The sequence below is a fragment of the Molossus molossus genome, unplaced genomic scaffold (assembly GCF_014108415.1).
Source record: "Molossus molossus isolate mMolMol1 unplaced genomic scaffold, mMolMol1.p scaffold_m16_p_16, whole genome shotgun sequence".
Lineage (NCBI taxonomy): Eukaryota > Metazoa > Chordata > Mammalia > Chiroptera > Molossidae > Molossus > Molossus molossus.
The window spans coordinates 22,478,840-22,550,928 of record NW_023425351.1 but is presented as its reverse complement, the minus strand read 5'-3'; positions in this window follow the sequence as shown (position 1 = coordinate 22,550,928).

The window sequence follows — 72,089 nt, the reverse complement described above, 5'->3', positions numbered from 1 at the left end:
AGTCTCAAGCCTAGTACCTATCTGATAACAATACATAGTTTTACAATATTATTGCCTGTATTCCCTATGCTGTATACTTTATAGCTTATATACCTGAAGGGTATTATCCTAACTGAAATAATTCAGACAGAGGAAGATAAATACTATATGATTTCGCATACATGTGGAATCTAAAAAAACAAAATAAATGAGCAAACAAAACAGGAACAAACTCATAGATACAGAAAACAAATTGAGAGTTGCCAGATGGGATGGGGATTAGGGGGCTGGGTAATAAAAGGTGAAGGGATTAAGAAGTACAAATCAGTGGTTTTAAAACATAGAAGTAGACTTCTGTTTTTTTCAAATTGATTTTAGAGAAAGGGAGAGAGAGAAAAATGAATGTGAGAGAGAAATATGAGAGCTGCCTCTCATACAAACCCCAACTGGGGATTGAACCACCAATCTAGGTATATGTTCTGACCTGGAACTGAACTATAACCCTTTGGTGCAAAAGGGTACAAGGGACAGTGCTTGAACCAACTGAGCCACACCAGCCAGGGCAGAAGTAGACTTTTTTTTTCCCCCAAGATTTTTTATTTGATTTTTAGAGAGAGAGGAAGGGAGAGGGAGAGAAACGTGGACACGAGAGTGAGACACTGGTAGGCTGCCTCCTGCATGCCCCCTTCTGGGGATTAAGCCTCAACCTGGGCAAGTGCCTGACTGGGAATCAAACCAGCAACCTTTCAGTGCATGGGACAATGCCCAACCAACCGAACCACACTGGCCAGGGCAGAAGTAGGCTTTTAAAATGGTATCTTCTGAGGCTAATTTAGGACCATAAAACACTCTTTTGTTCTTTCTTTTTTTATTCTTTGTTTTTTTGTTTCAACCATTTAAAAATGTAAAAACCATTTTTAGCTTGCAGGCTATACAAAAATGGGCCTGGCGGGCCCTGGCTGGTTTGCTCAGCGGTTAGTGCGTCGGCCTGCAGTCCAGAGAGACCCGGGTTCGGTTCCCGCTAAGGGCACGTACCTCGGTTGTGGTTTGTCCCCGGCCCTGGTTGGGTCATGCAGGTGGCAATCATTCGATGTGTCCCTTTCACGTCGATGTTTCTCTCTCTCTCGCTCTTCCTCTCTTTTCCTCCCACTCTATCTGAACAAAAAACGAAAAAAATGTCCTTGGGTGAGGATTAAAAAAAAAAATGGGCCTGGTGGGATTTGGCCTAGGAGCCATAGTTTGTATACCCCTACTATAAAGGGTTTCCTAAAGTTAATGATGCTGGGGTTGTGTGGGAGATGTGGGTTTTGGGGTAGGGAACACCTATGTACTATTATAACCTACCCTGTTGAAATGCCAAGAATGTCAGTTCTTTGCCATTGGAATTGAACAGAAAGTAATCATAATACTCTACTATTTCTAAAATAATTGACGTGAGTATGAATTCCCCCATTTACCAGTGCAAAGAGTTCAGTTGGGAGTTGAGCAATGTTATGATTTTTTTCTCTTCATTATTTTTTCCATCACCATTTATCCCCCATATGTTCTCTTCCACCCCCACCCACCCACCCTTCCCCCTGTAGTCACCACGCTGTTGTCCATGTCCATGAGTTCTTTCTCTATTTTGCTCAATCCCTTCATTCCCCAACACCCACTCCTACAACACCACCAGAGCTCTCTGCCTGCTCTCTATAAGTCTGTCTCTATTTTGCTTATTAGTTGTTTGTTCATTAAATTCCACATATGAATGAAATGATATGGTACTTATCTTTCTTTGACTGGCTTATTTCACTTAGCATAATGTTCTCCAGGTCCACCCATGCAGTCCTAGCAGCCCCAGTATCCATTAGTAGATGAGTGGATAAAGTAGCTATTTACATTTACACAAGTAGCAATATGGTACATTTACCCAATGGAATACTACTCACATAAAAAGGAAGAAAATTTTAGCTTTTGTGAAACACTCTTTCTTATTCTCTTTCAAGATGGCATCTTTAGAACAGATATAAAGCAATCCCTAATCTAGAACTTTTGTGACTGTATCTACCTTTTGTTTATAAGTTTACTTAAAATGTACAGTTCTGAGCCATGTTTGAGGCAACTCTAATTCCATATTGGGGTTTCATTTTACTGCCCATTTATAATCCTGCTTGGCTTGAAATGTTTTGGGCAATAGGATATTTGACTGCAAGCAATTCAAAATTGACTACTATCCTCATGATCATTTATAAGAACATCAGAATTTGCATCTAGAACCATAGAAATAAAAGGAAATATGTAAACCCAAGGAAACAATTAGCTTTCCATTACAACATTTTATCCTCTAGTCCTGTGTAGGTCTGTGTCAACACAGATTGACGAAGTCATAGAATTTTATTAGACAATGTGAAAACTCATTTGCAAATTTTATTGCTGTCCATCATTGCTTGCATTCACAGTCCAGGGCTCTCCATTGTTGTGAATGACAATTGGGAGTGATGGCCGGCTATGGCCAATGTTGACGTGGCAATTTCTCACTGACAGGTGTTCTTTCCTAATTACCTCCATTAGTTCCTCTTTATTGCAAGACTCCACATCCTGATTCGTATACTCTTTACTGAACACCAAACCAGAACTAACAGCTCCAATGTGCAGCGAGACAATCACCACTCACCCACTGCATACAGGGGCTGTTGTCAAAGGGACAGTACTTACTATATTGTCTGATGGCTACCCTTTAACCAGGGCAAGTATTCAGGCTGCAGGGAAGAACATATTCAGTGAAAAGTCAAACCTAGAAGTCTGCAGTTTGTGAAAGGTGCTGATGAAACAAGACACAGTCTTGGTGGGGGGCATGATGTTTGAGCTGAATGCCTCAGAAAGCCAGACCTTCACTGCCACTCAACAAGAGCAGACTGTAGTCGTCTTGGGGTAGAGATTCTGCAGTTTATTTCAAGGTGATGCTTTTTTTTTTTAAATCCTCACCATAGGGCAGTTTTGTATTCATCTTCAGACAGAACAGGAGAAAGAAAGGGAGGAAGAGATAGAGAGAAACATCAGTGTGAGAGAGACACATAGACTGGCTGCCACCCACACGACCCCAACCAGGGCCGGGGACAAACTGCAACTGAGGTACGTGTCCTTAGCGGGAACCGAACCTGGGGCTCTGGTCTGTAGGCCAACGCTCTAACTGCTGAGCCAAACTGGCCAGGACTCAAGGCAATGCTTTTAAGTATTCCAGCAACCTTACCTTGTTTCTTGGATTTCTTTTTCAATATGCAGAGAACTTTAATAGTATCTAAAACATCATTTTTACAAATGCTACTGTATATAACTTTTGCATTGCATATACTGCCATCAAACATTTTATATAACTTTCACTACCACCCTATGAGGTAGGTGTTATTAGTTCCTATTTACTTTTCTTATTCTTTTCCTTCCATGTCTGTTTTATCCTCCTCTTTCTTTTTTTATTCTTTTTCTTTTCCTTCTTTTTAATAACAGATCAGGAAAGCTGACGTCCCTGTAGGTGAGTTCATTCGCCTGAGGCTATACAACTTTTAAGTGGACGAGCTGGTACTAACATCCAACCTTTTGGATTCCAAGGATTGTACTTTTCCTACTGCCCCATGGATCCTATTTCATAGGATGTTCATCCATGAAATGATGACAAAAAACCTGCAACCTGTATCCATGAACTGGAATATTTGAGTATCCATTATCATACAAGTGAAGCATACAGGCAATTGATTGTATTTTTATAATCCTGTGAACATAGTCTGAATTTGATCACTTAAAAGTTGTACTTGTGATAAAGTTCTACATCCTTTCCTTTTCGTATTCAAGGACACCATTTCTTAGCTATGGCCCTGCTCTTTTAGGAAATGATATCGATGAGAATTACAAGATGAAAACTAAAAGATTAACCCCAAAGGATTAAAAAGTAAAATCAGTTATCAACCAGATGTCAGACATCACAATATATTCCAGTGAGAAACGTCAAATGCCAGTGTTTGGGGGAGATTTGATTTCATCACTGCAAAGGGAAATACCATTTATTCAGAGCAATTGGAAGGGGCAGGGGTGTAAAAGTTGCATGGGTGAGTCTTCGGCAGTGGTTTCCAAGGTCATGTCAAAGACAATACTCATTTTGGACCATGAGTTTTAAACTTTGAAATGTAAATCTCATATTAAGTTACCATACTGCTATATTTTGCTATTAGTTTCTATTCTCTTGGTATTTTGTAAATGTCTGGTGCTGTGTGCTTACCTCAGCTGCCACAGAAGTATTCATCTTCTCTAAGTCAGTGACATAACTTAGCATGGGATGTGGCCAGCACAAAAAGAATTATAACCGGAAGTGGTGGGGTGTGAGTTAGCAAACATCTAATTCTCTGCCTTTGAATTAGGCTTAGCAAGAACAGAGTAGTATTTGCTGTTCTAGTAATGATGCCTTTTCAGGTCCCATTATTATTTCTCACAACAGCTATGACTTTACTTTTGGTTGCGTGGAGAAATTTAAACAGACATAAGTAGCACACCTAGCAGAGTGTGTGACATGCAGGATGTCCTCTTCAGTTGAATTTCCTTTTTATTCTCCTCCTTTCTTTTCATGATGCTGCCATTCTCCCTGGAGCTTCTCTTACTGCAAACATTATTCTAGCTTCTCCAGTGCTGCTCTGGTCCCCTCCAAGATCAGCCTACATCACAGAGTAGCTCCTACAGAGAAGTCCTCTTGTTAGTTTAACCACCTGCAGAAAAACTCTACTGTTTTATCTATTTGTAAGCTTGTTATGTTCTGGTTTGTAACTTCAAAAATATTTAGGATTGTTTAAAGGAGGCTTGGCCCCTTTAAAAAGCAGCTTCAGCAGGCAGGATGACACAGGCACTGATGAAAACCAAAGCTGTTGAGAGCTACAGCTGTCTGGTCCTTTCGTATGCAGATTTATGGAGCAAGGAGGGGGCTGAGACAGAGCTGAAGGAAGACGTACCAGAGTGTTGGCAAACACACGGTGAGGAAGAGGGGCCTCATGCTTCGTTCTCTCTGGAAAGGCAGGCTGACTCCAGGAATCAATAGCATATAGAATTGTACAGGACTTTTTGTAATCCCAATAATATAATTTAGTCCAACCTCCTTATCTTACATAAAGGGCAAGAGAGATGTGGAAGATCACAGAGCTAGCAGACAGAGCTTCCGAAAACTTCGGAGGGTGGTTTTCTTTTCATGATCTCTCTTTGCCCTGTGCCGGACACATAGTAGGTTGCCAATATATATGTGTCTAATGAATGAATGATTGGATAAAAGCACTGACGAGACCTGATGGGTATTTGAAACATCTAGCATCTTTCTGCACAACTTAAAAAGTTAGGAGTCAAGCTGACAGAAAGTAAACAAGTAAGTCTTGTGGCATCAGTATTTTTGCCTGGATGAAGTCGCATTTATTCAGTGGTTTAGTTCACTGAAAACCTGTACTGCCTGCAAGGCCTTCGGTGGGCACGGACTACACCATGAGCTATTGCCCCTAAAACCCCACGTGGAGAACTTCCCACCCTCTGCCAACCACACAGCACTTTGAACACTTCACTATCTGTGTACTTCTCATCAGCATTGGTTTATAATCTGTCTCTGCAGATGGAATTTGGGATCCATGAGCCACAGCCTGTGTGGTGCTTACTGCTGAGTCTTCAAGGCTGAACATCACAAAGAGTACAAAGTAAGTGCTCCATTGAATTCACAAAGTTCCGCCTAAAGATCTGGCCTGAACTAGACTCTTCCTGGATTGGGCTCAGCGTTCTCTGTGCTGTGAGGCTACTACAGCTCTAACACCTTTCTCTTGTCCCCAGATCATCTCTCTCTCTGATTACTCTCAGCTTCTACCTCATATTAAACTATGACACAGATTAGCTTCTCACACTCTGAAAGGATGTGAGTGAAAGGATGGTCTTCAAACCCCAGGACATGATGTCCTCTCTGATAAAATATGCAGCATCAGCCGTTAAAGGCCTAGAAGTGATAAAAAAGGAAAGGGGATACCCATTTTTTCCCACCCTGGGGTGTATACGTAACCTTGGAAGTAAAGTGAATGACATGCATTTGGATCCAATAGTGAGGTGCCAGACTACAAGGGGTGCAAAAGGTGTAACAGATGAAGCTGCTGCATTAAGAAGGCTTCCTAATGAGAAAGAATTCCATTGAGAAAGACTAAGATGCATATTCAACACCCAAGTTTCTTTATTAATAACATAATGTCAGACCCTGGGTATTTGTCTTTCTCCTGAATTTCCATATTCCCAGTGTGGAAGAGTGAAGATATCAGAAGGGTTAAGAGACCTTATTTCTTAGTTTAGATGACCTTTGAAACAGACTCAGAGATCCCAGGAAACGCTGGTGGGAGAACAAATGTGCGTAATAAAAGCAGTCAGTGAAGGGTATGTGATCTTCTTGGGAAAGGAACCTGATTTTATTAGGGAAATCTGTGAGCCAGCGTTTCCCCTGAGGAGTGAGAGAGCTGGGTATTTGTACACCTGTCCCCATCAGTCACTGGCTGAGACCTGCTCCAGAGGAAAGTGATTTTCCTAGGCCCTTTTGGCTTGCCACAGGAGCTGGGAAAGCAGGGAGCTGAGGTTGGAGAAAGCATAAGAAGAAGAAACACAGCTGAAGATTAGAAGCTGGAAGTCAAGGATCAGGGTAAGAGGATACTGGCAAGGCACCAACAGCATCTACTACACTTAAGTTTGAATCCTGGCTCTGCCGCTTATGCTTTTGGCAAGTTAGTTAATACCTCTCTGACCCAGTCCTCACTTGTGAAATGGGGATAAGAACACCTGTTTTACAGGGCTGTTAGGATTAAATGGGATCCTGGATAAATTACCACACACACCGTGAAGCTTCAGAAGTCATATGCTCTTACTAAGCCAGTGTTTGATGTGTGTGAGTACTTATTAATTGCCTGACTAGTTCATTCACTTATCAATTACCTGCTTTTCCAGGAGGACTGTCACAGATCGGGTGGCATAAATATCCCACGGTTTTAGGCTTTGGCTCTCAGGTTCTGGAACCTGGGACACTATGATGTTCAGTTAAGAGTGACGGATGATGGCAGCGTACCTCTGTACTTTAGGACCAGGTAGCCGGCACCACAAGTGTGGGATCTGTCCTCAGTTGCAGGCTTGTATAGAAATATGTTTTCCTGATTTATAAGACTAAAATTTCTTATTGGTCTTTTTTCCCCCCATTGATTACTATGTTCACATTGTTAAGATTTTTGTCACTTCAAGGGGCATCTCGATTTAAAACAAGAATTACTTCAGCGTTCCTCATTTTGTGGGCAAAGAGAATGCCAAGAAAGAGCAATTCACTGGAATCCCTGTGGAGAAAAAGTTTTCTATGGCCAAGTTATAATTGCATACAGAATTTAGTAACAATCTTAAATGGCTTATTGAAAATTGGAGGGTCAGTGATGACCTTGAAATGCTAAATTGTGGGAACTGCATGCTGACGTTTTTGTGAATACTAATCTAATTTACTATAACTTTATAAATGTTGAATGCTAAATATTGGAAATATTAAGAAAAATGAGCCACATGACAATTGTCTTTGCTAATCATCCCAATTAGCAAAGTCCTGAAAGTAATTAGTCTAAGCAGAACAAAAATCAGGCAACAGAGGAGAGCATAATTTAATCAAACTTGAAATTCTGACCTATTAAACTAGAACAGTTTTAAAAACCTCTGATGTTTGTGGTGCTTTTCACTTTGGGGTCTATTTGCCTGAACAGACCTGGTAAATTTTGCAGTGAAGAGATAAACTTTAAAAGCTAGAGTTTTCTATTCCATGCAGTTGGTTTCAGAGCACATTCCTGCATCACACAGTCTGTCACAAAGGTGCAAATTGTGAAATCATAAAAAATTTTGGAACTGTAATGAAACAGCTCCACTTCCAGCAATTTCAGTAGCCCATAATTAGTTATTCCTAGAAACTTTTAAGTTGTTTGTTCTACATTTTGAAAAATTTGTCTTACTCTACTTTACAAAGGAATTTTATTGTTGCTGAATTATATTGGTACTGTTGAAATTAACATAGTTATTAATAACAGGAAAGGAGCAAAGGGAAGGCCAAATATTATAGACATGTCACTGGAGCAGCATCACCAGGAAGCTAAAGCTTTACACACCTCAGGGAACCACTGGTATATTCCCTGCAGATCTCTGAGGGAAGGGGCTGGACAAAGAGAACAGATGCATGCCCAGTAAAGTTGGGGGGACTAGTGAAAGTGCTTGCTGTCAGTCACACCTAGGAACAGAGGTCATTGGCCAGAATGGGTGTGGCCACTGCAAGATCAGGAAGATTTGGGACACTTAATTCCTTGAACAAAGGCATTTACTCTCTTGCTTCCTCTGGTGCTGTTGGTGCTCTTGGGACTCTTGCTGCAAGGGCCTGCTCTCTTGGCTCCCCTGCATTTGCCCACATGGCCATGGCCATGTGGACCACACATACAAGGGACTAATGGACTGCAACTAGCCTGATGCTGAACTGGACCCGGCTGCAATATAGAACAGAAACTGTGGACACTGGCTTTGCTTTTAGTTCTACTGAAACCCCAACTATACTTCTTCTATGACTGGAATGGGATTTTAAAAACCCAGGGATGTAATTCTATGCAAATAAAAATTACTCATTCTCCCGTGGGAGTCTCAGACAATTATTTTTCTCGAGATATTATAAGGCCTCCACCCCAGCACTCAGGGAAAAAGGGTGCCTCAATTTCCCTAATAACAGTATAACCCTTTAGTAATTTTTAAAAATAGAAATCTTTCTGAAAAAATGAAATAATAGAAATAGTTATAAACATGGTAAATGGATGAGAATTCCTTATTTAACTTAGTTTTAACTGTTTTTTTAGATATGTTTTATTTTTGTAGTTTTATAATTTTCATGGGAGAGTTTTCAAACCTATTCTAATAAAAATTAAGAGAGCATAGTATAATAAATTCTCTTTTACCCATCCCCAAGTTTCAACAAGATGTGAAATAAGCTTCTGTATATTTTTAATCTCTATTTCCCAAAACTAAAATCCTGAAATTACATTTTTCAACCATAAAAATAAATTTTATAATTCTTAGAGATATTACACTTCTAATTTGTTAGTTGTCTATGCATGTATTAAGATCTTAACTGATCTCCCCCTCCTCCCTGGATCAAATATTGTCTTTGTCTGTGCTTTCTGTGTCTTCCTCTCTTATTCTCTCTTGTTGGCTGGTTCAGCCTTATACACCTGGGGCTTTCCATGAATTAGAAATGGCCCAGAACACATTACCTTCTTCTGACCCATGGAATGCTCCAAATCCCCCTTGATATGAAGACAGCAGCTGGTCTAGAAGAGATGACCAGAATGGCCAACAGCCTGGGACCAATATCCAAGGTCAACAAGGACAGAATCATTTCTGTTCAAACTTTGCTTAACTTGAGGGGGAGCGGTTTCCAGCTCAGCGGAGAGTTTCCATGAGAGGTTGGAGATGAATCTTTATTTCTTTGGGGTAGTTTAGCCATTTGCCCATCAGAATATGTGTTTATTGTGAGTCATGAATGAAAGAAAATGAGTTGAGGATGCCAGAATATTATTCTTGTATTTCTCTGGGACTATTTATGCTGAGCTGCTTTCGCTCACTACCTCCTGTGCTACCACCTGCCAGAAGCAGCCCGCCTCATCGGAGCGCCGTCTGGCATTGCTGGAGCATGAGGGCCTTGGCCTCCCTGCGAAGGTGCTGTATGTTGGCACTGTGGGCCAGCAACCCCTCATGCTTGAACGTCGTTGGCACCCACAGGATAAGCAGGAGTCATTTATTTTCTGGTCCAAGTATTCTAGCTAAACCATATCCACTTACTATGAAATCACACAGTGATAGAAAAAAAAATACACAGTCTTTTCTGAAATAAATGTTTTACTCTATTTAGAAAGTAATGTTTAAATTATTGGTGAGCTAGCGTAGGGCAAATGTGTGTGTGTGTGTGTGTGTGTGTGTGTGTGTGTGTCTGTGTGTGTGTGTGTGATGTCAGCTTTATCTTTACTTCTATCACCACATTTTAAATTGTGTTTTAGATACAGAGTGAAAGGGACTTTGAAAGGCATCTTTCAAGTCTTCGAAGGTAAATTACTAGAAGGTAAAAGAACTGTAGGTGAAAAGAAAAGTAACATAGGTTTTATTGATACATTTTGACAACTATCCTGGTTAAATCTAGACAAACTCCAACCTCAATAGTGAACCAAGGGCAGTTTGGAGAGGCTAACTATGTTCATTTCCCCCCAACTTTGAATTCCTGAGTACAGAAAACAAGTACTTCATCTAAATGGTCATTCACTTTTGCTGACACTTACTTGACTATGAAATATCTATACGAGAGTGAAATCTGTGATTTTGTAATTTTGGGGGTTTTCTAGCAAAAGCATTCACCTACTGACTGCAGATGTGGTGTTTTATGACAGAAAGGGAGGAGACTTCTTATTATCATGTTTAGTTCTATTACTTGGCCTCCTAAATTTTTCTCTGCACAAGGTACAAAGACATGTATTCATTTGGAAAGGTTTGCTGTTATCATAAGTAGACCAAACCTAACTAATAGAAAGCACACAATAGAAGTTTATGTCTTATTTCTATAAAGAGTCCAGACAGATCCAGATCAGTAGGGAAACTCTGCCTCCTCCTCTGATGGACTCTGCTAGCTTCCAATGACTTTGTGGGTATCAATGTTCAACAGCACAGGGGATCTCTTATGAGAGGATTTGATGACTAGGCTTAGAGGTGGTGCATTTCTAGTGAGTCCCTTCTCATGTACTATTGGCTAGAATTTACTCCTGTGGTCACAACTACAAGGGAGGCTGGGAAATGTAGTCTAACTGTGTGGTCCAGCATGAGAGATCTCTGTAACATTGTCTTCAGTCACTAGTTTAGGAAGAATACTAGGACACAATCAACTATGAAATGAAGTGGAAAATGAAAGTTGAAAAATTCTACTTCATAAATTTTTAGCAAGCACAGACACTCAAGATCTTCTGCTAGCATCAGACGGAATGCAGATGATGGAAACATACTGGAGTGTATAGTATGGGAGAAAGGATACTATAGTCACACTGGTAGTGCTGGGATGAAAACTGCAGGAGGACAAGGCTCTTGTCTAAATAGTTTCCGGCTGAGTCCCGAAGGTCTAACACATGGCATGACATATGTTATAATTTAGTCAATATATGATAAATAATAAATACATTTTTAAGTCAAGACAGATCATGCCTCAAAGTCAAAGAAAAGGGTAGAACAGATGTGAATTGCATTAAATTTGCTTTTGAGGCTGACATGACAACTACAGAAAAGACAGCAACAAAAACCATTTAATAATAATGATTTTTAAAATATTAGCAAGGACATGATTTTTCCTCTTTATAATAAAAACTGACTTTTGGAACCTTGACTCTGCCTTTCATGCAAACTGAGAAACTTCCAGAGGATGTGCTACAACGAAGGTAAGTTATTCAGTATTTCCAGGCAGTAACAGTCTTCTTTTATCACTCACCATATCAATAATATTTAAAGGACCCTCCAAAGACACACTTATTAGTAGACAAATGAGGTAATAAGAATTTCTTTTGCTTAAGCATGGCTACGTACTAGATTTATCTATCCAGTATGGGTCATTACCAATGTCGTAAGTGTTTCCAGAAGACTTCTGCCATCATTACCAAGTTTTTATTAGCAACTGAAGTGTGGAAAATGTGACAACAGATTTTCTGCCCAAGTCTGCATATCCCTTCTCATCCCATATCCTCATTGACCTCAGCTCCGAGCCCCAGTCTGTGTTCTTCAGATTCTGAGAGGTGAGAATTGTTAGGTGCATAGTACCATAATCCAGTACACCTAGTGAACACATTGTTTGAAATTGTCACTTGAATGAAGGAACAAAGATTAGGATTTGGAAATGTAGATGTAAACATTTCTTCATATGTTTCTAGAATATACCTCAGATTGAGTTTGTATGAGGCTCTTCAGGATGACGTTGAGAAATGTATTCAGTTTGGAGCTCAGGGTAAATTTTATTTCAAAGTGACTAAGTTAAACCTTCTTCAAATGGCTGCTTTGGGATTTCCATACAAAATAATCTCAATCATTAAATTTTACCAATAAAAAGAATAAGCACTGTAACTTTTAAGGCTAATTCAAGCCTTGCTAACTGTGTCTTTGTGCCCTTGCTTTTTTTATCTCTGCGTCTATTTTTTATTAGAAATCTTACCCTTCCACACCTTTGCCCACCTTATGTCTGCTGGGCAAGGTACATGGCTAACGCAACTGCCTTCCCCAAAGGCTTTCTGAATGTGATGTCTTACCCTTTTAAATATCATTTAATCTTGTTTGTTAGTAATTTGCCTCATTCTCCCCCACCCTGCTGCATTATTTGTGGACAGGCATTGTTTATTCATCATTTCATTTCTCCCAGGATCCAATCACTGAGACTATTATATAGTTGTGATGTAAATGGATGTTCAAGTGAACTGAAGCAACAAGAATAATATTTGAAATGGTGGACAGTTTTAAAAATTCAAAAACACAGACTTCGGGGTCTTTTACTACTAAATCTATTTATAGCTTCCGGGGTGAGTTACTCTCACTGGAATTATAAAAAAAAGGTTGACTGTCTATTTGTACTGCTACAAGAAGGTAGAAAATGGTGTACTTGGAGAGGACAGCCAAAGGTAGTAACACCATGGCAACTCCAAATATACACTAAAGAAAGAAGCAGTGGCTGTAGACTGGTCTCTCTAAAGCAACTCTCAGTATAAGCTAGGGCAAAGTACCTAAGTTCTTTGTTTCACTTTCTTCATCTGTAAATAGAAAATAAAGCTATGTAATTGAAAGGGTTTTTATGAGGTTAAAATGAGTTAATATTTGAAAAGTGTTTAGAAGAGTAGCTGGTTGATAGAGCTAATGCTCAGTAAATGTTAGTTGAAATTATCACTACAATTCTTTAGACTTTTTTATTTATTTATTTTTTAATTTTTTATTCATTTTTTTGTTACAGATGTTTCTCCTTTTTTACCCCATTGGCACCCCCCTCCCAACCCAACCCCCATCCTGTCCCCGGCTTTGTTGTCCATGTCCATTGGTCATGCATACATGCATATAAGTTCTGTGGTTTAGCTCCTCCCACCCCCCACCCCCTCTTCTGAGGGATGTTAGTCTGTGCCCTACTTCCATGTTTCTGGGTCTACAATATTCCTCAGACTGTTATGTTCATTATATTCCGTATATAAGTGAGATCATGTGGTATTTATCTTTTTCTGCTTGGCTTATTTCACTTAGGACAATACTTTCCAGGTCCCTCCATGTCGTCTCAAAGGATAAGAGATCTTTCTTTCTTACCGCTGCATAGTACTCCATTGTGTATATGTACCACTGCTTTTTTATCCATTCATCTACTGATGGACTCTTGGGCTGTTTCCAGATCTTAGCTATTGTAAATAGTGCTGCTATGAACATGGGGGTACATATATTCTTCATGACTAGGGTTTCATGCTTCTTAGGGTATATTCCTAGAAGCGGGATCACTAGGTCCAATGGACGTTCAATTTTTAATTTTGTGAGTTAACACCATATTGTTTTCCATAGTGGCTGCACCAGTCTGCATTCCCACCAGCAGTGCACTGGAGTCCCCTTTTCTCCACACCCTCGCCAACACTTGTTGTTTGATGATTTGTTGATGGCAGCCATTCTGACAGGTGTGAGGTAATACCTCATTGTTGTTTTAATTTGCATCTCTCTGATGATTAGTGATGTTGAGCATTTCTTCATGTCTCTTGGCCATTTGTATGTCCTGTTTGGAGAGGTGTCTATTCAGCAACTCTGCCCATTTTTTAATTGGGTTCTTTGTCTTCCTTTTGTTGAGTTGTATGAGCACTCTATATATATTGGAAATTAACCCCTTATCAGATATATCATTGGCAATGATGTTCTCCCATACAGTGGGTTGCCTTTCCATTTTGATGATTGTTTCTTTTGCTGTGCAGAAGCTTTTCAGTTTGATGTAGTCCTATGTGTTCATTTTTTCCTTTGTTTTTGTTGCCTTAGGTGATGTATCAGTGAAAATTTTGCTCCGTATGATGTTCGAAATTTTGTTGCCTACATTTTCTTCTAGAATTTTTATGGATTCACGGGTCACATTTAAGTCTTTTATCTATTTTGAGTTTATTCTTGTGTATGGTGTAAGTTGATGGTCTAGTTTCATTTTTTTGCATGTAGCTGCCAATTTTCCCAACACCATTTATTAAAGAGGCTGTCTTTACTCCACTGTATGCTCTTGCCACCTTTGCCAAATATTAATTGAGCATTTTGCCTTGGGTCCATTTCTGGGTTTTCAGTTCTGTTCCACTGGTCTATATGCCTGTTCTTGTGCCAGTACCAGGATGTTTTGATTACAGTCGCTTTGTAGTATAACCTGATATCTGGTATTGTGATCCCACCTACTTTGTCCTTCTTTTTCAAAATTGCTGTGGCTATTTGGGGACATTTTTGGTTCCATATGAACTTTTGAAGTATTTGTTCTAGTTCTGTGAAATATGTCGTTGGTATTTTGATGGGGGTTGCGTTGAATCTATAGATTGCTTTAGGTAGTATGGACATGTTAATGATGTTAATTCTTCCAATCCATGAACAAGGTATGTGCTTCCACTTTTTTGTATCTTCCTCTATTTCTCTTTTCAATGTCCCATAGTTTTCCGCAAATAGGTCTTTTACTTTTTTGGTTAATTTTATTCCTAGGTATCTTAATTTTTTTGGCACGATGGTAAATGGGATTATTTTTCAGTTTCTCTTTCTGTGAGTTCATCATTGGTGTACAAGAATGCCATCAATTTCTTGACATTAATTTTGTATCCTGCTACTTTGCCAAATTCATTTTTTAAGTCTAGTAAATTTTTGATGGAGTATTTAGGGTTTTCTATGTATAATATCATGTCATCTGCAAATAATGACAGTTTCACTTCATACTTTCCAAATGGATCCCTTTTATTTTATCCTCATATCTGATTGCTGTGGCTAAGACTTCCAGTACTATGTTAAATAAGAGTGGCGAAAGTGGGCATCCTTGTCTTGTTCCTGTTCTTAAGAGAAATGCTTTTAGTTTTTGCCCATTGAGTATGATGTTGGCTGTAGGTCTTTCATACATGGCCTTTATTATGTCTTGATATGATCCCTCTATTCCCACATTGCTGAGCGTTTTTATCAGAAATGGATGCTGGATTTTGTCCAAGGCTTTTTCAGCATCTATTGATATGATCATGGGGTTTATATTCTTCATTTTGTTTATGTGGTGTATCACATTTATTGATTTGCGAATATTGTACCAGCCTTGAATCCCTGGAATGAATCCCACTTGGTCATGGTAAATAATTTTTTGATGTATTGCCTGATCCGATCTGCTAGTGTTTTGTTCAGGATTTTGGCGTCTATCATCATCAGGGATATTGGCCTGTAGTTTTCTTTCTTTGTAGTATCTTTTTCTGGTTTTGGAATTAGAATTATGCTGGCCTCATAGAACAGGTTTGGAAGTCTTCCTTCTTCTTGAATTTTTTGAAATAGTTTTTGAAGAATGGGTGTTAGTTCTTTTTTGAATGTTCAGTAAAACTCACCCTTGAAGTCATCCGGGCCACGGCTTTTGTTTTCTGGCAGAGTCCTGATTACATCTTCAATTTCTTCTGTTGTTATTGGTCTGTTCAAGTTTACTATCTCTTCCCCATCCAGTTTTGGGAGACTACATGTTTCTAGAAATTTGTCAATTTTGCTTAGATTGTTGAATTTGTTGCCATATAATTGTTCATAGTAGTTGTTAACGATCTTTAGTATTTCTGTAATGTCAGTGGTTACTTCTCCTCTTTCATTTCTGATTTTGTGTATTTGGGTTCTCTCTGTTTGTTTCTTGGTGAGTCTAGCTAATGGTCAATCAATCTTGTTTATCTTTTTGAAAAACCAGCTCTTTGTCTCATTGATCCTTTGAATTGTTATTTATTTATTTATTTATTTTTGGTCTCGTGTCATTTATCTCTGCTCTGATCTTTACTATTTCCTTCCTTCTACTTGCTCTGGGGTTTTCTTTTTGTGTGCTTTTAATTATTTAAGTTGTGAGGTTAGACAGTCAAATAGAAATTTTTCTTGCTTCTTGAGGTAGGCCTGTAGTGCTATGAACTTCCCTCTCAGAACTGCTTTTGCTGCATCCCATAGATTTTGTGTTGTGTCTTCATTTTCATTGGTTTCCAAGAAGTTTTTGATTTCTTCTTTGATCTCCTCAGTGACCCATTCATTGTTTAATAACATACTATTTAGCCTCCATGTGTTGAAATGTCTTTGCATGTTCTTGTTGCAATTGATTTCTAGTTTCATGCCATTGTGATCTGAGAAGATGCTTGATATGATTTCAATCTTCTTGAACTTGTAGAGATTTAGTTTGTGTCCTATCATGTGGTGTATCTTTGAGAATGTCCCATATGCACTTGAGAAGAATTAGTATTCTGTAGTTTTGGGGTGTAATTCTCTGTAGATATCTATTATATCCATTTTGTCTAGTGCTTCATTTAGAGACTCTGTTTCCTTGCTAATTTCTTGTCTAGAGGATCTATACAGTGGAGTCAATGGGGTGTTGAAGTCCCCTGCTATGATTGTATTGCTGTTGATTGCTTCTTGAAAGTCCTCCAAATAATTTTTAATATATTTTGGTGCTCCTATATTAGGTGCATATATGTTTATCAAGGTCATATCTTCCTGTTGGATAGATCCTTTCAATATTATGAACTGGTCTTCTTTGTCTGTAGTTATGGCCTTTATTTTGAAATCTATTTTTTCAGATATGAGTATTGCTATCCCAGTTGTTTTTTTCTTTCCATTTGCTTGGAAGATTTTTTTCCATCCCTTCCTTTTCAACCTATGTGAATCTTTTGTTGTGAGGTGGGTCTCTTGTAAACAACATATAGATGAGTCATGCTTTCTCATCCAATCAGCTACTCTGTATCTTTTTATGGGATCATTCGATCCATTTACATTTAAGGTGATTATTGATATGTACTTATTTATTGCCATTTTTGTGTAGTGTGGTTCTATTTTTCTTCCCATTTCTCCTGCTTATTACAGCAGTACTTTTAACATTTCTTGCAGTGCTGGTTTGATGCTAATGTATTCCCTCAGCCCTTTTTTTTTTTTTTTTTGTCTGGGAAGCTCTTTATTTGACCTTCTATTTTGAATGATAGCCTTGCTGGGTAGAGTAGTCTTGGATTCAAATCCTTGTTTTTCATGACCTTGATTACTTCATGCCATTTCCTTCTGGCCTGTAGTGTTTCTTGTGAGAAGTCAGCTGAGAGCCTTATGGGATTTCCTTTGTAGGTAACCTGTTGCTTATCTGTTGCTGCTTTTAGGATTCCCTTTTTGTCTTTAATTTTTGGCAGTTTGATTACTATGTGTCTTGGTGTGGGCCTGTTTGGCTTCTTCTTACTTGGGGCTCTCTGTGCTTCTTGAACTTGAATGCCTTCTTTCTTCACCAAATTAGGGAAGTTTTCTGTCATTATTTTTTTGAATGTATTTTCTATCCCTTGCTCATTTTCTTCTTCGGGGACTCCTATGATGCGAATATTATTACGTTTCCAGTTGTCCCACAGTTCTCATAAGCTGTCTTCCTGTTTTTTTAATTGTTTGTTTCTTTTGGTTTTCTGATTGGTTGAATTTTTCTACCAAACTTCTGATTCACTGATCGGGTCCTCAGCTTCCTCTACTCTGCTTTTTAAACCTTCCAATGTGTTTTTCATTTCTGATATGTCATTTTTTATCTCTTCTTGATGGTTTTTAATTTCCAATTGGCTTATTTTCAGTGTCTCTATGTCCTTACTCATGCTGTTGAGCTTCCTCAACATCATGGCTCTGAATTCTAGCTCTGTTAACATGCCTAACTGCTCCACATTAATCTCATCTTTGGTGGAGGTCTCTTGCTCTTTCATTTGGCTTCTGTTTCTGTGTTTCAGCATTTTGGCTATCATAGTGGGCTTTGGAGCCTGTCAAATTTTCCCTGTGGGTGTGGTGTTCTGCTGTTTGTGGCTCCCTCTCCTGGGTTTAGATGAGTGAGGAAGTACCCACGTTAAACACCACTGTCAAGTCTTACTTTCCTGGTTAAAGTTGCTAGCCCAGGAAAGGTACTGTTATCCTCTAGCTTTTTGCCTGGAGGCTAGCAGTAGAGGTTACTTGAAAAGTTTTGGGTTGTCAGTTGATGAAAAACTCCCTCTGGTGCTCAGCATATGGGGATTTCAGGAGGGTGGGGCAGATGCTGGTTGTTAATGATTCTCAATTAGTACTTCAATGGACCACAGGGTGGGGTTGGATCTCCGAGGGTGGGGCTGCTGCCTCTCCCCAGAGCCCTGGGAAGGAGCAATATGGCCACCGTCCTGCATGGCAGCAACTCAGGGGAAGCTCTGAGTGCCCTCCAAATCCCGAGTGTCCCAACACAGTTCCAGTCCAGTCTGCCCTCCCTCTGCCAGAGCCCAAGGTGAGTGGCTCTGCACTGTGTAGCCGCTTGGGAGGGTAGCCTGAAGTCACCGCTCCCAGCTAAGGCCGCTGCCGTGCTGCTGACTGTGGGCTCCCAGCCCCAGTCTCCCACCTTTGCGAGCCTACCAGGATCCAATCACTGTTTCTGTTTATATGGTCCTCGCAAGCTGCTTTTCTGTTGGTTTTTCCCATCGATTTGTCTGTGTTATAGTTGTAATTTCAGTTTGGTTCAGGGAGATGATCTGTGTAGCTTCCGTTCACTCTGCTGCCATTTCGGAATCTCTCTAGGCTTTTGGTATTTAAAAATTTATGAGGATGCATGGACCTTTTTCACTTAGAATTCAGTAGTACTTTTATTTTTCTCAAGACTCATGCTCTTCAGTTTTAGAAAATCTTTTATTGTTTATTCAGTAATAATTTTCTCTTTGTTGTGTACTCTGTACTCTATTTCTCAATCTTCTGATATTGGATTTGCTAATATTGGAACTCCTGGATTGAGCTTTTAGTAGTCATTTTCTCATATTTTTCTGTTTTATTCTCAACATGATGGAAAACTTTTGTTATCATTTTTTTTCCTGATCCATATATTAAAATTTGTATTTCAGGAACCTTATTTTCCTTGTTCTCTATTCTGTTTTCAATGCAACTTGTTTTATTTTACAGCTAAAATACCTTCCTGTCCCTGATTTACTTCTATTTTCTCCAAGGTCTAATTTTTTTTCTATCTGTTTAAACTTTGGTCTTTCTTTTTTTATTCTTCTGGTTTCTGTCACATGTTTGGTCATCTTTAGTTGCCTCCTGTTTTGATGGCATAGAAACTTCTGCATGTTACTTCTCTCACTGTGTAGGCAAAATGCTATTCTCCAGTGTGTTTGTCTCTGCAGTATTTTCTCTCCAGATTCCTAAGTGGTATATTACCTCTTTCATACATTGAACATTTTTTCATCTTTTGCTCTGCCCATTAGATGTCTTTTTTGTTGTTCTGTAATAACTTGATAGGCAACAATCTCTTTCTTAATTCTATTAGTGCTATTTAAAAAGTTTTCAAAAATGTTTTTAGTTCTGGTTTCACTGTGGTGGAATACACCCACTACAGCCAACTCCCCCGGCTGATCTCAACTAAAACACCGCAAAGTACAAAACCAACCACCTGTGAACTCTGAAAACCAAACACAAGCGGGAAGACTATGAATGGGAATCATATTTAGAGAAGTTAACTGCAAGGGGGAGAGGTTGGGGTTTGTTTTTTTTTAGCAGCTTTTCCCCAGGGCATGTTCTAGGCACAGATTAGTGCAGCAGCACAGGCAGCTAAAATGACAAGAGAAACCCATTCTTCTGGCCAGAGGAACCAGGCAGAGGGAAGAAAATAGAAGATTGGGACCCCCAGTTTCTGTTTATAAAACCACATGACACATGGTCTAACCCCTGAGTGATGTAAGCAGGAGAAATAACCAAAGCAATACAGCAAAAGCTTAATGAATAGAAATGCGATTTGAAGCATTCACAGTCTCAGATTTGTCCCTGAATAATGTTTACCTGTGCTGAACCCAAACCAATGTAGCAAAGGGTTAGAGAACTGAACTAATATTTGAACTCTTGTCTACAAAAGGTAAGGCAGAAAATGTACTTTGAATCTAACCAGGCTGACTGCCTGTTAAAAGTGTATGAGACAATTAAAACAGCAGAGAGATTCCGCTACACACCTAGTAGAATGGAACACTGACAACACCAGATGCTGGCAAGAACATGGGACAACAAGCATTTCTATACATTGCTGATGGGAATGCAAAATGATATGGTCACTTTGGAAGACAGTTAGGTGATTTCTTACAAAATTAAACATACGTTTACCAAACCATCTGTCAACTGTGCTCCTTGGTGTTTACCTAAAAGACTTTAAAACTTACATTCTCACAAAAGCCTGCACACAGATGTGTATAACAGCTATATTCATAATTGCCAAAATTTGGAAGTAACCAAGGAGTCCTTCAGTAGGTGAATGTAGAAATAAACTGTGGTACACCAAGACAATGGAATATTATATTCAGTGCTAAAAAAACAAATGAAGTGTCAAACTATGAAAAGACATAGAGGAACCTTTAATGTATATTAATAAGTGAAAGAAGCCAATCTGAAAAGGCTACATACGCTATGATTTCAATTATATGACATTTTGGAAAAGGCAAAACTATGGGGACATTAAAAAAAAATTTTTTTTTGGTTGCTAGGGGTTGAGGTAGGGTGGGCTTTAGTTTTCTATGGTCACTTTAACAAATTACCATGAACTTAGTGGTTTAAAACAGCACAAATTTATTATCTTACAGTTCTATAGTTCAGAAGTATAAAATGGATCTCATGAGGCAACAGTCAAGGTGTGCGCAGGACTAGATTCCTTGCTGGAGGCTCTAGGGGGGGGATTTGTTTTCTTGACCCTTCCAGCTAGAGGTCACCTGCATACCTTGACTCGTGTCCCCTTTCCTCCACCTTCAAAGCCAGTAATAGTGAGGTGAGTCGTCCTCATATGGCAATGCTCTGAGCCCTACTTTTGCCTCCCTCTTTCACTTTTAAGGACCCTTATGATGACATTGGGCCAACTGCATAATTCAGGGTAATCTCTCCATCTTAAAGTTAGTTGATTAGCAACCTTAATTTGACCTCTACTCTTAATTTCCCTTTGCTATGTAACGTTCCAGTGAGTAGGATGTGGACATCGCCGGGAGGCCATTATTCTGCCCCTGACACCACAACACAAGACACAGACTGGGAGAAGTATTCTCAGCAGACAGAGGGTTTATATCAAGAATGTATAAAGAACTCTTATATAGCAATAAGAAAAATACAAACAGCCCAATTTTAAAAAATGGGCAAAACATTTGGGCAGAACCTTTGCAAAAAAAGATATAGAAATGAACAATAAGTAACTGTAAAGATGTTTAATATCATTGGTCTCCAGGGAAATTCAAATTAAAAATCACAAGATGCCACTACACACTCATTTGATTGGCTAACATTAAGAACTATGACCATATTGAGTGTTGGTGAGAATGTGGAAGAACTGGAATGCTCCTGAACTGATGGGAATAGAAGTTGGTAAACTACTTTGGGCTTTCATTAAAGGTAAAACGGGTATCTATTCTATGACCCAGCCATTCTATTCTTAATATTTCAAAAAAAAAAAAAAAAGAACATAAGTCTATACAAAGCCTTTTATACAAGCATTAGTAACTGATTTATTCGTTATAGACAAACAAACAAAGTAAACTAACAAAGGTGAATGCATAAATTGTGGCATAGACACACAGTGAAATACTACTCAGTAACAGAAAGGGACAAACAATTGATAAGCACAAAACATGAATGCATCTCAGGCATTTTACTGAGTGAATGGAGCAAGTTTAAAAAGAGAACGTACTATATGAGTCCATTTACATCAAATTCTAGAGAATGCAAACTAGACTATAGTGACAGAGGAAGGTAAAAGTTTAGAAAGGAGTGGAAATAGTGATGAATTACAGAAGCACAAGGAACTTTTTTTGGGGGGTGGAAATGTGTGTAGTCTGATTTCATGGGTGGGTATGTGTGTCAGAAATGATCAAAGCACCCAGTCTAAAGAGGTGCAGTTTCTTTCACTTGGATCATATCTCAAGAAGTTGGGAAATGTTCGTCAACTAATACTGATCCTGCTAACAAAGTGATCTTTTATTTCTTTTGGGGTAATGAGGCATTTGGTAGTTTTACTTTTTCTCTTTTTCCTCTGGAATGTCCTTCCCCTCCCATTTTTCATCAATCAAAAAATTCCATACATTTGTTTAAATATCTTATTTTAGCAACTTATATTCTAGTTCAGCTGCTCTGATATCAACATTTTTTTTTTTTTTTTTTTACATTATTTGTAATACTTCTCATCCTGTTAGTGGTGAGTGTTTCTTTGGTTCCTGCATTAGTTTTTATGGCCTGTTCTGTTAAATCACAGCTTCCTCAGTCATGACTTCCTCCAGTCATCTTTCGGTGATGTGACCTATACGAAGAAGTATTTTGCCAACAAGGTGGTATATTTTCCAAGCATTGAAAGATCTGAAAATGTCCTTTTTTGTTCATATATTAATGATCAATTGGGAAGGGAAGAAAGGGGAAAATACATTTAAATACCTACTATGTTTTAACCACTTTAAAAAGTCATTATCTCATTTAATTGTTATATCAACCCTGTGAGATAAGTATTATCTCAATGTTACAATGAACAATTGTTAATGCTTGAAAAGATGAAGTATTTTGTTCATATATCCAGTAAAAAAGAACAAGGGACATGATCTGACTCCTGGTTTTTGCACTTCAAAGCTCCTTCTCTGTCCTCTAAATCATATTTCACCATGACACATTTTCACGTGAAGAGGAATCAGTTGGTCCTTGTTTTCCTCAGGCTGTCTCAGCATCAGAAAGGAATGTCTTCATCCCGCTGACTCAGAAACACTCACAGATCCTCATCAAAACAGGCAATCTCATAGCAGCCTCTCAACTGGATGCTGGAATAATAATAGCTGTCATTCATTGAGCATCTATGGTGTTAGGCATGGTGCCAAGTGCTTTACTATTTAAGTCCATAATTTTTATTTTACATGAAAACACTGAGGCTGCCTATTATCACCTAGCTGGTAGGTGGTAGAGCCAGAATTAGTCGGTATGTCTCTCTGACTCCAAAGCTCCTGCCTGCCTTATCCACCATGTATTTCTACCTTCAGAATGTAAGTAGCTGGTGTCCTTGGGCACACCTATGTCTTCCTAATCCAATTCTTTTATTATTATCCTTTGTATTGGTTTATAAATTTTGATTGAATCTCTACCTTGGCTCTCTGATTAGCTTTTTTTTATCCTTTTAAATTTTTTAAAATTGAATTTATTGTAGAGACATGGGTTAATACAATTATATAGGTTTCAGGTATACAACTCTGTAATACATTATCTGTATATTGTATTGTGTATTCACCACCCCAAGTTATCCGATTAGCTCTCAATTCCTCCTGTTGAGATTGGAACTTCCCTGAATTTTAGCTCATTTTGTTGGATATCATGTCTGACCTGCCTCAAACATTCCAACTGTGGCATCAGCACCCTCAGAACAGTCCAACTCCTGACTGATGTTGAATTACATAATGAGATCCCAGAGCAAGGAGGAAGGAAGGCACAGGGCTGAAGAGTTCCAATATTGTCTTTTCCCTATTAATTTTGAGCCATTTTTCCACTTGCTAAGTCATTTCCATGAATATGGGAAGAGGCTTTGTTGTATGAACAAAACACATTAATTGAGAGTGTGAATTCTGACAGCATGTTTGTAAGAACAAAACTTTGTTCAAAGGAAAGAATCAGGATGATCTGTGGAATAGAAATTTACTTGTATTTTTTCCTTTGGTTGATAGTTTGAAGACATATCCATAAGCTCTGAAATAAAAATGGTCTTATTTCTATTTTATTTTATTTCATACTATTCTTTCACTCATCTTCTTCACCTTTATGTATTTGTTAAATTTAATTTTTCTCTAACTGCAGATGCTTAAAAAAAACCCCACATCTTTATTACATCATACATTATTTCTATATGTATGTACCAGTGTTGATGAAATCTGTTGATCATTAAGTATCCATTTTCACTGAGGAGTAGTTGTTTTACTACCCAGGGTAGATTGATAAATTCCTTGTCTTTGTAATATGGACAATTTATAGAAGACTTCATTTAGAACTTTCCCCCAAGATATTATTACCCTTCATCAATTAAATGGGTAGAGAAAATGACAATTGGAAGATAAAAACAATAGTCATGAAAGTGAAAAGTCCTTTATTTATTTTTCAATCAACAAATACTTGCTGACTAATATTTAGTATTTTTTATTGGTTTATGAATTAAGATTATTTTATGTAATATTTACTATCATATACTATCCTTGATATTTATTCTTCAGGGAGAAGTGAGAAAATATTTATTAAGCACTATTCCAGGTGAATCATGTCGCACCTTTCTGGTATATCTCAGTGCTTAATCACACCTCAAATTTCCATAATCTCAAGTAATAGTCATAAACCTCAAGATTTTAAGAATAATTTTCTGTGAAATATTTTTATTCATTTATTTTTGGTTGTTAAAATAATTGATTAACATCAAGACACTTCTTTATCATTTTATAGATGCCATTTTCCAAACTACTATGCATATTTGTGAGAAAGAAGATAAGGTGACATTAGCGTAGTTACATCATTGGTTAAAATATTTTTTTAAAACGTGATTATTTTGGATGGATGGACCATTTTCCCATGTCAAAATTCTCCATTATAACATGGAGTTAAATAATTAAAGATCTGAATATAATATAAACACGCCATTCTTCTAGATTTCTCTTCTATTCTCACTGTATATAGTTCTCCATAGCATTCATGACATCAAAATTTATTGATTTTTGTTGGTCTAGTTTTCCAGAATGTGAATTCCTTAAAGAAGCTCAAGACTGTTTGAATCGCTGCTTTGTCTCAAAAGATGAACTCAATGTGTTTATTCAATGAATCACTTTAAAAAAAACTCTCCTCTCTAGGCAAATAATTGTAAATATTTAAATAATACCTTATTGCTAGCTTTTAAAGTAATTTCTCAATAGATTTTGTGAATGAAACAAGCCTGTTAAGTAAATTATGCTATTTAAATTTAATTTTCCCATCCCTCGTTCTCTGTCTTCTTTTTGGAACTTTGTGCACTGATTTGGTATATTTTTCCACAAAATTCAACATTTCATTAGTTTTTTTTTTTTTTTTTTTACCCTCACCCGAGGATATTTTTCCATTTTTTGTACAGATAGAGTGGGAGGGAGAGAGAGGAAGGGAGAGAGAGAGAAACATCAACGTGAAGGGACACATCGAGTGGCTGCCACCCGCACGACCAACCAGGGCCGGGGACAAACTGCAACCGAAGTACGTGCCCTTAGCGGGAACCGAACCCGGGTCTCTCCGAACCGCAGGCCGACGCTCTAACTGCTGAGCCAAACTGGCCAGGGCTCATTAGTTTTTGTAAAAAAAAAAAAAAAAGTTAGAGCATGACTAAAATTTGAATCATAAAGTACATAAAGCATGTACTTTATCTAAGAATCCTAGCCTATGAATAATGATTTTCTTATAATATATTTGTGTCAGTTCTCATGTTTGCTCAGTGTATTACTTTGCTGTTGATACTATAACAAATTACCACAAATTTAGTGACATAAAACAACACAAATTTATTCTCATACAGTTCTGGAGGTCAAAAATCTGAAATCAGTTTCACTGGACCAAAGTCAAGGTGTCTTGCTTCTGTCATTCTATTGCCTTCTTCTTCTATAGTCAAATCTCCCTTTATCTTCTTTTATAAGAAAACTTGTGATTACGTTTACAGCTTTCTCAGATAATCCAGATAATTTCCCTATCTCAAGATCCTTAATTTACCATTCTTATGCAAGAGCCAGGCCCAAGGCATAGGCAAGGGAGGAGACCTGGAGGAGCACCCCAAGAACAAGGTCAATCACTCAACATGGCCTCTCACTGTCAACATTAACAGTGGACTGTATGCTTAGGGGTCATGATAAATAAAACAAACAAGATTAGATAAAGCACAAGAGAAATGATGTGATAAAGAGACATGGTAGCCCTGGCCGATTTGGCTCAGCGGTTAGAGCGTCGGACTGCGGTCCTGAGAGACCCTGGTTCGGTTCCCGCTAAGGGCGCGTACCTCGGTTGCAGTTTGTCCCCGGCCCTGGTCGGTTGTGCAGGTGGCAGCCACTCGATGTGTCCCTTTCGCATCGATGTTTATCTCTCTCTCTGTTCCTCTCTCTCCCTCCCACTCTACCTGAGCAAAAAATGGAAAAATGTCCTCGGGTGAGGATAAAAAAAAAAAAAAGAGAGACATGGTAAACAGATGTATGAAGCTTCTGGTGTAATGCAGCATGCTGCTTTACAGCGAACTCTTTTCTTATGGTTGGAGTGATGTACCAGAAAGTCAAGCCCATCAAGAACTGAATTAGGAGCCACAAGGCTCTTAGAAAATACAAAAAGGCATGTGGAAGCTGCACTGAACATTTTATATCAACCAAACATTCCCGTAATGGTCTGCCAATTTTCCAAGGAAAATGATAAAAGTTCCAATTAACAACTTTAGCCACATATTAATACCAAAGTGTCCTTCATTAGAGTATTGTAACTCATCAGTTGTAGTATTAGAATGAAGTGTAATGTTATAGTACTACACATGTGATATTCTGGTTCTGTGCAATAAATTAAAATATATATCCGTAATTTAATCACCCACGCAAAGTCTGTTTTGCCACATAAGTAACATGCACGGATTCCAAGAATTAGGACCAAAATATTTTGAGAGGCCATTATCCAGCCTACCTCATACTTCCCCTATTAATTAAATTTCTACACTGAATCTATAATATTCTTCTAATGTTTTAAAATATGTACTAAAACATTTATTTTCATTGATGTGATTCAGTACTTTGTCTTGTAAAGTATTAAATAATTTAAATAAAAACATGTAACATATTTTTTACAGGAAATACAATTTTTTATTAAGTTCTCATCTCCAATATCCTGCATCTGTTTCTTAGTAGTGGCATTATGGAAGATTGTGAAAGGTCAAAGGATTGGAGAAGCAATTAGTTTGGTAAGTGTACACTCCACATCCCAGAAAACAGCAACCAAAATTGGTATTATTTATTTCATTTTTATGATACTTCTTCTCTTCTGTTAGGATTTTTAATCATGGAAGATGAGAATGTTGAAACCAAAAATAATATGTCTACTCAATTTTACATTCCCACTTATAGATGCATTGTTCTCAATATTCCACATTGTCTTAAATGTCCATCTATGTCTTTCATAGGCTGGCTTTGAGGCTCCGAAGAGCTCTGTCCACTCTCTCCTTCACTGATAGCACTTTCTTATTCTTCAGAACATAGTTCAGCCTTCACTGTCTCAGGGAAGTCTCTGCGAGCCCCTCCCACTTGACCTCAATAAGTCCAGGGACCTGTAGTTATCATACCATTCATCATCCTAAATCACAGCTTTATTTTATTAATCTCTCCTTTACTCCAGGTTGTAAAGTCCACAGGGTGGGCACTGTGTCTTTTAGACTGTAATACCTGACATTCTGCCCAACACAGAGCAGGTGTTTAGTACACATGTGTGAGTAAGTAAAAGCTCATCTAATAATTGTGTGCCAGTTGAATCAAGTTTCACTTACCAATGAGTTTATTAATTTTGCTAACTTTTCTATCATTGCAACTTTTGACACAGGCACATTCTGTGTAAGATATAGTTAAAAAAATGGGGAAATTTCTCACTTATCAGTGTTGATATTATAAAAACATAAATATGCAAAATATTTTAAGTACTTTAGGGGTGGAATCATATGGATTAGATCACACATTGGCACAAGAGTTTGTGATTTTGGCCCAATGAAAGAGTCAAGATAGAACAAATATGTGTCAATGACTCTGAAAACAGTGTTGGTAGATCATATAGGTATTACCTAAGAACTCTGACAAAGAAACTATTTTTACATGAGGGCATCATAGTTACATCTGTTATTATACATATGTAAACAAAATTTTACTTCCAGTAGAAGTAGTTATTGTTTAATACTTTGGTAACTAAACAAATAAATGTACTTTTTAGATGATCCTTGTAGAACCTCAGAATATTCGGACTGTGAAGGACAGTAGAAATAATTGTTGTTATTGTGTTATTATTATTATTTTTAAATTCTCAGCTGAGGACATTTTTCCATTTATTTTCAGATAGGGTGGGAGTGGGGAGAGAGAGAAACACTGATGTGAGAGAGATACATCGCTTGCTTGCCCCCTGCATGACTCCGACCAGGGACAGGTACTGAACCGCACTGAGGTATGCACCCTTGATGGGAATCGTACCCATGACTCTTTGGTCTGCTGGCCGATGCTCTAACTGCTGAGCCAGACTGGCCAGGGCATTACTGTGTTATTTTTTAAGATGAGAACAGTATGCCTATGGAAATATTGACTTGCCACAAATCATCAAGTTACACCTGGGACTAGGACCCAGTCCTTCAGCCTAATTTGTCTCTTGCTATCTCCACTGTACCATAATAAAGCAATTTAAACATAGTTTTCAAAAGTCATTAGGTCTTCCAAAATTCTAAACCAGGTATATAATTTGCAGTTTCCTCCAATACTCAATGCAAAGATTGGGATCATACCACTTGGGTATCATGATGGAGGTTCTTTGTTGCCCACACAGAATTTACTCTAGCTAACTGAGGCTTAAAGAGACTAAGTTCCCAGAACATTGCAGAATGGCATCTATAAGGCAGCTACTGCCTCTGCCATGGAGAGGGGGCTGCTGAATCAGGAAGCCACCTGTACCCTGAACAGAAAGTTGCTGAATTAGAAAAACACACAGGAAATCAGGAAGTTGCTATTATGACTGCTGCTTCAAATCCTGATGCTTCCGTCACAATCTGGTGTTCCCCAAATGGAAGCTCTGTACCCTGTCTCTCTTCATGCAACTTCAGTCTTAATGAAAGTCTCTCATAAGTGCCTCTGAACAGCAGTACCTAAATCATATGCAGAACCCTCTTTCCAAAGGATTCTGAGAAATGGTGTTTTTAGAATAAGAGAGAGACCCACTAGAAGGGGAAGAATGGTGAGTGAGCCAATCCCCAGTATCCAGCACACTGGTTTTAATCTTGGATGATCATGGGACAAATTTAACCTCTCTAAGCCCCAAATAAGACAATGGATGTGAAAGCAGTTTGTCATGATGCAAAATGCCAGTTATTTCATATTATTCTCCATGCCATTTGTCCCTCCTGACTATTCCTACTTCTGTTTAGCCTATGTGGTGTGCTAGTAGGCTGCAATTCAACGATCTTACTAGAATATCACCCTTTTATTCAATCCCCGAATATATCTGCCCATGAAAATAGGAAATGGAGAATATGATATCTTTAGCTTGAACTTATTTTCATGGCTAAGTTTAGAAAAGTGTTTTAATGAGTCTTCTTGTTAGCAGGCTATAGCTTAATGCCATTTGGCTCTCCCCAAAGACTCTTCTAAAATTATTCCTGATTTTGAGACTTATTTTACTTTAAAGTAAGCTGGCACGCACTGAGTCTTCAGCTGTTTCATTAATTGCCTGGAGAGGAAGAGTGACCTTAGAAAACTTACTGGCGTCCTGTGCCAAAATGTTGGCCTATTAAGAAAATTTTTAAACCACACTGAGAAGCTAACTTTCTGGCCTGGGAAAACTGACCCTCCATTTAGACATTTTCCATTTTCCAGTGGTCTGGATTATTTTATGCCCTGACAGTTCATGTTGATCTCAAGTTGCTGTCCTTTTTACTTTTTCACCTGTGTTCCATCCCTTTTCACAATCTTTGCCATGACCTCCCTCAGGGCTATGCAAAATACAATGTAAAGTTTTATTTTGCCTACATATGCTCTTTGAGTTCTCTTGGCTAATGAGCCATTGCTATTGTGGGTGAGAATGACGATCGCTGATTCATTTTGTGGGGAAAACATGACACCAATTAATTTTCACTATTGGCAGGTATCTGTACTTACACATCCCTATGCCTAAAATAATATCTCTTGCCATTTAAAAAAATGAATTCAACATTATGATGGTAAACATTGCTCATAAGGATTATAAAACTGTCTGTAAAATGTAGGTTATCTCATCTGTGACTGCACAGTGATCACCTCAACTCTTTAGATGGTGCTCAGGACCTTGGGCAACCTCCCTGGTCTTCCCACTTCTCTTTGTAGAAAAGAAGGTGAGTGTCATCGCTGACATCCTAACCATCAATGAATCATGAATGTTGAGCTACTCAGTTAAAAGTGATGACTTTTGCCTTCCTCACTGATCTATCCTTAAATAAGAATATTAGGAGAGAGGACTATAAAGGACATTACTAAATTCTCTTGTCTATCTTTCTCCTCCTTCTCCTCTCTCCTTCCCTTTCCTGCACTAATAGATTTTAAGATGTAAGAAAATAGACCCTCAGGGTTGTCTTTCTTTATAAGATCAGAGCTAAAGGAGGACATGGCTATTAAGAGGTAGGAATAGAATTATTTTTGAGCCCTACTTTTCCTTAAAGGAACTAACAGGACATACCTCACCAGAACTGTGTCTGTCAACAGGGAAAGTTTCACTGCCTTCCTCAGGCTGGTGCTCATCGTGAGCAGTTACATATTCAAATGAATCTGTCAGGGACAAGAGTCTGGTGCTTGAGTTCCTGCTCGGCCCGATGACATTGATTTGTGAGCATAATGCTCGGCTGCGGGATGTGTGACAGATAAATTTTATCAAAATTAAAGCACAATTAAACATTTCATCTTCCTAATTACTGGCTGTAGATTCAGCCTGATGACCATGTGCTGTAAGAAATCAGCGACCATTACACATTTTAATGGAGCACAGCTGTCTTACAGCTTGGTAATATTTGCACAGTGCCACAGAACTGTAATTTATGATAAAAAGAAAAAATGTGTATTGGCGCTTTTTTGCCAAAATAGATTAAGGATTCATATACTTTAATGAGATTTGGACCTAGTCTTGGATTATCGTTATAAATGATTTATGTGCATGTTGGTGGACTCCTGTAGTTCGGAGTTGATTTGTGTTTTGGTCTATCAATATGTAATTCCAAATCTATTCTTAAGCCAATATCTATCACTTTCTCTCCTTTTCTCTTTCTTTTGTGTCTTCCATTTCTCACAAAGAAGGACAGATGGGAAGATAAACACAGCAAAAAGGCAGTGGCAAGAAGGACCCTGTTGGAAACAACCGTAGCTTCTTTCAAATTCATGGAGGAGCAAGTTTAAGGAAGGGTGGGCTGTGGCAGACTGCAGGAGCAGAGGCACTCGAGAGCCTCTCCTTCCCAGCCCTGGCCTTAGGTGCAGCCACGAAAATCCACGTCCACTGGGGCGGAGTCATCGATGGACCCACAGGACCAACCTGACTGTAGAATGGGCCTTTGCTCTTCTGAGAAGAAGGGTGACTGACAAACTCTCCTCTATTTCTTCATTTGTAAAAGATGGAGGGGTGCTCATTCCCCCCTGCCTTCCTGGGATTCATAGTCATCATAATGAGGACGGTGGTCAATTATTTATAATTATAAAAAGCACCGTTTCAGAGCTAGACTCCTTACTATTGCCACTGTAAGCACGTCCAGGCTGTGCCTTTGGCGTTACTTTCTTGTTAACTACTGTTGGTATATTTCTCTTTATCACCATTCTTACTGGAAAAACACTTGAAAGTGCATGTTTGTGAATAAATTGCTCTCAACAAATTGGTCACCAGAAGGGTCACGAGTCGTCAAAAACTGTACATAGAAATTGTTTGCAAACTGTTTGTGCCTTGTATACGGTTGTTGTTAATAAATTGGGAAGTAAATATAAGTTGTTATATCTGATTACTAATCATGAGGATGATTCCATTTGTCCAGGCAAGTTGATGTCATCATTTCCAATCATCTTTATATGCAAAGGATATATATGTTCAGAAATATTTCTTTTCAGAAAGCACACTGTGGATTAGAGAAAAAGGCGAGATACCAGAACCTAGACAAATCTGCTCAATTTAGGTGTTAACTTGCCTACTGAAAACAGAGAACATATCCTAATGAATTCAGAAGGCCTAAATATATAAATGTAACAGGGAGAGAAGCGCTCATCTTTTTATCATCCCGCTCTTCTCCAGGCTTGATTTATTTCGGCACTCATATGCTGGAATGTTTCATACTGTACCAGGTTGCATATGCTTGCACACTAATTCTCAATTGCCGTATGCAGTTTGTGACAACCATCTGCTTCGACCTCCCTTTGAGTTCTTTCTCCCACTCAGCCCAGCTGAAGTAAAAATATGGACAGAAACAACTTCTGCAGGGAAATGAAAAAGTTAATGGGAGAGTTAAAGTTATATTGTGTGTCTGCCTTTCGCATGGATGTGCTCCTGTAACTTACGCTCCACTTATCAAATATTTCTGAAGTGCAAAGCCTGACACTTAGCAGAAAGCTGTAAAAAATGCCATGTTTCCTCTGACAGTCTTGGCTGTGGAGGCAAGGTAATAATTAAATATGTACAGCTAGTGCACATGCTGACGCTAGAGCCCGCTAGTACCGCTCCAGCGACCTAGACTTACTGTATGTAGCACCTTGTCATATACTAGAGGGTGAAGGGGTGGTGAGGAGGAAGGAAGAGAGAGCAGAGCATATTAAAAAATCCTTGAAAAAAATCAACAACACATTTTGGAGTTGGACTTGATAAGGAGGGTTGACATATATTTCTAAAAAATGATTGAATTAGAATATAGGAGAAAGAACCTCAATAATTACAGAAGCTGTGTCTTTTCTCATGGAGCATGAAAAGTGAAAACAAGAAAAGGTGGCTGAGAATTTTAAAAACAGATACTAAGTTGGTGTATCTGTGTTAGAAAGAGAGATTTAGAAAAAAAAGTGATCGAGTCAGTAGAAAACATATCACGTTTCTGAAAGTGGTCGTATTTATTGTACTTCATCAAATCAAAGGCACCACCAATTGTGCCAGACCTGATCTCATGAATACTGAATGTGAAAAAAAGTACATCTAATAATCTCTTCCTCTCTCTCTCTCTCTCTCTTCCAAAGTTAATCACAGTATAGTACTAGATCTTTTATACCATGATCATGTGTCTAACTAGAAGAACAAAAGAAAAATTACCTTGGGACCATAAGATGAATGGATGGTATGAGAAATTTATGGGAGAAAAAGGAGAATAAAAGTAAGAGAAGGATGAAAAGGATGAAAAGGGCAAAAGAAAAAACAATACATAGAGAAGAGCTGAAGAGTGATCTGAAGCAATAGTTTATACACATATTCAGAAGACTGCCATCAGTCTCTGTCTTCCCAGATCATTAATGTTTGCACAGAAAAAGCACAAAGTGAGAATATGAAATGGAATTGGCAGATGAAGAAGAAGAAATGTCCTGAATATAGCACTGATGAGTTTCAGATGGAATGAAATATAAAGCCTGGTGAATCATTTCTAAAATGAGCGAAATACAAGTTCATTGTGTTCTCTTGGAGTGAACCACCAGATTCTGTCTAATTATAATTGATCAGTTCTAAATGCCACAAGTCATACAAATATTTTTAGTTGCATTTTACCTTTTCCTTCAAATTTAAGTGGTTTTATCAGAAGAATTTCAGTATAAATATATCAGAACCAGATTATATAGGGGGGATATATTGCCTTACAATTATTGAAGAAGTTTTAAAATCCTTTAAAGAAATCCAAAAGCAATAGTTAATGATCAATTATGTAATGGTTAGAGCATGGACTTTGGAATCAGGCTGGGTTAAAATGCAACTACAGTTCAGACTGCCATTTATTAGCTTACGAATTCAAGCCTCTGTTTCTCTATTTGTAAAATGACTGAAAAGAACACTTACTGTTGTTAGGATAAAGTGAGAAAGCATATGTAAATCACCTAGCACACTACTTAGCACAAAATAAATGCCCAATAAATGATAGTTACCCCTATTACTGTCAAAAGTCTATAGAGAACAAATGAAAAAAATTTCATGTGGTGTGGACAGGGATATGCTGAGAAATGACCAAGGACAGTTTGTGGGATGGGGCACTGAGTTTTTGTTTTTTTTTTAGGAGTGAAAGAGGTTTTGATCGGGTTTTAATAAGAACAATTATTAAACACATATTGAATGAGCACCACTTCTTATTCTGAAATAGGATTATCCTTTAGTGATGGACCTGAATGAAGGCTTCAGAGGTAAATCACTGATTCTCAGTCCTTCTTGAGGAGTTTAATCTTTTACTGTGTTTCCTGATTCCTGCAGGGTCAGAATGATCTAGATGTCAGGAACCAATCATCTGACTTTGGACTTCCGGTCAAGATGGCGGCGTAGGTAAACACAGTATCGCGTCCTCCCACAACCACATCAAAGTTACAACTAAACTACAGAACAACCATCATTCAAAACCGCCTGAAATCAAGCTGAATGGAAGTCGTACAACTACGGAATTAAAAAAAAAAAAGCAGCTACATCCAGACTGGTAGGACGGGTGGCGCAGTGGCGCGAGGGGTGGCGGCGGTGCGCGGCAGCGAGACAGGCTGGTCCCACACCCAAGCATGGTGGATAAAAATCAGGAGGCTCCCGCGGCTAGGAAGGTCCTTCCTGAGGACTGAGGGGTCCCCGTCCCACACCAGGTGCCCCGCTCAGTGTTCCAGTGCCAGGAAGAGAATCCCCATAACTTCTGGCTGGAAAAACCAGTGGAAACTGAGGCTCAGGGAAGCTGACGTGGCTGGAGCCCCAGGCAGCTCCCTAAAGGGCCTGTGCACGAACTTATCAGACTCACTCCCTCTAAGCTTGGAGGGGAGGCAGCTCGAGGGGCGCCAGAGACATACAGGGAAGAACTGAGCTGTTTGGCACTGGAGCGAGGGCTGGAGAGGGGGCTTCCTTGGGGACAAACGTGCTGTAAGAGGCCTTTGTTCCTTTGGTGAGCCCTTCCCGGGGGCGGCAGACAGAAGCCATATCTGGGACTCCAGCAACCTGGCTCACACTGGTAGCCCCGCCCTGCTGACTCCCTGAGGCCCCGCCCCGCCCCACACAACTTTCAAGCCCACCCAAGCTGTTGCCACTTGCTTAACCATAGGATTGGCCTGTCTTGGATCCTGCTTCAGGTTTTTCCTAAATTCTTTCAAACGAGCAGCACCGGGTCTCAGCGAGCCCCATACCTCTCATTAAGTAATACACAGAAACAAGCACAGGGAGGCAGCCAAAATGAGGAGACAAAGAAACAGGTCCCAAATGAAAGAGCAGAACAAAACCCCAATAAAAGAACTAAGCAAAAGGCAGAAAAGCAACCTAACAGATACTGAGTTCAAAATACTGCTTATAAGGATGCTCAATGAACTTAGTGAGAACCTCAGTGAACTTAGGGAGGGCCTCAAGAGCATAAAAAAGGACCAGTTATAAATCATGGATACACAGTTAGAATTAAAGGAGGCATTAACTGAAATAAAGAATAATTTACACAGCTTCAATAATAGAGTGTGTAAATCCAAGGAGCAAACCATCGATTTGGAATATAAGGAAGCAAAAATCCCCAATCAGAACAGCAAAAAGAAAAAAGAATCCAAAAAAATGAGGAGAGTGTAAGGAGCCTCTGGGACAACTTCAAGCGTGCCAACATTCGCATCTTGGGGGTGCCCGAAGGAGAAGAGAGAGAACAAGAAATCGAAAACCTGTTTGAAACAATAATGGCAGAAAACTTCCCTAACTTGGTGAAGGAAACAGATATACAAGTCCAGGAAGCACAGAGAGTCCCAAACAAGATGAACCCCAAGAGACACACACCAAGACACATCATCATCAAAATGCAAAAGGTTCAAGACAAAGAGAGAATATTAAAAGCAGCAAGAGAAAGGCAGCTAGTTACCTACAAGTGAATACCCATTAGGCTGTCAGCTGATTTCTCAAAAGAAACTTTGCAGGCCAGAAGGGAGTGGCAAGAAATATTCAGAGCGATGAAAACCAAGAACCTACAACCAAAATTACTCTATCCTGCAAAGCTGTCATTTAGAATCGATGGACATATAAAAACTTTCCCAGACAAGAAAAAGTTAAAGGAGTTCATCACTACCAAACCGTTATTATATGAAATGATGAAGGGTCTTTTTGAAGAAAAAGATAAAATGTATGAACAAACAAAATGGCAATGAATACATATCTATCAACAATGGAATCTACAAACAAAATGAGCAGGCAGAGCAGAAACATTCTCATAGATACAGAGAACATTTTGTTGGTTGCCAGTTGGGAAGGGGGTTGGGGGAATGGGTGAAAAAGGTGACGGGATTAAGAAGTACAAATTCATTGCTAGACTGACAAACCTCAAAGGGAAAGGGGTTGGGGGGTGGGAAGAAATAAACCAAAGAACTTATATGCATAACCAGTGGACACAGACAATAGTGTGGGAAAAGGCGGGAGGGGGGTGGGAGTGGGGAGGAGGAGGTCAATGGGGGAAAAATGTGGAACATCTGTAATACATTTTACATCCAAAAATAAAGATTTGAAGAAGAAAAAAAAGAAAAAAAAAGAACCAGTCATCTGTGTCTGCCCCAAGAAAGGCATGATGTGATCCCTTACACAACAGGAAGGAAGAAATCTGGACTCTAATAAGACCATATAATATTTTTACTTGTCCAGATGCTTATTCTTGACATTGCTCTGACTTTTCCAGGTCATATCCTTCAGTTCAGTCCCTGAGTCCATGCCCTTGACATCCTTCTGTTAACCTCTTCATAGCTCCCTAGCCTTTCTGGTTTCGTTTCTGCCAAGGTCTCCCTCAACCCCATGTCCACGCCCACCTCTGCCTTGTCTCGCATTCTTTCCTGAGTCTAGAAGACTTTGCCAGACACATCCTCATAGCAGCAGAGGGCTATAGTTACTACTTTCTTTTCTTCCTCTCAGGTGGTGAGTGCCTACAGGTCACAACCAAATTGGGCACAGTGACTCCGGAAGGCTCCCAGTTTATTTTTTTAAAATTTTTTATTTATTTTTTTGTTACAGATGTTTCTCCTTTTTTACTCCATTGGCACCCCCCTCCCCACCCCACCCCCGCCCCGTCCCCGGCTTTGTTGTCCGGGGCACTGAGTTCTTTAGTGAGCAGGTGGGGACGTGAGATGTTAAATTTGGTTGTTCCAGAAAGTGTGATCTTTTGTCATCATATGATGGTGAAGCTTAAATATTAGGATCACACATGCTGCTTATTCTTCTGCAAATACTCTGTAAAACCACAGCACATGGTTCCAATATTGGTAACATAATTGCTTTTCTACCAGACTGAACTGGTTTATCTCATGGAAGCTAAGCTTTGCTACCTTTTGTCAATTAATGCTTGAGATCAGTTGGAAATATGTGTGGGTGTGGCCAGGAATACAGGTATATACAGGAATACAGGTAGATATGTTTAATAATATTAAAAAAAACTTCAGTAATTTTAGTATAAGCCTATCATTTTACAGTTTAGCGACTATATTTACAAATTTGAAAGCAACAAGCCTGTTGACAGTTGACACAGGCAGAGTCAAATTATTATTCTTAACAAATAACCCAGTACAAAGATGTTTTTTCAGACCCTGTGCACCGATCAGTCCCTGATGGGAGCCCAGTGCCTGACAGTAGGGTTTATGAAAGTTTGAAATGGAGGAAGAGGAGCTGTAGCTTGGGGCTCTTGCTAATGACTACAGAATCCTCACTCTGCAGCCAAGGCTGGCAAAGTCCACAAGAAACAGCAGGGCTTAAATAGCTCACTGCTAGTCCTAGCAGGGTTCTTGTCAGTCAAATACATTCACTGCGTACCTATTGTGTGCAGATTGTGTAGCTTCACTTGCCAATTTAGCACTGAGAGGTTGGTTTAGCTCTTTTCATCTTTATGGCCTGCACACTGGTAACAGCATTTCTAGCAGTGTGTTCATTTTAAGAATAATTTATTCCAATAAAACAAGGTGTGGATGTTTCCTAGATATGGCCACCATATGCCCTGAATTTTCTGGGATAATCCTGATTTCATGTAATTTTATTTTCCTTCCAATAAAGGCAGTTAGTGAAATACATAATGAAATGTAATTTCAATTTTTATATTATTTTGAGATTTCAATAATGAATTGGCATGTCAGAAAAAATATTTTGCTAGGTTATGTTTATGGATTTCTAGTTTAGAAAATGTGGTTACTGGGGAGGCCCCTGGTATTCTTTTGAAAGGGCTGTTATTTTACTTACATGAAAACCACGCTCTTTCAGGACGGTGTGCCAGCATCCACATCCACCTTTAACTCCACTGATGACTTCCCAGCCCCTCTCTCTCCTCACTGAGGGCCCTGAAAAGGTACATTCTGATACAGTCCTGGATCTTCTAATTGTCAGGAATATTTAAGTTTTAAATAACAGAGACCTTATTTCAAACTGACATAAACAACAGAGGAGATTTATTAAGTCACATACTTGAAAAGGCAAGTCAGGGCTGGCTGTACTTGAGACTTAACTTGGAAATTTGAATAATATTGTCAAGGACTGATTTAATCTCAGTTGCTCTGTCCTTCATGTTGACTTCATTCGCAGACTCCACACAAGGTATTGTATAGCCCTCAGTTGCCTCCTGGTCTCAAAATGGCCCTAGAAGCTCTAGATTATAGATCTTCTCACTTCATTAGTAAGGGAAAGAAGTTTCTTTTGGTAGCCTCCATTGCAAAGAGACACTGTTCATCCCCAGACGCCCCAGCAGACATTCCCTCTGCTTTAGGTTCTGGCCTGTCCTCAACCAATTACTTGGCTAGAAAGATGGAATTCACCAGTAGGATTAAGCCAATCAGGCTCCACTTTATTATTTTTGGGTGAGGGCAATTGTATTATATCATGTCATTAAAATGGTTCTTCTAAAGCAAAATTTGAGTTATTTTACCAAGCGAGGCAAGGGATGCTGGAAAGAATAAAACAACAAATGTCCATTATTAAGTCACAATGTTTGTTCATACCTTTAAAACATAATTTCTTAGAATGAAAGAACATGCAATGCAAAAATTATTGAAGCATGTTATCTATAGTACTGAGTGGTCAGCTAGACACACACACTAGCTGAAAAGCCCCATCTCAAAGACCAAACCCATAGCTCATAAGATTAAATTTCATACCTAAGCCAAATGCTACCCAGAGATTTCCAATTTCACAAATAAGTGGTCAAAATTGCAAACATTGAATCTGGAAATTCCAAGTGGGCAGAACAAAGAAGTATAATGATATTAATATTTATTTTAAAGCATAGGAATTATGAGGATTCCAGAGGTCCTGAAATCATTGAACAGAGAGAAGCATTCTAGAATTATGGATCTAAGGTGGTATAAACCCTTAATATGGTATCTCTCAAATTTACCCCATTATGAGTACCACCTGAGGGAGCTTGTTTAAAACACTCATGCTGGGGTTCCACCCCAAACTTTCTGAATCAATATCTCCATGGGAAGGGTCTGATAAGCTGATAAACAGGCAAATTAGGGAAACATTAACTTAATCTTCAGTTCCCACTTATCCACTGTAAAAGTCACATGTATTGATGCAGAACTAGGAAGGTGTCACTTGGATTTGCCTCTTTCATTCAGTTATTCAACAAGTATTTAATTTACATTTATTTCATTCTTGTCACTATGTTTCTAGGTAGTAAAGATACAGAGAATAGTCAGATATAGCCTCTGGTTTCATGAAATTTATGGTGTTATAGGGAACACATTAAATAAATAAGAGCCTGGCTGGTGTGGCTCAGTGGATTGAGCATCGTCCCATTGACTGAGAGGTCCAGGTTCAATTTCCAGTCAGGGCACATGCCCGGGTTGTGGGCTCATTCCCTGGTAGGGCACATGCAGAAGGCAGACAATCATGTTTCTCTCTTACATTGACGTTTCTCTCTCTCTCTCCCTTCCTCTCTCTGTAAAAAATAGATTTACAAAAAGCATATTAAATAAATAAGAAATAAATAGATATATGATTAAGGCTGTGATACTACGTTAGTTTAGAATGCTAAAAACATGATTAGGAGATCAAGCATAATGGAGATAGCTTTAACTACTTATCCATTAGTCTATCCAAGTATGTGATACAATTGAATATCCAGTAGTGAAAGAAAAATAAATATTAGGATATATCCAAAATAGACTACACTCCATTGCAGCATGACTGGAGAAGCAAACTAGCCCAGAAAGTATAGATTTAAGATCATCACAGAAAGAGATTTTGGAATAGCAACTTCAACCCTAGTGTTTTTTTCTTTCTATTCTTTTTTAAATTTTTTATTGTTGAGAGTATTACAGGTGTCCCCCATTTTACTCCCTTTTGCCTCCCTCAACCTGGCTTCCACCCAACCCACCCCAGGCCTTCACTGCACTATTGTTTGTGTTCATGGACTATGCATATATTCTTATAAATTCTTTGGTTAATCTCTCTCCACTCTACCTCCCCTCTTCCTCTGAGATCTGTCAGTCTGTTCCTTGCTTCCATGTCTCTGGACCTATTTTATTCATTAGATTCCACATATAAGTGAGATTATGTGATATTTCTCTTTCTCTGACTTATTTCACTTAGCTTAATGCTCTCCAGGTCCATCCACGTTATCTCAAAGGGTAAGAGATTCTTCTTTTTTTATAGCTACATAGTATTCCATTATGTAAAAGTACCACAGTTTTGTATCCACTCATCTACTGACGGACATTTGGGCTGTTTCTAGATCTTAGCTATTGTAAATAATGCTGCTATGAACATAGGGGTGCATATATTCTTTCTGATTAATGTTTTGGGATTCTTAGGATATATTTCCAGAAATAGGATTGTTGGGTCAAGCAGCAGTTCCATTTTTAATTTTTTGAGGAAACTCCATATTGTTTTCCACAGTGGCTATACCAGTCTGTATTCCCACCAGCAGTATATAACAGTTCCCTTTTCTTCACATCCTTGCCAGCACTTGTTGTTTGTTGACTTACTTATAGTAGCCATTCTGACAGGTGTGAAGTGATATCTCAAGGTAGTTTTAATTTGCATCTCTCTGATAACTAGTAATGTTGAACATTTTTTCATGTCTATTGGCCATCTGTATGTCCTCTTTGGAGAGGTGTCTGTTCAGGTCCTTTGCCCATTTTTTTCATTAGGTTGTTTGTCTTTCTTTAGTTGAGTTATATGAATTCTTTATATATTTTGGAAATTAACCTCTTATCAGATGTATCATTGGTGAATATGTTTTCCATACAGTGGGTTCCCTCTTCATTTTGAGGATGATTTCTTTTGCTGTGCTCAGATAGTGTAAATTTAAGAATATCACAGAAAGAGATCTTGGAATAACAACTTCATCACTAATGTTTTTTCTTTACATATCTCCCCAATTAACATTTATTTAAACTGAGAGCTAAAGCTATTTTGTGATTTCAAAGACCACATTCCTAGAACCAAAGAATGGCTGACTTTACTATCTCTAGCATTTGCAATGACAAACTTGTATATGTAAACATAAATGTTGGTGCTATGTATTGTAAACATACTTTGCAGACCATTGCTATTTAGTCAATTAGGTCAAACTTTCCTTTGTTATTTTTCTCATATAAAATTTGAATATAACATAAGATCAAAGCAGACTTTTTGTCACTTGTATTCACTAGAGTACATGACTTTCTATTCTATTTCTTTTCTTTACTTTTTTATTTTATTTATTTATTTCTATCCTCACCTGAGGACATTTTTTTCCCATTTTTTGTTCAGATAGAGTGGGGGAGAGAGACAGAGAGAGAGAGAGAGAGAGAGAGAGAGACAGAGACAGAGACAGAGAGAGAGAAACATAGACGTGAAAGGGACATATCGAGTGGCTTCTACCCACACGACAAACCAGGGCTGGGGACAAACTGCAGCCGAGGTGCATGCCCTTAGCAGGAACTGAACCCGGGTCTCTCTGGACTGCAGGCCAACACTCTAACCACTGAGCCAAACCGGCCAGGGCTCTATTTCTTTTCTATTATTACTGTTTCATGTGATAATTCAATAGCAGTGAGCCCCATATACCAAAAGGTTGTGGGTTAGATTCCCAATCAGGGCACATAGTTGTGTTGTGACTTAGGTTATGAGTTTGATCCCTGGTTGGGGTGCTAATAGGAGGCAACAGATATTTCTCTCTCTGTCTCCCCTTCCTCTCTCTCTAAATAAAATAAAATAAAATAAAAACATATCCTTGGGTGAGGATTTTTTAAAAAAGCAAATGAAACAGTGTTATTATAGTGCTTGTTTTGTAAAGAAGACTTAATGTTGAGATATATAACAAATCTTAGTTTTAAATACCAAAGTATTTAAAGGTTTATATATTCAAATAACAGAATAGAAATGAATATTTTGACCTTCTGAATATACTTTCATATCTCAAGTTGGTATAGAAAATTGAATTCTATAATTCTACTGAGTTGAGATTAAAATACTGTTTAATAAAAATTCTATGTCTAAGGCAATGGACTAAAAAAAGCAGGTATTCTTTAGAACATATAGATGCACATCTATAGTGTTTTCATTTCAGGTTGATCATCCAACACAAAAGATTCTCATCTCACTAACATCTAGAATTTTAAGATAGTGTTACTCTTGCTGCCTCAACTTCTTGTTTTCCTCTAAAATAATTTATTTAATATAATATATTATTTAACTCATTTGGGTTTTAAAAAACACTATCAAATATATAAAATACTGCTTGGAGATTGAAGTACATCAATAAATATTGCCATGATTTCTTGGCAACTTAAAAATATAACTCAAGATCTCTGTTTATCATAAAATACTTGTTACTAGGTTGAGTTTGTATTTTTGGAGTAGGATCCCAATGATCATTAAGCTAATTTTTCTTTACAGAGAATTATTTGCCTGTTTTTCATAAGTGCATTTTGAGTTTTGCCTACTTGAAACTGAAATATCTTCAGGAAAATTAAAATTCAATCAACAAATTAATATTTTAGTTTCATAGTCTAGGAGTTTGGAGATATTGAGACTGCTGTGGTTTCTGTTGTTGCCATTTAATTGATTTTTTTTTTTTTTTGCTGTTTTTCCAGATGTTTTGTAATTTAAAAATATAGCCATAAAAAGTCCTATATAGCCCTGGCCAGTTTGGCTCAGCAGTTAGAGCATAGGCCCATGGACCAGAGAGTCCCAGGTTCGGTTCCCGCTAAGGGCACATAGCTCCGTTGCAGTTTGTCCCCTGCCCTGGTTGGGGTCGTGTGGGTGGCTACCAGTTGATATGTCTCTCTCATGTTGATGTTTCTCTCTCTCCCCTGCTCTCTCACCTCCACTCTATCTGAAGATAAATGCAAAAATGTCCTCAAGTGAGGATAAAAAAAAAAATCCTATATAGCATAGATAAAGGTGACTATAGTCAGTATACTATTGGCAATTCTTAGAGAAAAAACTCTTGGGAAAGTCAGTGACAAAGACAGAAAAACAAAAAATAGAACGATTGTCCACTTTTGAATACTGGATATTTTTTGGGTTCAGATGGTGTGCTGTTTGTCCACCAGGAGACAATGAGCAAAAGAAGACATAATTATGAGATGAAGAGACAGAGACCTGATAACATCATTTGAATTCCTAGATCCAGCCTTGCTATATGCAAATTCAAACTTTCCAAATTTATGAGCCAATAAATTTCTATTTAAAAAATTAAGTTACTCTGTGTTTGATTTCTGTCACTTGAAACCAAAAATCCCAACTAATATGTCAGATGTTGAAAACAAAAATACCAATGATGTGAAGTTCTATTTTGGTTATGAGAGAATGAAAATATAACACAATGTGATAATATATTTATAATATTTAGTAGCAATATTATAAAAGTTGATAAAATGATACTTTCTTATAAATTTAAAGTTTGTAAGTTATAAAGTGTGTAAAAGCTGATCACCTTTACTGAAGGCAAAATAACAAACTAAGGTAAAGTTTTATGCCTTTTATTTAAAAATCACTTTGTAATCACATGGTATAGAAGACTGCCACCCCATATTCTGCAAATCCTTTTTATAATAAAAAGACAAATGGGCAGAATTAATTTTAGGATATATTATGGATGCTTACCAGTGTTTAATACAGTCAACTTGATGTCCCAAACCATCTGCCTCTATAACACAGATGACCCTAAGTTCAGCAAATTTGATTTCCTAACACTTGGAACTGTATATTATACATCTGGGGGATGTTGCTATAGAAAATGAAAATTAAAAACTTTGAGCACTTCAACCATCCATAAAATTATTGGAAAATTCCAGATCTGAGATTTTGTAGAAAAAAATGATGTTTTAATGATTCTTAAGCAAGGAAAAGACAACTTGATATGGGAGAATCCTGGAAGCTTTTAAAGACACATTTTCTTATTTAGTGTTTATTGAATGCACGAGGCAAATGCATTCAACATTTGAGTTCAGTGTTTGTTTCCTGATGTCTGTGTCATTGAATGAACATTTGTACTTGTACTTTATTTAAATGATTACTGTAAAAGAGACATACTTACTACTTTGTACCTTACAGGGTAAATGGACTTTGTTTCCATACCCAAATTTCTAAACCATTACCACCATAGGGAAACAAATCATTAGGTTCATTCCTGGCACCAAAGATAAGATAAAGGATGCTCAGATGTTTGAGATATAATAGGGGCCTATATGTTCACCCCAGGTTCCACTCTTGGACAGTTTCCTGATAAATATCACCTGATAAATATGCTTTCCTATGGGAGAATGCATGTGCTCCTTAAACTTGACCTATTTCCTCTGACTTAAAAACAATTTTCTCTACTTCTCATATTTCCACATTCACAGTTAGTTTCTTCTTTCTTACTGGTGATATTGCTCCTAATCATAAAAAACTTCAACAATTACTTTTTTTATCCTCACCCGAGGACATATTTTTCTATTTTTTGTTCAGATAGAGTGGGAGGGAGAGAGAGAGAGAGAGAAACATCCATGTGAAAGGGACACATTGAGTGGCTGCCACCCGCACGACCAACCAGGGCTGGGGAAAAACTGCAACTGAGGTATGCGCCCTTAGTGGGAACTGAACCCAGGTCTCTCTGGACCGCAGGCCAACACTCTAACTGCTGAGCCAAACCTGCCAGGGCAAAATTCAACAATTTTTACTTACCAATTTTTATTTTGTAAATCTTTTTCTTTGTTTATTATCTCTTCTAGCACTCGGGATAATTTTTATGATTGTGATTATTAATAAAGTACCTAGTTAAATTAGACTATATCCTGGTTATTATAATGAAAAATTATTTGGAGAATTAGTATGAGGCATATTATGATGATGCCTCCTCCATAGGTAATGTTATGGGCTGAATGTATTCATCAAAATTTCACATGCTAAAATTCTAACTCCTGTTTCTCAAATTGAGAATTTATTTGGAAATAGGGTCATGGCAGATGCAGTTAGTTAAGATGAGGTCATACATGGAGTAGGGTGGGCCCTTAATACAATGTGATCGATGTCCTTACAAAAAGGGAAAATTTGGACACATAGGCACACAAGGAGAATGTCACAATCAAAGAAACAGCAGAAGCTAGGAGAGACTCTTTCCCTAGAACTTGCAGAAGGATCATGGCCCTGCCTACACCCTGATCTCAGAATTCTAGCCTCCATAACTGTGAGAGTAAGTTTCCATTGTTTAAGCCACCAAGATTGTGGTTCTTTGTCATGGAAGGCCTTGAGAACCAGCACAGAAGGTGTGCTCTGCTTGCACTTTGGGTAAGAAGAGAGAAGCCTCTCCATGCCTTTGGCTGGCAGGTACACCTTATGCTTAGAAGTTGATCCCCTTTTGGTCATTTAGGATCTCTTTTGCCCCCTTCAGCAACTTAGAAGATGAAGACAGTTCCTGACTCAGTGGTCAAAGGCATAGAGTTCTGAGGCCACAGAACATATCTGTGGGAAGGCCCTCCAGCTCGAGCTGTAGCACTGCGTTTCTGTTGCATGTGCTGGCATGTTTTACATGTGTTCTACAATCTCAAGTTGTTAGCCAGTGTCTCTTCACCCTGCACTCCTCAGTTTGAGTTAAAATATGCTTTCATGAGATGGCCTATAACACTAAACAGTTATAGTTTAGTGAGTCAAATTGCTCAGTTTCCTAAAGATAGGTTATTTGGAAAAAGGGTTCAATGCACTTTTTTCAGAAATATATAATTCAATGAAATATTTTTGAAAATTGCTCTTTAGTTAGACAACTAAACCTAAACTTTTAGAGAGACAGTGGAAGAGCTTAAAAGCAGATTAATAAAGGAAACAAACCCTTAAATATAATTAAAGACTTTATTAATTAGAACTTAACTTATATTATTAACTAACTTAATTTTATTATAGATTTTATCCTGACTGAGCAGAATGTTTTTTCTTTTAGTTTTTGAACTTTTCTGTCATTCCCGAGTCTTCAGGGTAGTTTCTAAAGTGTTTCACTTCTACCTGTGCTGCCTTACCCATATCCAATCATAAACTTCTATTTGTATAATTGTTAAAACCAGACCTTGAACTACGGCGGGAAGCATAGTGATACCTTATGTCTGTAGAATGCCTTATAGTGCACAAGGTACTTTATACAACAGAAGTGTTTCTAAACCAGCTACACATAAACAATCTACTAGATAGGAAAAGTTTTTAATTTATTCCTTGGCACATGGTGAATCCGGGGTTAATAGTCCCTCGCCAGCAACCTTCTCATCTTTGTGCCTCACACCGGAGCAATTTCTACAAGTTCTGTTTGTCTTCAAAACGTCTCAGTCAGGAGCACTTGTTATTATAATTGTGTAATTTAAATAAATATTATATGAACCAGTGACATAGGGGTGCACAAATAAAGAGAATTGATCTATAAAACTTAAATCAATGCTTCAGAAGGACCAAAACAGGCAACTCATGTCAAAATTAATTTCAAATTGATTGTGGGACAGACATCATTAAAAAATTTAAAAAACAAATCTGGAAGAATTCTACCCAGGTTGCTTTTCAAGTTTCTTTACATTATTATTTTACTTTAAAGGCACATACTGGAAATCAGAGACAATACACTTAATGTATGATTTATGAAGGAACAAAAACTCATCTTCAATCAGCAGTCAGTCTGTGCTCACAATGTCCCAGCCTCCACCCCCAAAGATGTCTACATCCTAATCCTCAGAACCTATGAACGCTACCTCATGAGGCCAAAGGGACTCTACAGATGTGTTTAAATTAAGGATCTTGAGATAGGGAGATAACCCTGGTTTACCCAGTTGAACCCAATGTAATCCCAAGGGTCCTTCTATATGAGAGGCAGAAGAATCAGTGTCAGAGATGAAGAAATGATGACAGAACAAGAGGTCTGGCTTTGAAGATGGGAGGGTCCATAAATCAAGGAACGTGACTGTCTTCTAGAAGATAGAAAAACAAGAAAACATAATCTGTCCTAGAGCCTCCAAGGGAGGCTGCCCTATAGCCCTGCTGACACCTTGATTTCTGCCCAGTGAGATCCATCTTGGACTCTGAACTCCAGATTTATAAGATGATACTGTATTGTTTTAAGCCTTTATGCTTGTGGTAACTTGTTATAGCTGTGATATAAAACTAATACACATATGCCTGGCTGATGTGGCTCAGTAGCTAAGCATTGATCCACATACCAAGAAATTGCCAGTTTGATTCTCAGTCAGGGCACATGCCCGGATTGTGGGCCAAATCCCCAGTGGGGGGCATGCAGGAGGCAGTTGATTGATGTTTCTCTCCCTCTCTCTCTCTCCCTCTCCTTTTCTCTCTCTCTAAAATCAATAAAGAAAAATAATTTTTTTTTAAAAAGTCAGTGACTACATTTTTTAAAAATTCCCATTTGCCCAATCTTTTAATTAATTGACCGACTACAGGCTCTGATTACTTCAAATGAGAGGACTACTATTGTATGTGGTGTCTCATTTTATCCACAGGAATTTTGCAAACTCCATTCCACAACTGCATTCAAAGTCCTAGTTTTGTCTTAGGTGGAGAAAGTAATTTCACTTCTTTTCTATTTTTATTTATAAAAACTAGGGGCTTGGACTTTTAAACCTCTAACAATGTATGATTTTAAAATTTTCATCAAATAATCAGACTTATCTTCTCTCACCTGTTTAATTTGTAGCTGAAACCCTTGGGTTTATCTCTGATTTAACTTGAAATTAAAGTCTATGTATTTCACAGCTGCTGGCTTCCCCTAACCAGGGACTTGTGACTGAAATATTTGAAGAATGCTGGAGTCAAGAGACCAGAATATCAGATCTGATTGACACTAACTAGCTGGGTGTCCTTTGACAAATCTTTTAATCACTCTGAGCCTTAGCCTTTTCATTTATAAATTATGAAGTTGGAGTCAACACTTTTTAATGTCCTTTTTAACTCTATAATTCTATGATTTCATAATTTTAATACCAGGAAAACTGAGCTCTAATAAATGCTAAATTTCTCTTTCAGGTGGGAGGAAAGATATTTTGGTTCAAAGGATATCAATATGCATTCTTATAAATTCCTATGAATATTTCTTCTAAGGAGTTGAAAGTGTCTAAGTCCGATAATTTGCCTAATTTTTTTTCCTTATTATGTATTTTAAAAACTACATTTAGATACAGATTACTTGTGGTGAGATGACCCTGTCTCAGTCATGAGTCCAGCCCATTCTGCGAGACATAGCGTGTTCCCAGTCTGTTACGGACACTGGGCTGAGTACCAGGGAGAGCACCAGCATCTCACACATCAGGAGGAACAGACTTTAAGATAAATCATTTATAAGATCCTGTGGCGAGTGTTGTGACAGGGAAGAACTAAATGCAGACATGCATAAGAGAAGAAGCGATTAGCTTCAGTGGTAGTAGGACAAAGGCTTTTGAGCCTTTTTGAGCAGAGGCTTTTTGCCCAGTGAGATGCACCCTAAGGGTCTGAAGAGCAAATTTGAGGGGAGCATTTCAGGCAGAGAAACTAGCTCGTTCCCAATGCAGAGGTGTGAAAAGCATGGCAGATTGGGGGATAAGTAGAAATTTCATCATGTTTCAATATAGAGCAAGTGTAATAAAGGACTGGGAAAGTCCATGGGAGATAAGACAGAAGTGCCATTTTATGCCAAGCTAGAGGCAACGAAGAGTGAATGAAAGTGTCTACACCATGAAATGACATGATCAGATATTGTTGTTAAAGAGTTAATTCTGGCAGGTCTTGGGAGGGTGCAGACTGGGTGGGTGAGGCTTTGTGGAAGGAAAGGAAAGAGGAAACTTCAAGTAATATTGAATTTTGAGCTAAAGCTGTGGTGTTTGGCTTCCATTTCAGAAGATTCCATTGGTTTTTATAAATGGGTGCCCTTTCCCAAAGCATTGTTCTCAACCCCAGGAGAGGCTGTCAGGCCATTTGACTGAATGTTGGTTTATTCTCTAGAGCAATAAGGAATATTTTACAATACAGAACTTCTGACCATCACCACTGATACCACAAAAATGTCATTTTGTTAAAAAACATAAACAGAATTTACAAGGATTCAACAGATTACAACGTGGCTCCTTATCCTCTCTTAAGGATATGAATATATTGCAAAATCTAGGGCATTTAAATACTGTATTTAAATTCAGATGTTATATTTACTTATGTTACTTATTCTTTTTATAAAGATCTGCTCTAGTGAAATTTAACCAGGCTTTGCAAGTTTATATACTGTGTATAGGGAAGACGATTTAAACAAAGTTGATTGTTTTAACCTGCCTAAATTTACCAACCAACCTTATCAGCAGAGAGATGTATCAGAACCAGGTTTTACTATAAATGACAGAAAATCCAAATAGCAATGTCTAAAAAAAATAGATTTGTCTCTTGGATAAATATATATGTGATGTAGCCCAGAGCTGAGAGTAGGTAGAGCAGTCACCAGGAACAGAGGCTCCTTCTAGCTTACTGCTATGCCATCGTTGGCTCATGATTTGTTCTTCATGATCCAAGGTGGCTGCCAGAGCTTTAAGCATCAGTTTTTCCTTTGCCAGCAGGAAATAGGAAAGAATGCAGGCAGTTTCATCTCTTCAAGGACTTCCAGAAGTCATATATGACACTCCTGCTTACATACAGTATATGTAATATATTTACATGGCAGCAAGGGAGCTGAAAAAAATATAATCATTGTTCCAGAGGGTATTAGCCTGACTAGTAATTGAAGGTCTGTAACTAAGGAAGATTATCCAAATATGTATTAAAAGATAACTGGCTCTTTTCCTTGGCTCCACACTTATTTGGTTGAAGCTGCTCCCTTGAAACTCCTCCCATATGGCTCTTGTTGTGGTATGCCATGCCTCCCTTTTCTAGGATACTTTTGAGATCCAAAATGGCAGTGGAGTGAATGGAAGCTACATAGATCAGCTCCCAGGACCAAACTTGAATTACAACTAAGATAAAGATAAGTCACCTGGAAAACCCAACTGAAGAGCAGCTGGACAGAACCCTTATGATCAGGCATAAAGAGGACCCCAAATCAAGACTGGTAGGAGCTACAGAGGCATGAAAAGTCTGGCTGAGTGCTCATGGGCAGCAGCAGAGGGCAGTCTTAGCTGTGAGCAGTTCCCTCTGAGAAGTCAGGGGTTAAAACCTCAAAATGGCTCCCCAGTACAGAGTGGCAGAATAGGGGAAGGTGCCTACAAAACACCTGGCTGAGAAAATCGCCAGAGCAGAGGTTTTTGTCCAGCAGGGAGAGGTGCAGGGAACACTGGCACTTCCCTGAAGGGCTAATGCACTAAATCACAGCTACAGCCACTCACCTTGGGCTCAACAGAGGAAGGGCAGAATAGACTGGAGCTGTGTGAGGGGAGTTGGAGGTTCATGGTACTGGGGAGAGAGCTGGGAAGGAGGTCATCAGGAGCTCTATGCTGAATCACTCCCCATAGGACAATAGCTATTTTCCTCAAAAAGCAGCTTTACCATGGGAGAGAAACAACCACCTCTCTATTAGGAATTTAATACCACCTGGCCTGGACAAGTGCAACCTGAGGCTCATTAACAGTCACAACTACCAGCAAGACAGAAAGCAGAGATGAGATTCTGAAGGTTTTGAGCCCTGGGCCTGACCCTCATTATAAGGTGTCATGGATCTGGGGACTGAGCTGTGAAGGCTGAAACCTGGATCCTTGTGCTGAGCCAATAACCCACACTGAAGAAACCACTTTCTTCTCAAAGCAACTTTAGCCCAGGGGAAATCAATTGTCCTACCCACTGGAAATGCTCTTACCCTGCCCATCTGAGGGATTTTTCATTCAGCTGAGAGCTACAACCTGAGGCTCATTAAGTAACTGAGACTAACTAGTCAGCCTGCAGGCAAAAGCTCTTGATTATTGAATCTTTGCTTGGACTGTGACTCTACTCAGGAAAGTAAGACTAGACATTGATGTTTAGCATGGCCCCTTCCATAGTCATTCAAACCCAGTAGAGGGAGCCACAATTGGCGAAACACTGACACTCAGAAGAAAAATTTGTCAGGCTTCAAAACTTGCTGAGACAGCCAAAATGGTGAAACAAAGAAACAAATCCCAAATGAAAGAATGAGATAATTTTACAAAAGAAGGGACACATGAAATGGAGTTAAGCAACTTATCAAAGGTAGAGTTTAGAGTAATGATTATGAGGAAGCTCAACAGCATGAGTAAAGATATATAAACAATGAAAATCAACCAACTGGAAATGAAAAACCACCAAGTGGAAATGAAGAATGACATAGCAGAAATAGAGAACATATTGGAAGGAATAACCAGCAGATTAGAGGAAGCCTGGGATCAGATCAATAAATTATTAAACAGAGTAGAAAAGATTACCCAATCAGAGAACCAAAAATTTAAAAAACAATAAAAAATAGGACAGTCTAAGAGAACTGTGGGACAAAATAAAACATAACAACATCCACATCATAGGAGTTTCAGAAGAAGAACAAAATGAGCAAGGTTTAGAGAATATATATGAAGAAATAGTGGCAGAAAATGTTCTTAACTTAGTGAAGGAAAAAGGCATACAAGTTCAGGAAGCACAGAGAGCCCCAAGTAAGAAGAACCCAAACAGGCCCACACCAAGACACATCATAATTAAAATGCCAAATGGTAAGGACAAAGAGAGAAAAAACAGCAAGAGAAAAGCAACAGGTAACATAGCTTTTTTAAGGGAATGGCATAAACTATTCAAGGTAATGAAAAATATGGATTTGAATCCAAGGCTACTATATCCAGCAAGGCTATCATTCAAAATAGAAGGAAAAATAAAGAGCTTCCCAGACCAAAAAAAAAAAAAAAAAAAAAATGTAAGGGACTATATTAGCACCAAATCAACACTGTAAGAAATGTTAAAAGGACTGCTGTAATTAGTAGAAGAAATATGAAGAAAAATATAACTACAATAAATAAAAATGGCAACAAATAAGTACATATCAGTAATAACCTTAAGTGTAAATGAATTAAATACTCCAATAAAAAGACACAAAGTAGCTGAAAGGATAAAAAAGTATTACATATATATGTTGTTTACAAGAGACCCACCTTGCAACAAATGACTCATATAGGTTGAAAGTGAAGGGATGGAAAATTTTTCTCCAAGCAAGTGGAAATGAAACATAACAACAAAAAAATGGCTAACAATATTCATATCTGATAAAATAGAGTTCAAAATGAAGCCCATAACTAGAGACAAAGAAGGCCATTACATAATATTGAAAGGATCTATGCAACAGGAGGATATAACCTTGGTAAACATATATGTAGCCCATATAGGAATACCAAAATACATAAAAAAATTTCTGAAGGATTTCAAAAGAGAAATTGACAGCAATACAATCATACCAGGGGACTTCAAAACCTCGCTGACATCACTGGATAGATCCTCTAGACAAAAAATTAACATGGAAACAGATACTCTAAATAATGCACTAGGTCAAATGGACTTAATAGATATTTACAGAGAATTACACCCCAAAACTGCAGAATTCACATTCTTCTCAAGTGCACATTGGACATTATCAAAGAAAGACTACATGTTAGGACAAAAACTAAGTCTCTACAAGTTCAGCAACGTTGAAATTACTTAATCATCTTCTCACATGACAATGGCATGAAACTAGAAATCAATTATAACAAAAACACTAAAAAACATTCAAACACATGAAGGCTAAATAACCTGTTATTGATCAATGAATAGGTTACCAAGGAGATCAAGGAAGAAATTAAAAACTTCCTGGAAATCAATGAAAATTAATGCACAAAACCACAAAATCTATGGGATGTAATGAAAACAGTCCTGAGAAGGAAGTTCATAGCACTACATGTCTACCTAAAGAAACAAGAAAAACTACTAATAGGCTATCTAACCCTATAAGTTAAAGAACATAAAGTAAACAAACAAACAAACAAAAAACCCAGAGCAAGTAAAAGGAAAGAAATAGTAAAAGTTAGAGCAGAAATCAATGATGTAGAGACTAAAACAATTTAAAAGATCAAAGAAACAAACAGTTGGTTCTTTGAAAGGAGAAACAAGGTTAATGAATCTTTAGCCAGACTCACCAAGAAAACAAAAAGAGAGAGGACCCCCCCCAAAAAAAATCAGAAATGAAAGAGGAAAAGTAACAGAAATACAAAGGAATTGTTAAAAAATACTATGAACAATTCTACACCAACAAATTGGACAACCTAAGTGAAATGGACAAATGTCTAGAATCACACAGTCTCCCAAAACTGAACCAGGAAGAGATAGAAAACTTGAACAGACAAATAACAACTAAGGAGGCCGTAATCAATAAACTCACAGCAAACAAAAGCCTGCGTCCAGATGGCTTCATAGGTGAGTTTTACCAAACATTCAAAGAGGAACTAACACCCATTCTCCTCTAACTATTTAAAAAAATTCCAGAAGAAGGAAGACTTCCAAGCTCGTTTTATGAGGCCAGCATAATCCTAACAAAAACCAGATAAAGACACTGCAAAGAAAGAAAACTACAGGCCAATTTACCTGATGAACATAGATGCCAAAATCCTCAACAAAATATTAGCAAATCAGATTCAGTGATACATTAAAAAAATTAATCACTATTACCTAGTGGGATTCATCCCAGGAATGCAAGGCTGGTATGGTATTTGCAAATCAATAAATGTGATACACCATATAATCAAAATGAAACATAAAAACAATATGATCATATCAAAAGATGCTGAAAAAGCATTTGACAAAATCCAGCACCCATTTCTGATAAAAATGCTCAACAAAGTGATAATAGAAGAATCATATCTCAACATAATAAAGGCCATATATGAAAAACCTAAAGCCAACATCGTATTCATTGGGCAGAAACTAAAAGCATTTGCCTTAAGAACAGGAACAAGACTGAGATGCCTACTTTCACCACTCTTATTTAACATAGTACAGGGAGTCTTAGCCACAGCAATCAGACAAAAAGAAAAATAAAAGGGATCCAAATCGTAAAGGAGAAAGTGAAAGTCTCATTTTTTGCAGATGACATGATATTGTACATAGAAAACCCTAAAGATTCCATAAAAAATCTACTAGATTTAATAAATAAATTTGGCAAAGTAGCAGGATACAAAATTAACATCCAGAAATTGATGGCATTCTTGTACACCAATAATGAACACTCAGAAAGGGAAACTAAAAAGAACAATCCCATTTACTGTACTATTGCAACAATAACAACAAAATATCTCAGAATAAACTTAACCAAGGAGGTAAAAGACCTATTCTCAGAAAACTACAGCATGTTGAAAAAAGAAATAGAAGGAGATATAAAAAAGTGGAAACACATGCCATGTTCATGGATTGGAAGAATCAATCTCATTTAAATGTCTGTGCTACCCAAAGCAATCTATGGATTCAGTGCAATTCCTATTAAAGTACCAATGGCATATTTCACAGATTTAGAACAAATATTCTAAAAGTTCATATGGAACCATAAAAGACCCTGAATAGCCACAGCAATCTTGAAAAAGAAGAATAAAGTAGGAGGGATCACAATACCAAATATCAGGCTATACTACAAAGCCATTGTAATCAAAACAGCCTGGTACTGGCACAAGAACAGGCAAATAGATCAATAGAACAGAAGAGAGAACCAAGAAATTGACCCAAGACATTAATCTCAATTAATATTTGACAAAGGTGGCAAGAGCATACAATAGAGTAAAGAAAGCCTCTTTAATAAATGGTGTTGTGAAAATTGGACAGCTACATGCAAAAAAAATGAAGCTAGACCACCAACTTACACCATACACAAGAATAAACTCAAAATGGATAAAAGACTTAAATGTAACTCATGAATCCATAAATATTCTAGAAGAAAATGTAGGCAGAAAAATTTTAGACATCATATCTAGTGGAATTTTCACTGCTACATTGCCTATAGCAAGAGAAACAAAGGAAAAAATTAATAAACAAGACTACATCAAACTAAAAAGCTTCTGCAGGGCAAAAGAAACCAGCATCAAAATGAAAAGAAAACTCACTTTCTGGGAGAATATATTTGCCAATGATATACTGGACAAGGGCTTAATATCCAAAATATATAGAGTACTCATACAGCTCAATGAAAGGAAGACAAACAATCCAATTAAAAAATGGGCAGAGGATGTGAATAGACACTTCTCCAAATAGGACATACAAATGGCCAGGAGTTGTCTGAAAAAATGCTCAGTATCTGTAATTAAAACGACTATGACATATCACATCACAACTGCCAGAAAGGCAGCCAACAACAAATTCTCAAATAACAAGTGCTGGTGAGGATGTGGAGAAAAGGCTACTCTAGCACACTGGTGGTGAGAATGCAGACTGGTGCAGCCACTATGGAAAACAATATGGTGTTTTCTCAAAAAATGAAAAATGGAACTGTCATTTGACCCAGGGATCCTACTCCTTGGAATCCCTAAGAAGCCTGAAACACTAATCAGGAAAAATATATGCACCCCTATGTTCATAGCAGCATTATTTATAATAGCTAAGATATGGAAACAACCCAAGTTCCCATCAGTGAATGAGTAGATAAAGAAGTTGTGGTACATCTACACGATGGAATACTATGCAGCTATAAGATGGAGAGATCTCTTACCCTTTGAGATGACATGGAGGGACCTGGAGTGTATTATGCTAAGCAAATAAGCCAGTCCGAGAAAGACAAATACCACATGATCTCACTTATTTGTGGAACATATTGAACAAAATAAGCTGTTGACCAAAAGGGATCCAGAGTCATGGAAGTAGGGAACAGAATAACAAACCTCAGAGAGGGGGGGGTGCTGGGAGGGGTGGGAAAAGATAAACCATTGAAATTATATGCATATATGCACAACCAATAGACACAGACATTAGGTTGGGAAAAGTGGAAGTGGGATGGGCATGGGAAGGAGGTGGTCAATGGGGAAAATGTAGGGACATTTGTAATGCTTTCAACAATAAAAAATAACTAAACTACCAGTCTCGGCTAGAAGGAGATACTGGACAAACTGTGATAACAATACTAGGGTCAGAATTAATTGCTTTAGTAGTCTAAATGAGCATTTTGTGACCAATTCCACAATTATAATAAATTATTAGTAGTTTGGATACAGACTGTTTAGGAAGTATATCAACTAGGAGAGTCAGAACTGACTGGTTTAATCAAGTTTCTTATCATGTTGATCTCTATCTGTATACCTGTATTTATATAATCTAAAACTTCTCATATATATTTTTAAAAAGCCATAAAATGAGAAAGATTGGTATAGCACTTGTCAGGGGTGTCAGGGTCTTATTACACCCCTTAAATAATTTCCCATGGGTTAAGGTGGGGTTCACTCATTTTACTTGAGGATAGGCTTGGTACATATGCAACACCCTATATATTAGGTAGGCAACTATTAGACATTTAAAATAGGAAAGAAAAGTAAAACATTAAAACGAGAATAGGCCCAACCATTGTGGCTCAGTGGATTGAGTGTAGTTCCATGGACTGAGAGGTCCCAGCTTAATTCCTGGTCAGGACACATGCCCGGGTTGCAGGCTCGATCCCCAGTAGGGGGCATACAGAAGGCAGTTGATTGATGTTTCTCTCTCACATTGATGTTTCTATCTCTCTCTCCTTCTAAAAAATCAATTAAAAAATAAAAATAAAAAATGAGAATATAGTTGTGGCAGTTTGTCTTCCAGATGACTTTTATCAATTCCTTCCCTCCTTATATGAGTAAACCACTCAGTCATGGAGAGGTTGACTCTATTCCTCCCCTCACTCTTGGTACTGGGCTGGCCTTAGAGACTTGCTTGACCAATGACTGTAAAGCCTTAAAGCTTCCACATGGGCCTTTGGAATGCTTGCTTTTGGAAGGTCTCCTTGAGGGAAACCAGCTGCTCTGTAAGAAATGGGACTGTCCTGTGACGACCTTGATGTGAAAAGCCCTAGCTCTATGCAGAGGTCCTAGAGGAAGAGACCCGGTGCGGGAATAAGGGGCTATGCGGATCAAGATGAACTATCCAGCTACATCCTTCTCACACTCCTGAACCACAAAATTCTGAGCAAGACAAAATAAGTATCTTAAGTCCCTAAGGTTTGGCATAGAGAGATGACTGAGAAAGTAGGTTTAAGAAAGAATACAATGCAAGGAAATGTGGACAGAAAATAAGCAAGAGTTAAGATAGGACTGAAGGATTCAAAATCATCTGGAAAACTATGAAGCTGAATTTCAATGAATGAGAAAGACAGGTAATAGAGAGCCAAATCTATAAAGTGAAAATAGAAAAACTATCTAAGGGAAAAGTATGTTAACATAAAAAAGAATACTCCCAAACAGAAAATAAGAATCCCAGGAAATGGGAGAATTCAACTAGAATTGCAAATTTTCCTGCTATATTGAGTCCAGAAGAATTGTGTAAAACTCAAAATAGTATAATGTGAAACAGAAACTTGGTGGGGGAGGGGGATGTTTATTGACATCAGCATTCACATTCTATAAATAATATCTATTTATTAAGTGTACATATGGCCTAGAAGTTGGTGATTTATAGTTGGGGGACACATAATCCTTGCCCTGATGGAACTCAAACGTATTACATCTAATTTTTGTCTTAGAATGACAATGTGGTAACCCTTCCAATCATGAAGAAATATTGAAAACTCTTCTTTGTAGGGGAATAGTAACATTTCCATATGGTCAAAATGAAGTCACGCCTTTAAGAAAAAGAAGCCATAGCCCTGGTTGGTTTGGCTAAGCGGTTAGAGCATAGGCCCATGGACCAGAGAGACCCGGGTTTGGTTCCCGCTAAGGGCACGTACCTTGGTTGCAGTTTGTCCCCGGCCCCGGTTGGGGTTGTGTGGGTGGCAACCAGTTGGTGTATAGCTCTCACATTGATGTTTCTCTTTCTCTCTTTCTCCCTCTCTCCCTTCCACTCTGTCTGAAGATCAATGCAAAAAATGCCCTCAGGTGAGGATAAAAAAAGAAGGCAAAGATATCAGGAAGTTACAGAAAAGCGAGGGCTGGAAGCTAAAATCTGAAAACGTGCGTGATGTGAATATAGGCCAAGCCTCCCAGGAAACCTATGTAAAGTTTTGTTAGTAATTGATGATGAGGCTGCAACACTGAATACATCAGAAAGTTACTCAATGAGCTGTAGGGGAGCCTGCTATTGCTCTTTTGAAAAATAAAAGAGTATTAAATAAGAAATACAGAAGTGTCTCTTGCTTCATGTCTTTCTGAAAAGTCCTGTGTAATCATTCTCTGTTTAAATAACCCAAGGATATTTGTCATCAAGAATCTCATGGTCAATCTTCTAGTATATTGTAAGGAAAGCAAAAGCTCCCCAGACGTGCCTTCTTTTATATAAACGTTAATTTTAATTTCATATCCATATTGCAACTAATAAGAATATATATTTTTACGCCCTGGCTGGTTTGGCTCAGCGGTTAGAGCGTCGGCCTGCGGTCCTGAGAGACCCGGGTTCGGTTTCTGCTAAGGGCGCGTACCTCGGTTGCAGTTTGTCCCCAGCCCTGGTCGGTTGTGCGGGTGGCAGCCGCTCGATGTGTCCCTTTCACATCGATGTTTCTCTCTCTCTCTGTTCCTCTCTCTCCCTCCCACTCTACCTGAACAAAAAATGGAAAAATGTCCTCGGGTGAGGATAAAAAAAAAAAAAAAAAAGAATATATATTTTTAACGTCAAGTTTTACATCAGCAGTAAAGAATAAAAGGAGATAGAGTCATTGATGTTCCTACTCATTTGGTAGTTTTAGCCAGTTTCTTGCAGTGACCATGTTTTTTCTTCCCTCTAAAATCAGTCTAATCTGTTTTACATACTTTCGTTCACTCTTACCTTCCTTCACCCCCTCACACCACCCACTGTCAGTGTCCCTTACCTGTGGCATTTTACACTTGAGGAGAGCGCTAACGGTTGATAACAAAAGGACTGCTATTCCCACCAATTAAGAGGTGTGAATGTTTTGTTCCTGAACATGTTAATTAGTCATTGTACAGGTGCAGGCTTTTAAGTTCACAAGGTTAACGCAGACACACAGCTTTGTTTTGGCTGTTTGTTTAAATATTGAAAAATCATGGGTAAAGGCTAGTTTATGTTGAAGAATGAACAGATGTCATTACTGTACTTTCTCAGATGGAACATCTTTAGATCGACTTAAAGCAATAAAAATGACCTTCCAAGAAGTGAATCTCTGTGTTCAATCTATCAAAGGACAGGTGTTTTGGGTTCGCTGGCCCTCCTGGAGAGGAGGAAGCTTGCCTTTCTGTCGCAGGACTGTGAAATTCTACTGGAATGTCCGTTGAGAGCACTCCACTGATACAAATAGAGTAAATTAAAAGAAAATCCTCTATAAAGAGTTTATATAAACCCAAAGTTTCTCTAGATTAATGTTTTTCTGAAAGCCTTACTCATTCATTGGGTCAGTTAGATATGTCCTTAGACTTCTTTATTAAAATTTTTGACTACTAAAGTACCTGGATGAGGGAATCTGTCTCAGTATCACATACCTTCAGTTTGATAGGAACTGCGAGATCACTCTGATCTGCCTCTAACTAGGGGAGGTAACAAAAATTCATTTTGCAAAGTGGACAACTGAGGTCTGAGACATTACACAATTCGCCCAAGGCTATTAAACAAAGATTACCCTCAATCTGCAAAGATAGATTTTGGGAAGAGCTAACCTTCAATTTTTCTCTAGCAGAATGAGTAATTCCTAGGAAGAACTGGTAATTTTTAGCTTGTCCTCAAGCCTACTGAAATATCTTTGCTCTTTCCATGCATCTGTAAGAGCAACTGTTGTTTTCAGTCATTCAGGGGGAAAGTGTGCGGTAAGGGCCTCTTCTATTTTTGTGGTAGACTCCACAACAAATAACGTCTCTCTGGCTCCTTCGAACCTAAACTGCAAGGTTTTGAGAACTGCTGTGCAATGGTAAAACTAGCTGATTGACTTGAGATCAGTGCTCAGACCATGTTTGACGGATTTTATCTGGGTTCTGGGTGACTAATGATCCCCTTGGCCTTGCTCATGAATGGCCTCACTTTCTATCTGCCCCACAGCAAGGAGTAAAGTGGAGGCATGAATAGCTGAATTTCCAGGAGTTTAGGCTGCCCTTCTCTGTGAATATAGGGGATCAATGTAACCCTGTACCCATGATTAAACAAATGAATGCACTCCAAATTCTGAGCCTGTGCCTGGTACATTGTTAATGCATAAGAAACAGTATTCATTATTGTTAGCAGCTTACTAGCCTCTGGGGACACTTGCATCTTTTATTTAATAACCATAAAAACAACTTAACATGTACATTGGACTTCATTCAGACTTTTCTTTTTTGTGAAGCAAGCTGGGGACTCTTTTTTCCCCTTCATTTTGCATTTAAAATCCATTTTTAGTTCCTTGTTCTTTTTCAAAGGCATGGAATGTTCAGTAGAGAAAAACTGTAAAAATACATGTCTTAGAATAAAAGAATCTATAATCCTACCTCTCAGGGATAATTATTATTAACATTTTGGTATGTAACTTCAAGGATTATATTCTATATATGCATAAACAGTTTAAAAGTTAAACTGGGAATTGATTACACAAGCTGGTTTGGAAACTATATTTTTATTTATTATTATATTTAAAACACTTTTCTTTAAATATATATATTTATTGCCATCATGATTTTTTTTAGCTGAATAGTATTTCTTTTTGTGGATGTCTCATAATTTAACACCTCTATTTTTTTTCATAAAGTGATTGTTTCTAATTTTTCATGATTATAAAAAATACTGTGATGAATATCTTTGTGGCTAGATTTCTTTAGATAAATTCTTAGAATTTTTGGTTAAGATACACATTTTACTATCTATTGCTGCATAACAAATGACCTTAAACTTAGCTTAAAACAGCACACTTTTATAATCTTAGCTGCTGTAGGTTAAGGGTCTTGGGACAATTTAGCTGGTTCCTCTTCAAGGCACCATTAAGGTGGGGGTTGTTGTCTTATCTGAGGCTGTACTAGGAAGCATCAAATTCCAGACTCACTCAGTTGTTGGAAAAATCCATTTGCTTGCTGTTGTAGGACTGAAAGCTTCATTTTCTTGCTTGATGTGGGCTAGAACGTGCCTTTAGCTCCTAGAGATCCCTTGAAAGTTCACTGTCATGTGGCCTTGAAACATGGTCAACTTGCTTCTTTAAGCCAGCAAGACAAGTGTTAGAATCTTATGTAACATAGTCATGTAATCACATATATCCTGTTTCTCAAGCTACTACTCCAGGGGACAGCATGACACAAAGGCATGAACACCAGGAAATGGGCATAGGGCATCCTAAGAATCTGTCCACTATAATATACATTTAAAACTTTTGATGACACTAACCAAACTGCAAATATATCTACTAATACAGAATTAGTGTGTTCTAATTGGCCAATTTATGTATCACCATTAAAAAAATAAATTGCCAATTTGATAGGAAGAAAATGATACATGTCAATTTGAATAAATTTGTTTATAAATAAAAAATAAATTTATATTCCTATGGTCTTTTGGTAATTTGCATATTTCTTTTTTTTTTATCCTCACCCGAGGATATTTTTCCATTTTTTGTACAGATAGAGTGGGAGGGAGAGAGAGGAAGGGAGAGAGAGAGAGAAACATCGACGTGAAGGGACACATCGAGTGGCTGCCACCCGCACAACCAACCAGGGCCGGGGACAAACTGCAACCGAAGTACGTGCCCTTAGCGGGAACCGAACCCGGGACTCTCCAGACCGCAGGCCGACGCTCTAACCGCTGAGCCAAACTGGCCAGGGCGGTAATTTGCATATTTCTTTTTTGAAAATTGCCTCCCATGTTCATTGGGTAGTTAATTTACATTTTTTATTGTTAACTTGTTGCAAGTATTTTTCTTCCTTATGTCTATTGACTTTGTTTTTTTGGGGGGAATATTATGAATATGATTTATTTTATTTTATTGTAGTTAAATTGGACAGTCTTTACCTTACTGGTATTCTCTTTACCACCATGTGCAGTGTTCTTCTGTCCCAGGATTATACTTACTCTACATTTAAAAATATTATGAAGTATTTATGGCTATTTTTCACTTACTTTAATCTTTTTTTTTTTTTTTAACCACAGTGGTTGGTGCATTTCTAGAAACTCAATAAGACTAATAAACTTGAGGGACCTGAAGTAATAAATTGGGATTTGCAGAATTTCTAGCATCATGAGGGGCACATAGAACAGATATTTATTTAGGAAATGGGAGCTGACATTACTCCTTTTGATCAGTGATTGTACCAAAGAGGTGCTGCAATAAATGCCAGGGTCATCATTGAGAGAATCTGACAAAGTGTGGAAGACCTTCTCTTGGTCCCCTTCTTTCCCAGTGTGTGTGGTAGAATCTAACTGTTGCACAAAGTGAATTCTCCCCTTCTTTCTCTTAATAATAAAACCTTTTACAGTTGAGTTGTAGTAGGATTCAGTCTACATTTCCCAACATCCTTTGTAGCTAGTCATGGCCATATGGCTAACATCAGGCCAATAGGATGTGAGTGAAAGTGATGTGTACAGTTTTTTGGTCGTATACTGAAAGATCCTTTTTTTCCCGAGGTTAGCACTTTATTAATGTGTTCTTTAATATAAATGAGCACTGCAAAAAAAGTGCCCTCCAGTAAACCTTGTTTACTCTATGAAGGTTGTTTGAGAACTCCCGGTTACACAGTCAGCCCCATGTGGAGTTGGCTACACATGGTCATCGCAAGAGAAAGTTCCTAAGAGTTCAGAACTTCGAGCTTCCTTCCGGGGCCATTTGCGCCTCCAGCCTCTGAGACTGCCGTAATCCTGCATTTTCGCAGTACACCCCAGGCTTGAGCAATGGCAGTGCAGTGACCAGAAAGAAGCTGTTACTTCAGTGTTGTCATTCTGTGTGGCCACGTGGCGTTTTCCTCTGTGTTTGAAATTTCGAACAGTGACACTGAGTGTGAACTGCAGAGCGTAATATTTTTGCAAGGTAAGTACAACTTCTACTCAAACAAGATATGTGTTACTGAGTTGGAATGATATGTTGAAAACAGAAATTTATTTTTTTTATATGTTATAGTGTTTATTTTATTTTTCTTGACTATTTTTCCTTCTCTTTTGTGCTGGAATATGCATGTGCAGGAAATTCAGCTTTAACCATGAAGGTGAAGGCAATGGCAACACTGTAGATTTGTGATGCTCTATGTGTGGTCTCAAAACCATCAGCATCAACATCACATGAGAACTTGTTAGAAATGCGGATTCTTGGGCCCCACCCTGACCTCCTGAAGTAGAAACTCTGGGTGGTCTCCGAAAGCCCTCCAGGTGATTCGGATGCCCTAAAGCAGAGACTGACCAACTATGGTCCATGGGCCAAAACCACTGGTCTGTCTGATTTTATACAGCAGTGAACTAAGAATGATTTTCATGTTTTTAAAGTTTCAACAACAACAACAAACAATTTGGCCTGCTCATCTCAGGACTGCCAAACAAAGGAAAAATAACCTTCTGTCATATGTAAGCATCCATATGTGCAGATCTTATGGCAGCTGAGCCCAAATCCTAACTAATGGAACAGGCGAGAAGATGCTAGTATATAATACGTTGTTCTCCCTTTCCACATCACACAGTTTGCCAGCGATCTGTGGTTTAATTTAAGTGTCCTATGTCACATCTGTCTTGGTTGCTCTCTTTAAAGAGTCAGATATTGGATTTGTCTAATAGCCTTCTACATAAGTTGAACCCCACGGTCTTCAGAATCTTGACTGGAGCTCCAAGGTCAAATTCAATCTACCCCACTGATTATACTTAAATGTTTTCCATGGAAATAGTCCCTTCAACATAACCAGTAACCTTATAATCAATAATCTTGTACTTAAACATCCTTGTTCTGATATATTGAGTGAGAATGCTTGGCATATCAGCATTGACCAAACGATCTTAACCCTGTTTCTGGCTGATGCAAACAGATTTATCCTTGTTTCAAAAGGTACATTGACTGACATAGTTCTTAGTAGACAGGATTTGATGGTGGTAGTTGCTGCTGTCAGCTGTGGGATTTCTTTTTAAGAGGACACTTACGGCCTGGCCAGTGTGGCTCAGTGGATTGAACATCCTCCCATGGACTGAGAGGTCCCAGGTTGGATTCCTGGTCAGGGCCCACGCCCAGGTTGCGGGCTCCAGTAGGGGGCTTGGAGGAGGCAGCTGATCAATGCTTCTATCTCTCTCTCCCTTCCTCTCTCTCTAAAAAAATCAATAGAAATGCATTTTCAAAAAGAGGGCAGTTGTGATTTAGGCCTGACACTTAAGACTATTGCAGTTAGGGAGGTGACTAAAATGGTTTAAATGACCTTATAAGGAGAGGGGTCTGTGTTCCCAGTGTCAGGGTAATCATTCTGCCCGATCAGGAAGCGGTGCAGAGAAGGAAGGGCAAGGGTGGGTTCTGAATTACAGAGCTCAGCTGGCAAACAGAGCTCTTCTCCAAGTGTCTCAAAAACGTATAAACCCCAAAGCAGGAGGGTGGTAAAGCCTGACTTCCCCAGGTAGGGCGCGGCACACGCGACATAGCCCGGTTCGGGGCAGTTGTGGGTGGGGGGCTGGCAGAGGGGGTGGGTTTGCAGGAGAGGCAAAGCCTTCGCGGCCCTCCACCAGCGCAGTTGTGACCACAGGCTCGCTCGTGTCATTTTGTGTGCAGTAATGAAGCCTGACGAGAGGTCTCCTGCTTGCCCATAGCCGGCTGTTGCCCTAAAAATGCAAACCATCGCCTCAGGCCATGGAATCGGGAACAGGCAGAGGACAGAGGCTCCGGCTGGGCACCCCACTGCTCGCCCTCCCTTCAGCACTCTCGACTTGGACCGAGAAAGCTGGTCTTTACCCTTGTACATAAGGACACAGAAGAAAGGGATTTTTTTTAAAGGTGTCCCAGAGGCCTACGGAGTGATTTTAATGCTGACTTTTTGTTGAGCAGATATTAAAGGTGGGGGTGGGGAACGCCTACTGCCCGTCCTCAAGCCCCGATGTGTTTTTCTCATGCAAAATAAATCCTTTGAACTTGAAAGCATTTAGCCTCCTTCCCCAGCGTCCCCCCTTCCCCCTCCACCCCATCCTCCCTTTTCTCTGTAGAGTAGCAAGTCTATAGCAGCCTCCCTGCTAAGTCCTTTTGTAAGGAAGGCTCCTTAACACACAGGGGTTCAGCAGTGGAGACCCCTCACCCCACTTGAGAAAGCCGGGGCCTGAAGGAAGCCCCTGGGCAGGTGGCCGGTGCCTGGTGGGGTGCTGCTCTGGAGGCTGCCCAGAGGTCCGAAGACCAGTGGAAACCAGGCCAGGTCTGGAGCAGCTCTGCCTGGGCCCCAGCTGGCTGTGCCAAGGGGGGAGTGGTTCCGTTCTGCGGTGTGTGTTTGTTTTTGTTTTGGAATGTGGCCTTCGTGCTTCCCAAGCTGCCGGACACCGGTCCTAAGGCTGCAAGTGCTTCCTTGACTCTTGGGGGAAGGCGATTTGTGAGTTGTAGCTTGTTCCGCAGTGCGGAGGGGCTCTGCTGCTTACCGCTCGCAGTTCGGAAACCCTGCTCTTCGTCTTGTCAGTTCCCTTGGAAGCAAACCCTTGAGGTTGGGAGGAAAGGCTCTTTTCTTGTGTTTTTAGGCCTCTATTATTTCTATGGAATTCTTGACAGGAAACAAAGGATTTAAAAAAAAAAAAAACACAAAAAACCTGTGGATTTCTGCTGTCAAGGAAACAAGCTGGTCTTTCATTTAAGGCTCCCTTGGTAAACCTGGTGAAACGTTTATTCAGAATTGATGAATTGATGAATACAGTCAGCCCCTCACAGAACTCACATGGAGTTTTTGGAGAGCTACAGTATGTCGTGGGGGAGCTGGATGAATCCCTGACCCTAAATTCCAGCCCTGATGAAACCCGGGGTTCCCCTGGTTAGAGGGGCTGACTGAGCAGGGCCTTCACCCCAGGACCTTTGCACCTCTGGGGAACAACACCACTAATGCCTCACATTCTGGTTCTTCAGCCCTTCTTCATGAGCTGCCAAACTTCCCACCCAGAACTGGCAGGAAGGCGGGTACCAGATCTGGGGGCCAGCACACAGGCGGGGCCCAGGGCAGGTAAGGGGAATCAGGCAATCTGAGGCCCCATTAGGGTTTCAAGTGCAGGACCAACTGTGTGTAAGCCCTCTCTGCATGTCACCATTTTTTTTTTTTTGGTAGATTTTCCTCTTTATTTACTATAACCTATTTGCTAATTGCTTTCCCTAAAATTCCACCCTCCAGAGAAATTCAGCAGGTGGTCCAGGCTTTTTTCTCATGGACTCTCTCTCTCTCTTTTTGGCTAAGAGCCAATTTGTCCCACGAATCCCTCTACAACTTAAACTTGAACTGTGGCCACATTGGTAGTACTTTGTCGTTTTTAGAATGATTTAAACTTTGCTCTTTTAATTGACCTCAATAAAGGTAGTTTGTATAGCGGGGTCCACAAAAGCCCTGGCCCATGTCAGAAATTGACACCTAATTTGCCGACACCCATGGGAAACAGTCAAGGAAATGTAACACTCACCAATATGTCCTCCAAATAGGCTTTAGCCAGCTCCCCTTGTTGTAATGTGTCAGCAAGATAATCAGAGATGCACAGCCAAATTGTAAAGGAGCGCTTTATTCTCACCTGCGGGCTGCGGAGGGCATAGTCTCCTCTCAGATCAGCAGCCTTGATTCTTCTTGCTTGTCCGATTTTAAAGTCAGAAGCCTCATCCTCCTTTGTCCCCGCCACCGAGGACCATACACTAGTGGGTGTGACAGCGATTACAAAAGTCAAAATTAGCATTATTCACTGGGCTCACAAGTACCTGCAAATACCTGCAAGTGCCTGCAATCACCAGTACTCGGAAACTGCAAATGCCTCCCAACACGTGGGGCAACTATAATCTTAGACAAAATTCCTTTACTTCTAGGGGTATTTGACCTATTATTGGAAAAATACCAAAGAAAGTTCACTGATGATAAAAATGGAGTTACTTAGTCGCCTTAGCCATGATAAAAATGGAGTTACTTAGTCGCCTTAGCCACGGGCCTACATAAGAATGTAATCTAGTAACCTTAGCCTCGGGGCCCAGGTCAACCTTACCCAAGAAAACAGAAACTCTGGCTTTACACAGAAATCCCCACCCCCCAGCCAATCATCTCTGTTTCTGAGATGCCTCTTCTACTACTGTGTGAAACTCTTGTCCCAAATCCCTCTAGAAAAGTATTCTGTTGCTTACAAGGCTCTGTACCCCCATCCATGGATTGTTTTCCTTTGAATAAAGAACATCAATCTTGTTAGTAAACTGTAACAATTTAGCAATCCTGTGAGGAAGGAATTCTCAACCTCATTCTCAGGTAAGGCAGTTGTAGTTCAGGCAAGTTGTGGATTCGCCCTTCCCAGTCGGTCATCTGCTTCTCTCCACCCCCAGGAACTTGGCTGGCAACGAGGGTGTATTCACAGATGCACACACCCTATCCTCTATTTTTGTGAAGCCTGTAAACCCGCATATAACTGTGATATGTACAAAGAATTGTAATTCAAGGTAGAATTGTATCCCTATGAAAAGAGTAAGAACCAAGTACCGTATGGTTTCAGAGTAAGGAGAAATTCTTTTTGTGGAAGGAGCATGGAGAGTGGCTGGTGAATGATGTGGTCTTGGCATCGTAAGAACTTGGGCTGAATCAGCCTTACTATTTGCTGGCTGCTGACATGGGGCAGAGGTTATTTAACCTCTCCGAATTTTAGATTCCTCACCTGTAGAACTGGGTTTGTTGTACTTATAGCAGTTCCATGGAGATTAAATATGATAGTATATAGCACAGGGTGAGGATGCAATAAATGGTAGCCTTTATTGGAACACTCTGCATGCATAGGGCTTTGACAACTGGAGATAGGTAGATGATGACACTTCTTTTATTCTTTCTTTCTTTCTTTCTTTTTTTTTTTTTTTGGTTATGTGTGATGGAAAGAATTTTAAGAAGGGGTAACCAGGTCAGATTTTCACTTTGTATAATTCATTTTTCTGACATTTCTGATAAGGGAAAAACCTACTATTTCTGCTTGGTAGTCTTAAAATTGCACTGTCACGTGCAAAGAAGGTAATTACCAAGGTAGTTACAATCTGACTAGTACATTACAAAGCATTATCACTTCTCATCTACAGCAGCTTGGAGGGATAGTGTTGTCTCCTACTAACAGAGGAGAAAATAGGAGCCTGAGCAGTGACATGACGTTTTCTTGGTCACACTCTTGGTAGTCAGACCAGGTTTCTTTTTCTGATTCCAGCTCAAGACTTCTCATATCTGCTTGGTGCTTATAGTATAGTAGGCATTGCGTCAAACACTTCCTAATTTCAAGTCAGTTACCCCATACTGCATTTCCTTGAATTAGGTGCTATCATTATCCTACAGATAAGGGATTAAGACACAGAGAAGGTGAGTGACTGCCCAAGGTTCGCAGCATGCGCTGGGTCTCTGCATGGCACTGTTCCCATGAAACAGAGTATCCCATGGGTGCTGTCCAGTTTCTCTTCTACAATTCTTTCTGCCTTATTCTAAACTGAGTAAGAAGCAGCCTGAGGTAGATAGGCAGTCATGGGTGCTTGCAACACTGGGCAGCTGATGCAGTCTAGAGGCAGCAAAACAAAGGTGCCGGGAGGATGAGGGAGAACGTCTGGTTTGGAATAAATGATGGGGGAAAGACACCAGTGTAGCAAATTACTTTTTGGGTCTTAGTTACCTTGTCTGAAAAAACATGGGGTAATAGGAACACTTTTCCCACCTGCTCATGCTTTGTTCTGAGAAAAAAATCAAGCAGTAAGTGAACATGCAATGTGAATACTCTAAAGTATGTATAAATATGACTCACCAAAAGACTCAAGCTATTTTTAATGTGAAATAAAGTCCTGATTTGCCATATTGGCTAGAGTGACTATTGGAAAATATTGGCTAGAGTGACTATTGGAAATAATTTATTTTATTACTGAACCCACACTAGATATCTGGAGACCAACCTTATTCTAGCCCACCTTGGCCTTTTAATCCATTGAGTTATTCTCATCTCCATCTAAGTAGGCCTTTAAAGATTACATCACAGTACTGGTCTTAATGAGAAGATCTGAACCATGGGCCTCATTAACCTAACACTTTTGTCCAAAGAATGAATAGGAGATTCTTTTTCTATAGTCCATGTGCACCCCTCAACAGGGTATAGAATGAGGTCACATTTATTTTATTTTTCAAATTATAACTACATTTCATCCAATTTTCGCTTTCTCTGTGGTGTCCCATGAAAAGACCAAGACCCTCAGGAACTTGCTCAGTCCAAAGAGCTTAGTCTTCATAGATATATCATCTTACAAGGAAGATTCTAGAACATCTGGTCCCACTCAGAAAAGCCACTTTCTCTGCTGCTGTTAGGGTCATTGACAGCAAGCACCAGAATGTTAACACCAGAAGTTTAGGAGCTGAGGCCCTGCCCATTGGTAGACTGTCCTGGGGTCACTGGGGGTTTGTTAGCATGTGGGGTGGAGAAGGAAAGAGCATGCCTGGGAGGCCTGAGCCTCCAGGACTAGAGCCCTACTTGAGCAGCTGTCTCAGTTCTCACAACCACAGACCTGCTCTGGGCACCTAGTAGTTCAGAGCCACTTTCAGGACGGAATGTGCCCTTGACCACGCCAGGCCTCTCCTCTTTTCCAGCAACCCTGATCCAAGGGTTTAGTTACCAGTTTTGGACTGTCATTTCCTTCTTCTGACTTTCTTGCTAGGAGGTCCTTTTGTGTCTTCTGCAGCAGCCTCTGTGGGATTCATCTGAGTCCAGGGATCATCCAACTACAGCCCTAGGGCCACATCTAGCCTGCCACCCACCTATTTTTGTAAATAAAGTTTTATTAAAGCACACATATGCTCATTTGTTTAGTTACTGTGTACAGCTGCTTTTGTGCAGCAGAGTTGAGGACCTGTGACTCACAAGTGTAAAATATTCACCATTTGGCCATTTACAGAAATAGTGTATAGACAGCTAGGACCATCCAAACTGTTGTAGTGACAATGATGATCAAAGAAACATGTTCTTGGTTTTGTTTCTTTTTCTTCTATAGGTTCTATTTTCAAAACTGGATGAATGTAAATTAATGCATGTGTGAAGGATAACTCCAATCATTAAAGCAGTTACATTCCAGGTTCTTGTCAAACCACCACACCACCAGTTCTTTTATACCCTTCCCCTAGGGCAATGATCTTTCTTTCTTTCTTTCTTTTTTTTCCCAGAACAAAGAAGATGAGCTCTAAGTTGACTTTATATCTCCAGCGCTAGAAATAGAAATGGGTAGCAAGTTTGACATAGAGAACAGTTTTGACTCCCAAACACACCCCCAAGGATGAGAAGTGCTATCATAGAAGACAGCCAAAGGCTTCTGAAATTAAATATCAGTACCAGTAGTGACTTCAGGTGACATTTGGACCGTCAGAAAATTCGGAGACATGAAACCAATTTTTCTGGAAATATTTTGTGAACAGTAATCTTTATACTAAAAAAGATTCATGAGGTAAGCCTAGGTTTTAAATAGCGCTCGAGTCATGTTGACCCAACTGATTAAAAATGAGAATATTCACAATGTAGTTTGGCTTTTCCTCTCTCCTTTCAAGAGCCTTGTTGTACAACAGCCTGAGTTAAACATGCTGTGTCAATCTCATCTTTTACATTTTCCGGGTGTTTTTTCTTAGAGCATGCAACAACCTTGTCATCATTTTAAATATTTTTGCCTATAAATTTCAGAATACTTGATCTGATTTTAATAGGACCCATGTGTGAAATGCTTTTTAAAAAAAATCTATCATTCTGATTCTTTCTGCTCTTTAGTACAGCACAGCTTGGTAGCACTAGGTACGTCTTGTTGAAAGTATGTCCATAAATATGTCCCTTGCAGCATGGAACAGCTTGTTAAATTGGCAGTCCTCAGCAGTTTGCCTAGAAAAGTTTGCCTCATTTGTGATAGTCCAAATGTAGGGCAGAACACAGCGTAACTTTTTATCTAATTTTACCAATTGACATATTCTTCAAATTTTTAACTACCTCGTGTCTTTTCCTTATTGTGCCATCACCTGACTTTAAAGTGGCTAAATTATTCTCATGATTGCCAAATGTGGATAGGGAAATTACCTTTCGCTACTGGATGTTAATTTGGGAGAAATGAAAGAAAAGAATACCATAACTTAAAGTGAGATGCTGTAGCTACTGCAGGACATGCATCCTGATAGGTTGAGGCCACTGATTTCTATTCCTGAGGTGGGTTTGGTGTTGTTCTTTGCTATGCTTAGGATGGGGCTTGCTGATTTCAGTCTTTCAAATTTTATTGATATACTTCATTGATGTATAATACTTAATGATACCTTATTATTAATACTGAGATACTTTGATATTTTCTTGATGTA